The 72,089-nt window shown below is 36.8% G+C and overlaps 1 long non-coding RNA gene across 1 annotated transcript; it reads right to left on the minus strand.

Annotated features, from left to right (window-relative positions):
- Positions 1 to 14,077: 14,077 nt before the first annotated feature.
- On the minus strand, positions 14,078 to 51,237 carry LOC121674493. Its single transcript, XR_006019641.1, has 5 exons — positions 51,036 to 51,237; positions 23,449 to 23,672; positions 22,591 to 23,040; positions 16,118 to 16,296; positions 14,078 to 15,964 (listed from the first exon to the last, which is right to left on the minus strand). It is a non-coding gene; the product is annotated as an uncharacterized LOC121674493 (long non-coding RNA).
- Positions 51,238 to 72,089: the final 20,852 nt, after the last annotated feature.

Raw genomic sequence — 72,089 nt, forward strand, 5'->3', positions numbered from 1 at the left:
CATCTAGTACCTGCCTGTGCAACCTGTTCCAGTATTTTACCACCATCATCATAAAAGCTTCTTCCTTATGTGACAACTTCTTCCTTATATCTAATCTAAATCAGCCCTTCTTCAGTTTAAAACCTTAACCCCTTGTCCTAACGCAACAGTCCCTGCTAAAATGTTTGCCCCCATCTTTCATGTAAGCCTCCTTTAAATATTGAAAAACCTTCAAGAAGGTCTCCCTAGAGCCCTCTCTTGTCAAGGCTGAACAACCTCAAGTCTCTCAACCTTTTCTAATTAGAGTGGTGCTCCATCCCATCTAATCATCTTCCCTCCTCTGGATTTGCTCCAACGGGTCCATGTCCTTCCTGTGCTGAGGACCCCAGTGCTGGATGAAGCATTCCAGATAGGATCACAGCAGGGTAGAGGGGCAGAACCCCCTCCCTCACCCTGCTGGCAACACTGCTTTTGGTGCAGCCAAGGGTACAATTGGCTTTCTGGGCTACAAGTGCACATTTTTGGCTCAAGTCCAACCCCCTATCTACCAGCATTCTGAAGTCTTTCTTTGAAGGGCTGTTCATTTCCACTTACAAAAGAAGTGCTAGGTGCTAGTATTTTCTCTGTTCCTTATTTGAGTGATGTCACCATGAGACTGCTATCAGCTTTTAAAGGCCATGGTGACTGGGAAAGGTTTCTGGTGACTAGAAAAGTCACATCCATCTTGAAGAAGCAGAGGAGAAGAACCAAGGAAATGTAGTCTGGTTGGCCTCACATCAGTCCCTGTGAAGTCTGTCCATCAAAATCCTCTTTGAATTTATTTCTAATACGAAGAGCAAAATGTGCCTGAGAACCAGATAGAATGGATTTAACAAGGGATGTCTCACATGGTCAGCCTAATTGTTTTCTATTATAAAATGACAGGATCTGTAGTCAATGGGATGTCAGTGGATTTTATTTACTTTGACTTCAGCAAGTCTTTTGGTATGGTTTTCTGTAAAATGAGATGAGATATAGACATGATAAGGCACTGAAAATTTGACTACATTTTCAGGCTCCAAGGCTTATGTTCAGCAATACAATGTCCAAGTTTCAGCCATTTACTGGTATCTGTCCTAAAGAATCAGTAATAGGTCAATATAGAGGTACTTCAGTATCTTTATATTACATAGACCTATCGATTTATGAAGACATCTGCAAATACAGTTATTGATATCATCCGTCTCTCTCACTTTCTCTTGCTATATGTAGTTCCTCCATGAAATTGCTGAAAGCACACTCTGGCCCATTATCCATGTATCAGACATAAATATATGTCCATAGATACAGATACATCTTTAAAAATATCTGTAGACACAGATACAGAGTCAGCAAAGTGCCCTTGCTGCAGAGGAGGCTGTCTGTGTACTGTGATGGATCTGCATTTATCTGGTCTCACCTCTATCTGACACTTGGGAAACCACGTTTAGAGTTTCATGCCCAGGTCTGGACTTCCCAGTACCAAAAACACGTTGACATACTGGAGTGAGCCCAACAAAGGTCCAATAAGATTGTTTGGTTCTGGAGTACTTGACATATGAGCAAAGCCTGAGAAAGCTGGTTCATTCATCCTGGAGATGAGACAAGACTAGAGGGACTCTAACGAGGGATACCTATTGGAACAGAGTAGAAAACTTGAAACAGAGTCTTCCTGAAGATGTATAGCAATATGACGAGCAAAAGAAAACTTGTTTCAGGAAAACCTCTGTCTGTATGTAAGAGTAAAAAGATCTTAACTCTGAGGACAATTGAACAGTGGGATAGGCTGCCCAGAGAAGTGATGGAACTTTTCTTGTTGAAAGTATTCATGACTCAGCCAGACAAGGCTAAGATCTAATCAATGACCCCCCTCTCAACAGAGAGGTGAAGTAGCTGTTATCCAGAGGCTCCCTTCCAAAGTAGACTCATATGAATCTAGGATTCTAAGATGTAATATAAGAAATTCCTCTTAAACATAAAAAAGAAAATTTTTCTCTATGAGTCTGATTAAACACTGGCAAAGATGTCCGTAGAGTCTGTGAGATGTGTACAAAACTCAGTTGGATAACAACCTGAGAAAGACCTCTAACAGGACCTAGTTCAAGTGGGAGGTTGGACTAAATGACTTCCAGAGGCCCTCCTAACTTAAATGGTCTTGTGATTCCAATATTCCTCACATGATGATTACTTATTGTGATATTTCCTCTCTGACTTTCCATAAATATTCGGGTTGAAGTCAGATGTATTGAATTTTCTGGACCTTTACAGTGTAGCTATAGCTGTTCAGTTCAAGGATATGTGAATAGAAAGGTGATGTACTTCAGGGGCAAACACAAATTAATTTGGTATTTCCTCTATGTTCTCCATACAAGCCTTAAAGTGAAATGATACAATAATTTGTAATTATAGAGATTATTAAATTAAGAAGTTGAAGACATTTGCTTTCAATCCTTATCAGTAGAATGTGCCATTAAATTTGACATGTCTTGCATTTCAAACATAAATTGCCAAACAAAACAGAATTAATTGCTCAATTCCTTAATAAAGTATATAAGTCCAAGGTCAATATGCTGCTATGTTTATTCATATTTTTAAGAATTACATATTCATTATTGCCTAATATAAGAGATTAATCATCTTACAATGAAATAGAGAAGGGGAAAAGTCAGGTTAAAGTTGAAGCATTAATTTAGAAATTTCTAATAAAACTTTATATTGTCATCACTTTCAGTTGCTTACTTTGTAGTCACAGCAAATTTTTCAGGAACTACCTCTTTGTGCTTATGCAACACACAGAGTCAAATGAAAGGCAGCAGGATTTTTACACATCTTGTTTACAAAGTAGCCCCAAACATAATGATGTTGATACAAAGTTGCACTTATAATGAATAATTTGAGTGTTATATTACTGCAAAAATAAACTGTTTAACTAGCTTAATAGGAGCCTGTCCAAATGCAGAGAGGCAAACTCAGAATTGTTTCTTTGGGCTTTTTTTTCATTTTTTTTCCCATCCACAATGCGATATTACAACACCCTGCAGACAGTAAACTCTCTCTTGCTGTGACAAGTTATTGATCTTGTTTTCCTCTGAGAACCCTAACAAGTCAAACTGCAGCTTCCTGAAAGCTATAGCTGGAGCTGTACTTTGCAAGGATTTTGAGAAGAAATCTTCTCTCTAGTGTTTAGCAGAAAAACGAAATTACCTTAGTATAAAACTGTGCAGTTCTCTCTGGGAAGAGTAAGGATTGTCTGAAGCTTAGCAAGCCTATTCAGTCCATCAGTGATGATAGGACCTACTCTTCTCCCAAGGGTTATCCTGACCAAAATCCTAAATTCTGAGAGTGAAGGGGATGGTAAGGGAACACTGGGATATTACTCGATTGTCTCAAGATGAGGACAGGAGAAGGTCTCTCCTGGTCTAATAGAGAGTTAAAATTACTCTGAATGCTGTTGTAGCCCATGTTTATCCCCTCAGATCACAATCAGCTGTAATCAACACAGAAAATGTGACAGTATCATGTAAATGTGATATTAAAGGTGAAAGAAAAATTTTCTTTGAGTTCAAGTTGCCTTTTTGGCTGTTAAAAACCTCATAAACCTTGCAGGTAAATTATCTTAAGCAACAGTCAAGATAGATTGGCTTTTAAAACGGCTAGTAGATTATAATTTTCAGTCTACATATAAAGTCTTAAAACTTAGCATAATTGACATTTCTATTTAGTCCTTACGGTAGCAAATAAACTGTATTGTCTTTGCAAATACAGCGCTGTATTATATGTATGCTCAGCTAAGCATATGTACACTTTGCACAGCTTTTATCAGATTTTAGTTTGTGAGACTAAAGTTCTAATGTTCTCTTATTATTAGTATCAGTACACAGCTGCATATTGTCTTGTCTTTATAATGTAGTAAAAACATTTTTGTAGATCTGGGAACCTCATCATGTGAGAAAAGGTGCAAGCAAAAAGGACCCCAACTATCACAAATATCTCACAGTTCCCTTTAGTGACACGATGCCACAGATTGATGATACAAGCACTTAGAAAGCTTGATATATAAAGATCACAGAAAAGACTGTGAAACAAATATTCTTCACACAATCAGCTAAACCATATCCTCAACTTGCCTCTGTCTGACTGTACTAAATTATTTTGAAGGCATTGCCACAGTGTAGAATCTGAAGTAAAGATATGAGGCAGAATAACACTTATGTTTTGCATCTGTAAGAAGCTTTGGAAGCGAAAGTGTTTAGGGTTCTCTGACAGAGACACTTTCTGATGTATTTTAAGGCTGGAGAGGTTCTTTTTACAGGGATATGAAGTGATAGGACAAGGGGAAATGTCTGTAAGTGAAAGTGGGTAGGTTCAGATTAAATATTAGGTAAATATTTTTTACTGTAAGGGTGTTGAAGCACTGGAGCAGGATGCCCAGAGTGTGGTGATGCGATGTTTTTATTGTGGTTTTATATGTTCTTTGTATATTCTTTGTACCCCAATGGTCCATCCCTACCTTCCGCACTTCCATTCCCAGTTGGTTTGTCCCAGACCCAAGCCGCTCCCCCGGTGTTCCCTATATGGTTGTTCTCCTCCCCTTGTTCTAGTTGGTTCCCCATCAATCACCCAACCCCCTCCCGTTATTCCCGAAGGTTCAGTGTCTATCACCTAAGCCCTCCCTAATTACCCTTATATGGTCCTTGTCAATCCCCTGAGATCCTGCCCCTTCTGATACCGCCCCTCTGGAAATCCCCTAAACCTCGACGCCCCACTGGAGCATGTGACCCCTCTCCCTCCACCCACCAAGACCATTGGACCAGATGTGAGTCCATCCCTCCAGCGTCCCTCCCTCCTAATCCGCTTGTTGGTCCCTGGTTGGTGTACTCCCCTTGTTCAACCCCCCTTTGTAAGGCATGGGCGCGCGGCAGGCGGGGCTTGTCCTCTGTGGATACCCTTCAATAAAGTTGGATTATGTCCCAGGGCAAGCATCCTTGCTACTTTTTATCTCTCCCTTCCTCCAGGGCTGCTGACTGCTACAGTGCCTGGAGCCGGTGCTCCCCTGGGTAGAACAGAGGCTTCAGAAGAGCAGCTTTAAAGCTCCGTGCCTCCGGCTGCTCCCCACTCCTGCCCCACACGGCTGGAGCCAGCCTGGGCAGTGGACAGTAGCGGTCACTAGTGGTCACTGCGACACCAGAGAAGTTGTGGATGCCCCAACCTTGGAAGTGTTCCAGGACAGGTTGAACAGGACTTTGAGCAACCTGGTCTAGTGGAAGGTGTCCCTGCCCATGGAGGGGGTTGGAACTAGATGATCTTTAAAGTCCCTTCCAACCCAAACCGTTCTATGATTCTGTGATCTATAGGCATGGTAATTTTGAGTTTTGGACAGCATTTAACTCTGTTAATCTGCAGTATGATTCATATTTTCCTGCTAGGAACAGATTCTTTCACTTTCTTTGGTAATTAGGATTCAGGTTAGCTTCTCTTATTTTTTCCCTGTATACTTGTCATAATCTCCCCAAAATACATTACAACATAACACTGTATTCTAAAAGACTAATTATGTAGCAGAATAGTGATTATCTGTGCTATAGATACAAAAAATCTAAATGATGACTTTGTTCACTCAAGTTTTTGTGGTTTTTATTCTTATAATCAAGTGAATATTTCCAGAATTATTCTTCTCCTAAAAATATCATAAGCCTAAGGAAAAGAAATAGAAGAATAAAAATATTTTTAGAGAGAAGGGAAATTTCCTATTCCTATCTAAATTGGTGGGAAAAGTACTCAAGAAATTGTATTTTTGAATATCTTTTAAATGTTTCGTTGTTTTCTAGGAGGCTGAGGCATAAATCTGAGTGAGATTAGAGGAGGCTAAAACAATTACTCCCCACCCCTACGTAAATCAGAGCTGTAGCCAGGTAATGTGTTCACGTCAGTGAAATAGAGAAGCTTTGGGACATGTGGAGGAACAAAACTTCTGGTACTAAATAGTGTATTCACCTTGAATTTCACTTGAAATTATATGGCCATATTTAGTCCTTTCGGTACACTTCAGAATAAGAAGGCATGAGGTTCTAAAATGGCTAAGGCACCCAGATGTTTAAAAGCACAAACTTTTCTGCAGAAACTCATGTCAGGATTGTGAACAAACCAAAGTAGCAGAAATTCTAACCAGTGTGAAAGAGAAGTAAAAAGGGGAAAAGTAGCTAGCAATTAAATAAATATTAGGAAATTACCTTCTAAGATTTGAAATGTGTTTGCATTGATGAAGTACAGATAAAATAGGCAAGGGATAAAATGAAGTAATGCTGCAAACACCTACTTCACAAGCATTCCTGTAATGATAAAGCACCTACTACCAAATCACACAATGTGGAGCTCATTGATGGCAACAGAGCTCTGAATGTTAACAAAGGGAAAAATGTTAACACAAAGAGAAACGTTTGTCATTTTGTGGGAATCAGACATTTTATCAGTGTAATAATTAAAGGTACAAAAAACCCTGAAGCAGATTATAACCAAAGAACGTTTTTTATAAACTTGATAATTTGTGCTACTAAGAATTCAAAACTTGAGTTCAAACTTGACTAGAAAGGATGTAATAGACATTTCTATTTTTTTCATTGAAATGTCCAATGTGGGACAACGGAAAAAGACTCTGAACAACAGGTGCACATAATAATATGCTTGTCAGCATACACAACAAACAAATGGAAAAATGAGAAAAAAAGGAGAATGATGATGCAAGGGCTCTTATGAATCAGTCAATCAAATAAAGTCATCCTGCAGAGAAATGACACGTTCTTTACATTTTTAATTCCTAATATCTCAGAGGACAAACAAAAGCAATTGAAACCAAGGAAGATATTAATTTGAAAAGAAGAAACATTTTTTCATGGATGCAGGGAGTCTAAAAAATATATGGAAAGATTTAAAGGTATGGCAGAACAATAAAGCAAGATTAGGGATTAATTTTGTTGGTTAAACATGAACAGGCAACCTGAAAAATAATTAAAGAAAAAGATCAAAGATTATTGTATTTGAATGAAGCACCTGATACAGAGCTGTGAAAAAGAGATGATAATTCATGATGCATTTAGTCATTCCAGACAGCAGTTTGAAACTAATTTATTCACACAGATGTGTCCAGTAGTCACCAGTAGCTGATAATTATAGTTAAGTGTTTTGTTTTGTTTTCCAATAACTTTACTAAGCAACATATTAACTGTCAATCTATCACATTACTCTCATACAATTTTTACTTACACAGGTTTTGCAGTGAGATTTTTGTGAGTAACAGAAGACATGTCTGAAAAACTGTGAAAGTTTGAAAAGGATTGATTTCTGGCTATAACGAGCAGTCTGTGCTATCAGCAATCCAACAATCAGAGGAGCTGAAAAAAACATGCACAACTAACCAGATAACAACCAAGTCAAAAAAAGAGTCACAGCACTTCTTTTTATTTATTTTGCTGTTGGATCACACTATTCAAGACTTCATTTGTGTAATTAATGAATGGATAGTATAATTCAAAAATCAAAACCACCTGCAAAAATGGGGGTTTGTTTGTTTGTTTGTTTTTTATATCCACACTTATATATCCAGTAGACTGGACAACAGAAAGCAGAAAGAGAAGGAATAAAAGCATAAAACAGTGTTGAAATAGCTGATGATACCGTGGCACAGTAACTGAAGAAGAAAGGACACAGGCGTTACAGTATGGAATGCTCTTGGTCACTGTTTTTATTTTCTCCTTTTTGTGTTCAGCTGCTGAAACAGAATATGTGTGTTCTAGTGCTCTGAGCAGCTTAACCCTGCTCCTCTTCCCCTCTGCCAACACAGGCTGGGACAAAGAGAGAAAGAGAGAGAGAGAGATTGATCCTCTCAGATCACATAAAGAATTGAAAGGGCATCTGAGCACAACTAAAACATTTACATGGCAGATTCTAATTTGGTGGAAATCAACTGAAAGCTGAAATGGCAATTTCCAGTAGCTAAGCACCCAAGCCTTAATACATTCATCACAGTTTAGAGTAAAAAAGTGTCTTAACTGTAGGGAAAAAAACTTTTTCAACTTAAATAAACCCGTTCTGCAGAAATATTTTTAATAGATAGATTCCATACTAGAAATTAGATACAAGCAGAAATAACTCTCATTTGGGAAACAGGAAAAACCTTATTTCCCAATATTTTACAGTTAATGGTCAACTAGTTAGGCTGGTCATTTGGTAGAGTTGCTAAACCTGAATGTGCTGCAAAAATATTAGAATGTTTCCTTTAGATATTTCTTCCTTAAATAATGAAACAGGCCCTCTGACTAAGAAATATTGTCATGTCAGTTATACATGTTATGTTTTCTGCTTAAAGCACTTTAACACTAAATGTAAAAGAAATATTTTGTAGACTATAAATGTGTTCATGTGTATGAATGTTTATATATATTGAGGATTTTAGTCACAGAGCTACTTGCTTAGATAAACCAGTTAATAGTAATAAATCAATATATTGGTCTAATGAACTTAGAGCATCTACATTATTTTAATAACTGAACTTGTGACCCTTCACATGTAAAAGGCTTGCAGCCTTCTGGCAGCAGAGTTAGACATAGGACATCTCAGCTGCTGCCCTCCTGAGCGTGAGGAGCCTGTCTGGAGGTTGTGTCTGCACTGCCAGTGCACCTCTGGGCCGCTGCTGTTGCTGGAGCAAGAAGGCCATTAATGAGGTGAGTAGGTGTGTAACAAACAGTCCTTATGAAGCAAAGAACAGTATCAACAGGACAGATCCAGACAATAATAAACACGATACCATGTGCTATCCACACTATTTCTCAACTGTCATATTATGTAAATCAATACAGTAGTTCTGTGCATAAATGAACTACCAGATGTCAGGACATAGAGGATTTGTTCCTGCTCCCTTTCAAAATTGTGGATCTGTGATCTCTCCTCCAGGCTGAACAAGCCCAGGTCCCTCAGCCCCTCCTCACAGAGAGGCTCACATATCCCATCCACCTCAGAAGCTTTCTGCTGGACATGTTCCAGCATTTGTTCACTATTTTGCCTGTACTGAGGGAGCTTAAAATTTGGGCAAAGAATCCAGATGGGATGTCATGAATGTTGCGCACAGGGGTATAATCCTTCCTCTCCATGTCCTGACTGTGTCCCTGTGAATACTGCCCAGGGTGCTTTCAGCCATTCCTGTAACTGGGACATGCTGCTGTCTCACACTCAGCTTCCATCTGCCAAGATCCTCAGGCAGGAGGATCTCTTATCTCTTCCCAGAGAGCTGCTCCCCATCAGGCAAAAGCCAGTGCTTTCTTCCCCAGAGTAATCCTTGGTGTTTTTCCTTGCTGAATTGAATATCCTGTTGGCCTGTTCCTCCAAACTGTGTAGGTCTCTTTGCATGATAGCCCTGCCCTCAGGTTTGCAGCTCTCCTTCCAAATGGATGTCATCTGCAACTGTGACAACAGTGCACTTTCATTGCCTCCTCCAGGTTACTGACATAGGTGTCAAACAGATATGGTGTGTTGATCCTGACTGGATGCCAAATGCCCACCAAAGCTGGTCTATCACTCCCCTTCTCAGATGGACAACGGAGAGAAAATATGTAATGAAATGTTCGTGAGTGGAGATAAGGAGAGATTGTCACAGGCAAAGCAGAGTAGATTTTATTACCAAACAAATCAGAGCAGGTAATGAGGAGTAAGCCCAAATCTTAAAAGAAGTACTTCCCCCACCCCTCCCACTTTATGGGCTTAACTTTATCCTTCATTCTCTACCTCCTTCCCTCCCATGGTGCAGGGGAAAAGGAATGGTGTTTGTGGTCAGTCATCTCACATTGTCTCTGCCTCTCCTTCCTCAGGGAGAGCAGTCCTTTCCCTCCTCTAATGTAGGGTCCCTCCCACCAGAGACAGTCCTCCATGAACTTCTCCAAAGTGAATACTTCCCACAGGCTGCAGTTGTTCATGAACTGCTCCAGTGTGTGTCTCCCATGGGATGACAAGTCCTGCCAGAAAACCTACTCTGGTGTGAGCTCCTCTCTCCATGGGTCCACAGGTCCTGCCAGGAGCCTGCTCCAACATGAGTTTCTACCGGGTTCACAGTCTCCTTTAGGCATCCACTTGCTCAAGTGCGGGGTTCTCCATAGGCTGCAGGGGGATCTCTGCTCCTCTGTGGACCTTCATGGGCTGCAGGGAGACAGCCTGTCTCACTATGGTCTTCACTCAAGCTGGAGAGGAACCTCTGCTCCAGAACCTGGAGCACCTCTTCCACCTCCTTCTACAGTGACCTTGGTGTCTGCAGAGTTGTTTCAAGTTTTCTCACTCTCTTCAATGGCTACCATTTGCTTCTGCACAATAACCCTGTTTTCCTTCTTAAATATGTTATCACAAAGATGTTACTACCATCACTGATGGGCTTGGCCTTGGCCAGCAGTAGATCTGTCTTGGAGACAGCTGACATTGGTTCTATCAGGTGAAGAGGAAGGTTCTAGCTTCTTCTTCATGATGATCTTTTCAAGTGTAAATAGTAAATTTTCATGTCCTGATACTGTTTCTTTGAAATCTCTTTTGGCTTGTCTAATCCTGTTGTCAAGATCACAGTTATTTATCATCTGCTCTCTCTCTCTCTCATACATATTACTAGAAAATATATGCAACTATGGATAGGTTCTTTATAAAAATGTTTTTAAAACTGAAAAAACATGATTTTCAGTTCAATAATACTCAATATGGCCCTGCATTTGTAATGGTACAATTCAATCCAATTATGATCCACGCTCCACATGAGTGTTTAAAGTTTCTCAAGTACAATTATCTGGTTCCACTACAATTGCTTGTATTTTTCAGGCACCTGAATTACTTCCCATAATGACCCGGCCTATTTGTCTGTAGTATATTACCCAGCAGAGGAAAACATATCTAACTTTGACTAATGTTACCAGAATTTCTAAAAATAATCCTCTGTTTTTTCTAAAAAATGTTCTCTAAAAATACTTTGTCAGAATAATGAGTACAGACATTATTTTTTTTCTGCTGATATTTCTTCAGTGATGTCCCATCATTCCTCACTGCTTCCACATTGCTTTAAATTTATTCTTAGAATAACTTTTCTTCATCTACATTTTCGGTTGCATTTTCAGCAAATGCCTTGTGGATCCCAACACTGCAAGCCTGCAGTGTGACAAAGCTATATGCTTGAGCCCTAGCTGATGAACAGATGGGCAGAGAAGAGACGATTTCTCTGACTTCTCACACGATCTCCAGAGATACTCCCTCTCTGACTTCCTTCTGCTATTTCTCCTTCTCTGAGGATGGAAGTGTCACTCAGAGATACCACATACAATTGCTGTGAAGACACCAAGTTCTAAAAAATCTGCTCTCAGAAGACAAAGACAGAATAGTAAGCAGACTGCTACTTAGAAGTCTGCATATAAGAACAGATTCCAACCCAAAGTGTAGAGGTTAGCTTAATTTTGAAGCACATTATATCCATGATCCAGGAGAAATGTTCTCAACAGAGACAAATTCCCCTGAGCAATCTTTAGTTGAGATAATTTGGTCAACGATACATTACAAATAGGACACTGTTGAGTCACTCTTCCAAAGCTAGGAATGTAGGCAGGTTTCTTCAGCACAAGCTGAAATCTATTATTTGTGATACATGATTAGAGCTAAGGAATTCTTAAACTCAGGGATTTTTGCCTGTTTAAAAGAAACATAGACTACTGACGTGGGAAGTCACTCAGCAGATAGTAAAGATCATTTGAATGGAGTAGCTTTGAAGCAGGTGGCAAAAGCTCAGCAAGTTCCTGTGGGGCACAAATAGTTTCGCCAGAAGGCTGAAGAAAGTTTTTGTTGTTCCACATAAGTCTGCTTCAATGCTCCAAGTTCATGAATAATAATGTAGGCAGTGTCAAACACAACAGCTGTTCTTTGTTCATTGGTTTCACACACACTGAAGAAAAATAACCCCAAACAAACCAGAAACAAAAGAAAAAACTCCACCTCCTCCCCACAACAGAAAAAAAAATTGCAAAACACAGTGGAATCTGGAATGCTTGGAATCAGAAGAAATTTTAATCTCGTTTTGAGAACATATCACTGAATATATGCATGGTAACCATAATGTGAATAATATGTAAGTTTTGAAAACTTTTTCTTTTGTTGCAAATGTAATGGTTCTGTTTTATCTCTTGCACTGTTTGGAATGAAGTATTTAAGACAACACTGTGCATGGAATTTTTTCAGAGAAGAACTTTGAGAGATACATGACCATTTGAAATGAATGCTACCTGTCAGGCTTGAATTAAACCAAAAATTAAGAAATTATCTTGGATTCAGGAGATATTTCATAGCTATATATACATATTTCATCAGGAATAGTCCCAAGATACCTTCTTTTGTGTGTGTGTTTGTGTGTGTTTGTTACCATAGTAACAATATTACTTTTGTTAATAAGAAACAAAGCTGAAAACCTCTGTATTGGCTTGAATGGCCAGACTCCTTAGAGACAATTACTACGTTGAAATCCCCTCTCTAAAAAGTGTTTTGTGGTCCCTCTATGAAATTTTTTCTCTAAATTTATTTTACAGACATTATTTTAATTGAATAGATTTTGTTCAATCATGTTTTAAATACACATTGCTAGAACACAAACTGCATTGCATCAGATTAGACTGCATTGCACTTTGACCACCTAATAGAAAACCTGAAAATAAACAAAAGGAAAAATTAAACCAACTGTTGATATTTGTGTAATAGGTCTCAAGTCAGCCCCAGTTTTGAGGCTTGTGCATCTACGTATTCTGGTCTGATATCTTTCCAAAAAGAAGTATAATAAAATTCAGGACTCTAATTTCTTACATAGAGAAAATGCAAAGTGGCTATGTTGGACAAGTAAAAAAAAATGGACTTATATAGAAGTCTCCCTGGCCTATTGTGTTCTTGCCAGTAAATCCTTGCTACTGCCTTTAGCCTTTTAATTTAGCACAAAACATTAAAAGTTCCCCGTTTCCAAGGAATCTTGTGTTTCAATAAGTGCTGAGACGTGTCACTGATCCTTGCTACTTTCAGTAATCCCTCTCTTCTACCTGACATCCTCCTTCTTTCCATGTTTCTTTCAGTGCTATCTTCTGTCTACTATATCCTGCAAGGTCTAGAAACACTTCTCCTGCATGCTCAATTGTTAGCAAGGAAAGTAAAAATATCTTTCTCTCCAGAGAGTTTCCCCAGAGCCACAATTGTATTGCAAGGAACAGCATGAAGCCAGAAACAAATAGCTCAACCTTACAGAATTTCACACTTCTTTACATCTGACCAGAGGCATATGTTTCCTCCACTTGAATGTCACCATTTACTCAAGTTCATGTTCAAGTACAAATCATGAACATAACTGCTCCAACAAGGACAAGAAAGAATTTTCCAGATGAGCTTGCTAAAACTTCACTCATCCTCTCCCATTGTCTATAAGTCTTTCTTTACACTGTCCCTGCTTGTATGTTATTCATACTGTACCTGATTAATTTCTTCAGTTCCTGAACTGAACATATGGTTTATATGGTTTGCTTGTCAGCAAGCTGGTGGATGACACAAAGCTGGGAGGAGTGGTCAATACCCTGGAGGGCTGTACAGCCTTTCAGAAGGACCTTGACAGGTTGGAGAGAGAGGCAGAGCTCAACTGTCTGAAATTCAACAAAGGCAATTGCAGGGTCCTCAGCCTGGGGTAGAATAAATCTGTACAGCAACACAAGCCAGAGGAAGGTATGTGCTGGAAAGCAGCTCTGCGGAGAAAGACCTGGGGTCCTGGTGGACAACAAGTTGTCCATGAGCCAGCAGTGTGTCCTTGTGACCAAGAAGGTCATGGTTATCCTGGGCTGCATTAGGAAGAGCATTGCCAGCAGGTTGAGGGAGGTGATCCTGCCCTCTACTCAGCCCTGGTGAGGCCACATCTGGAGAGCTGTGTCCAGTTCTGGGCTCTGCAGTACAAGAGAGACATGGAGCTCCTGGAGCTGGTCCAGTGGAGGGCTGTGAAGATGATTAAGGGACTGGAACAATGGTTTTATGAGGAAAGGCTGAGGGAATTGTGCCTGTTCAGCCTTGAGAAGAGATGACTGGGAAGGTACCTCATCAATGTATATAAATATCTGAAGGAAGGGTGTCATGCCAGACTAAGGGAGCTGGGTCTGTTTAGTCTAGAGAAGAGCAGACTGAGAGGGGACCTCATTAATACATATAAATATCTCAAATACATTTGTCAAGAGGAAGGTGCCAGACTCTTTTCAGTGGTGCACAGTGACATGACAAGGAACGACGGCTATAAACTAAAACACAAGAAGTTCCACTCCAACATCAGGAAGTACTTCTTTACCTTGAGGGTGGCAGAACAGTGGAACAGGCTGCCTAGGCAGGTTGTGGAATCTCCCCCTCTGGAGACATTCAAACCTCACTTGGACATGTTCCTATGTAATCTGCTTAAGGTGACCCAGACTTGGCAGAGGGGTTGGACTAGATGATCTCCAGAGGTCCCTTCCAACCCAAACTAATCTGTGATTCTGTCGCTCTCTGAAGAGGATGAAGCCAGGCACTTCTAGGTGGTGCCAATCAGTAGAACAAAAGGTGACAGGCAGGCAGAAACTGATGCACAGGAAGTCCCACCTGAATATGAAGAACTTTCCTGTGTGTGTGACAGAGCACTGAAACAGATTGCCCAGAGAGATTGTGGACTCTCTGTCATGAATGATCAGAATTGTACAGTGTTGTTTTAAGACAGTGAAGAATTACTGAGGCAGGTTGAGAAAAACCTGAAGTGAGCCCCTTGCTGATCTTGTACCTGCTCGAGCAAGGGCTGACAAATGAATGGTGTCTGGGGTGAAGCAGAGGCCCAATGTTATTTCAGTGAGGCACAGAAGAGCACCCACATACCTGTACCAGCCATTAGACTCACTCCCTTCGCTGTGCAAAAAAAGCATTGCTAAAAATCTGGTTCATTAAGGAAACAAGGGAGCACACAAAGACTCTCCAATGAAGGTCAGACAGCCTTTATCGCTGCTTCCGTGCCTGAGGAAAGACCAAAGTGTTTATTGTACCTTTTTTGTCAACTATAAATTCTCACCAAATGTAACCAAGACCCTCATTAAGCCCCATTAACATTATTCACCTTATTCACTCTTCAAGATGTGAATAAAGGAGAATGTGGGACATGTAATACGTGTATGACCAAAATCACCAAACCTCATCTAGAATATTCAGTTGTTGCATCCCACTGGGACAGACCCAAATTAATACATAAAAGTGGAACTTTGGGTCAGAAACGGCTGGAGAGGAAAACCACTTCTGTCTGCTTGGAATTGGTAGATGGACTGTGTCTCCGCTTCTCTCCCAGTGACTTCTCCTGAAGCCTTTAGATGAACTTCACACCTCCAACTGTGTTGGAGAACACCTGGGAATATTTATTTATATACATATATATATGTATAAATATCTCGCTATTAGATATGTGTTACTATACTTTCTGTCACAACACATGTAACACTGTAGTTAGTGCATTTATCATGGGCAATCCTGAACCTGCTTTCCTATTTTTTCAAAAAGCCATATTAATCATGAATCTGGACCATGCTAGTCCTTACTGAATGTAATCAGACCTGATCAATAAATTTCATTATTTGTGCATCTGTCCTCGTGCCAGGTCCTTTGAACATGACCGGACTTATAGTGCTGAATTGGCTATAATCAGAACTTAAACCAGGCCACACTCAGCCCTTCTGATCTCTCAGGACCAGCTGTAATACATGGAGCAGAAGATAATTTCTGCTAAATTCCTGTAAACTTAATGCAACAGTCTCTCTCAGTGGAGATATTCAAAAGCCATCTGGACATACTGAGTAACATGCTCCAAGGAACCCTGCTTAATCAAAGAGGTTGGGCTAGAAGATTTCCAGTGGTCTCTTCCAATATTAACCATCATGGGATTCTGTGAATTATAACAGAAGGTAACAACAAGATTAAAGTGAACAACAAAAAAGCCCTTATCACAACCATTAAAAAAAAAAAAAAATCCTTAGTTACAATTGATAAGTCATTACCATTATTTGTTACAAGGAAAAAAAATAAAAAGCTGACTTACCAAATAGTCACAGTTAAAGAAAGATACTTCTGTGGAAACACAGTGCAAAAGTAAAATCCGTTTATGACAGGATAGGTAGGCATGCTGTGAAGAACCCAGCTACAGATGAATGTGGAGAGGTTTTAGTTCAGGTAGCCCACAGAAAGCAATAATGTTCTTTCTAGTGAAAAGTGGGAGGACTGTGACAGAAAGAGAAACAGAGAAAAAGTGAGCTTTTATTGCTGAGGATATGACTTAAGCATGTTTTGCTCTTAAGGCTACAAGGCAAGGCAAAGATGGTTTTTATATTGTGATACCTTTTCTCTGCTGCCTATTGAAGTCCATACACTAACTCCTGGTATGCATGATGAACTACCACATTTTAGATGGGTAGTATTCATGTATTACAGCTGGTGATGGGGTCAGTGGCTCTGACCCAGGAAGAGGTGACCGGTCTGGGGAGATGGTCCCAAAAGGAATCGCCTTCCCGAGACCCGGTGTCTTCCCTCAGCTGCTGGCAGAGGGACCCTTGCAGAGGCTGTCAGCTCTTTAGTGATTATCAGCTCGTGATTCCAGCTCAGCTCTGCAGGGCAGCCTCCAGGCCAAGCTAGACCAGAGAGAGAGACGAGAGGTTCGTGTGACTGGTTCCGCACGAAGGTAGCTTTATTGTTGGTCCCCTCCAGCGAAGGGGAGAGCCAGGGACGAGAACTCTCCCTGCACAGGGGCAGAGGGCTAGCTTTTATAGGGATACAGGGGATGGGTGAAGGCCAATGGGTTACAAAGGATCTGCATAGGGTCTCCTAAAGGGTTGTGGGTCTGTTTTCTCTCTGTGACCAAAGAAGTGGTTGCCTTTCCAGGGAGTTCTGCTGGGCGATTGCAAAATCTCTTATCTCAGCAGAGATCCCTCCAGGGCAGGGGCTGGGCATACCCCACATTCATGGGCTGTAAATCTGTTCTCTAGCCCATCTAATGATACTTCAGGAGGAATATGGCTGTGGCTAAGCATGTTGTAACAGGAACAATAGAAGCAAACTCAACAAAAAAATAGAGACAAAAACCTTTTATTGTGGTACAAAGGTGCGGACTGATTACATCTCAGTGAATACAAATATTCTCCAGGAATATTTTATTTTTCTAAAAAATAAAAAAGCAGATTAAAGTCAAATGAAAGAAATCACAAAATTATTTTCATAGACTAAAATTTTCTCAGTTAAAACAAAGGGTTATATGGTCATGCTCACAGATCTAAACAGGCTACACAAAGTACATAGGCAAGTCATTTTTTCTGTTAGACATAGGGGAAGGCAATATCAAATGAAAGTGTATCAGTCTGGAAGTGCTGCTATTAACCATTAAGGGCAAACACAAACACATGAAGCATATCACACAGCTACTCTGTGTAAACTCTCTGAATCACTGGTACATCACTGAAATAATGAAAACAATTGCTTGAGATATTACAACAGCATCTCTAGAGTATCTCAATGCCATTTCTACATTACAGTCTAGGCACAAAACCCCATGACATCCTGAAACATGAATAATTCCCATTCTGGGCAGTTGAGCTCAGGTGAGTTACAGCAGTTCAGACAGGCTGAACTAGTGAGAAAAGCAATTACACTGCAAGCCCAAAGTAGTCCGTACATGATACAACGAACATTTTATAGCCCTGTATGTTGGTTTTTTGGTCTTTATAAAGAGTCCTCACTGATTTCAAGTATTAATACTGTACTTATGCCATGATTTGCTATTAATACATTATTTTTAAAACATTTTCTTTACATTCAGTTTCTGTATTACGAATTTAAAGTCCTTTAGAGAGCACTTCTGTGCCACAGTGTTTTGAGGTTTTTTAAACCTGTAAGAGTAAGAAAATCTAGTTGTTCACCTATAATTTTTTGCTTGTGAAACAAGCCAGGTCACTTCCAATCTTTCCTACATTTTCTAAGCCTTTTATAAAATAGCAATGACTAATTTTATCAGTATTTATTCTATTTTCTGTCTAAATTGGAAACTCTTTGTTGGTATTAATGACCACTTATAGGGTGGGAGTTTTTTTCACTACTTTTACAAAGAAATAACTCACACTTTCAGATCAATGGGACTACCCACGCGGGCAATTGCATCCCAGTTGGGAATAAAGCTGCACCATTTATTTCTAACAGTGTAATAGAAGTCATAAACAGTGTTTTTGCTCTCCACAAGATTTGTTTCATTGGAGAAGTTGAAGCCTATAGTGTAAATAGGAATGAGCCATTTCATTGCTCTGAAAACTAAATTATTCTCAGAGCAGAGACAGACCGTATAACGAATTATGAGAACATACTTCCTTTATGCACTGTTTTCTACTGGCAATCTCTAAAACAAAATTTGGGGTACACTTTTTGGTCTTGTACTATTTCATTAAATTTAATGGAATGTTAAAATTTATTCTGTGCATCAGAATCAGTAGAGAGCTTTTTTCCTGTATACCTTGCAAAATTTCACAATGTGAATTTGATGAATTGCAGGCTAATATTAGTAATATGATGAATGGAAAATTTACATGAAAAAATACAGAACTACAGACAGACGGAATTAAAGGAATACTTTTCCTCAATTTTTCTGTAAGAATTACAATGTTACACAAGGCAACTATCATTAAAAATGGAATTTGCTTTCTGACAGTGTAACAAAACCATTTACCACTGCAATAAGGACATATCAATGCTTTCTTGGGCAATTTTATAATTTAATCACAATTATATGATTAAAATGTTATGTGCAGCTGTAGTTATTCAGGTTGATGAGGAATCATTTCCGATGGGAGCCACCTGTATCAAAAGGTGAGTGGATGTTAAGAAGCAAAATGAGCCTAAATGATGGTGAGTGTGTGTGTGATAATTCTTCATTCTTCACATCTATACTCTCACAGACTAGGGGCTGAGAGAGGATAAAGTAATTTTTATAAGTACACAAGGGAATAACAATAAAGAGGTTACAGGAAAAGAAGAATTTGAGTAAATTGGGCTGTGGGTTAAGGAGGAAATTGAATAATTTGCATCTAGGAAAGTGAGTATACACTCTGGGAGAAGAGCAGTGCTTGGTGTCTGCATAGAATTCCAGAATCTGGCAGACAAATGCTGTAATGAGATCAGTACTGTAAGACATACAAGGCTGGAAAGTAGGCTAGAAATCAGAAGAGAAGTTTCAGACCAGCCACTCTAGATGCAATAGGGCAAGGAAATCTAACCAGTTTTAAGATAACACTCTGAAAAAGGGTTATATGAGGGAGCTGTATTGGACTCAAAAATCTCATTATGGTCTAAAGCAGATGCATAAGGTATACAGACCTAAAACTTTGTCCAGGTAAAATCTTTACAGACAAAATACAACGAAAAGGTATTATTAGTCCAGCTACAACACTACTATCACAGTCTAAAATAATGAGGAAATATAGAATTAATAATACCATTTAAACCCTGGTACACAAACCCCATTTCTAGTTCTTTGCCCATTTTCCTTGGAGAGGTGCTCATTCTTTCAGGGATCTGTGTGGGTTGTCCAAGTCCTGAACTCTTCTTGAGCAGCTCCATGGTGGTTCTGGTGCTCCCTTCCTTCTTTGTACGAGGGTCTGCTTCTTCTTTTATTTGCACAATTTTTTAACACTTTCTTCTTCCCTGGTTGCTAGCTTACAGTTTGAAAGTAGAACACTGACTTTCCCAGACTCGACATAAAGGGGTAGTACTTGTTCTACAATAACTACTGAGGTTGGTCAGACCTTTGAGATATGTATAGTGGTCACGGGTTTACATAAAAACAAGTTAAGCGATAACAAGTTGGTCATTAGACAGTTGTTATCACAGCCAAAACAAGGGGAAACCTCTGCAGTCCCAGACAGGACAAGATAAATCCAGAAACTCCATGGTACAGGTTTAGTACAACTACCGTGGTCTAATGGCAAAACCATATTCCTTGCAATAATAAGGGACTGAATTCCCCGCATGAAACAGATGGATGTAGCTTTGTCCTTATGCATGGAGACACATCCAGTTTACTAGCATAAATGAAATAATTTTTAGCTCTTCTTGGTCCATCACCATAATAAAAAAAAAATTAGTTTTCTGGTTATAGCAGGTGGGATTGTCCACTGTCATAAATAATATTAAGACACACACTGAGCAGGCTAATATGCAAGGTTTTTAATCCCTTTGAAGGGACATGCTTCTGTTTGCATCACAAGAATTTCTACACTTCCATCAAAAGTCCATCTAATGACATCCCCTCTTCAACAGTAGACAACACTTTCATGTTTTCAATAAACACTGTACTGTTTCTTTCTCTGTCTGTGTAGATTCAGTCTTTATTTTACAAATACCACAGCCTTTCCCAACACAGGGATGCAGAGGAGAATTCTGCACATTATCTCTAACAAAAGACCTGAAGAATTAGAAAATAAAATGTCTGATAGGCATTGGTTTTGATTCTGCCCCCTAGCAAAGAGTGGTCATATGTGGTGTCTAAAAGCTAAAGAAATACAGAAATCTCATTGTATTCCATTTTCAGATAAAGCCACATCTCAAAATAACGTGTGGCACAGACAGTATCTGAGAAGCGCTTCAAAGCATGCTTCTAAACCTGATTACTTTAAAATTGGATGGCCAGTTTTAGTTGATTCTGCAGAGTTTGTTGCAATTTGGGTAGGAAAATTTTCTCCTTCACATTTTGGAAAGGATTAAAATAAATAGTACGAATTAAAAATAAAAATATTGAATGAACAAAAGGTCATTTACAAATTGGGGATTTTTGTCATTCTCTTATCCATTTCTGAGGCATTCTGTGCCAACATAGAATAAAAAGGAAACAGCATAGGATAAAAACAGGTTTTTTTAGATTCAGATAGTTCAAAATAATTACAGTAAGAAATAGTTAATAGTGCAAATATTTCTGCTAATATGTGTAGGAGTTTTATTATTAGTTTTGAATTCAAAAAGGTTATAATCAACAAATGTAAAATTTTTAATCTAAGGAATCATCCCCAGAATGAATAGTTCCATGTGAGTCAGTCCCCGGAAACATGTCGTACTGTAGTGTTAGGTACATTGTGACCAGCAAATACCAGAGATTGAATCAAAGTGGCAAATATTTTAACTTTTTCAAATGCTGAAAACTGCATTGATGAAGGGTAATAAAAGCATTCTTATTTACTGAGGAGAAAATAATATAAACCTTAGAAAGTTTTGTTCATCCTCAACAAAATATCAAAATATGATGAAGAATAAATGTGGTCTGTTGAAAGATTTAAACAAGAGAAACTGCCTGTCAATATCGTTTGAGAAAAATGTGCTGGGAAAGGGGAGGGTTTGAGGAATTTTTATAATACAGGCTTTTCTAAAGTCACTGTTTAAGAACCTAGTAATGACTAAGAGTAAATGAAAAGAAATATCTAAAGATTTTGAGAATCTTCTGAAAATATGCATGAAAAATGTCAGACCTGAGGAAAAGAGAGGGAAAGAGAAAAAGAGGGAAAAGAAGAATTTACTGGACATTAATTAGGGTTGTAATTTGAACTAATATTCAAAAATTTTGAGATTATCTAATAGTTTTGGAAACTAGTCATTTATTAAACATTTCTTCTTTCTGTGATTCTGTTTTTTCTCACTTTTTTTCTGCTCTGCAGAATTCCTTGAATATGATGAGAAGTCTAGTAACACCAAAGCTTTTATTCTGTTGTAAAGTAACATGGGCAGCACAGAGACCATAAACCAGAATTAAGGATTGATTACAAAATGCTTCTGTAAGCATTACTCAAAGCAAAACATTTTGGTGCTTCTCCAGCTCTGGTAAATGGCTGTGAGAGGGAAAAAAGCAGAATGGATGGCAACACTATGGGAGCACAGTGGACCATCCAGGTCAGCATGAATACAAGCACAGGAATGCCATGGAGATATCAGTTTCCATTGTTTGGCATGATTTACATCCCCACACTGCCATGGTATCTCTGTGACACCCATCAGTAATGCTGGAACACTGAAAAGATCTCCCAAACTGCAGTGAGGAATTTGTTTCTTTTCTTGGAATACATTCTCTGTGGGCAACCTTATTGTTATGATTTCATTTAGTTTCCAGAGATTTATGCTGACTATAAAATGAACCAAATGCCTTTGTGTGTCAGTGTCTGTTACATACTTTATGAGTCTTTATAGAGTGATAGGTATTGCATATTTCAACCAGAGGAAACAAATTAAAATAATCATTAGAATTTGAGACACAAAGATGTAACGTGAACAACTAATTAGCAATTAATTTTTTAATGGATTTTTTCCTAAGTTCTTTTTTTGTACAAAAGAAGTTGCTTTCAGACATTAAAAGTTAAGGACGAAATTTTAATTTAAAAGGAAACTTATTTAGCTAAGGTTTCTGGTTTATTATCTGTTTAAATAAAATGGTACGTTATTTGTTAGAGCCAATCTTTGTGGCTAGGTGAGTCAACAGCCAGAAATTTGCTTACTTACTATGGATAACTGCGAAGAAAACCCTTTTATTTTCTTGCAAGATAGGATTGACCTAAGACAAGGAATGATAAAAATGAGTTAATATAATTGGAAAGAGAAAATGCATTCATTTTGATAACTGAAAATCATTTTGAAAGTGAGAAAAATTATTTAAAAACACTCTGTGAAATTCCAGTGAGGAAAACGGTTCAGATTTCACTTTTTCCCCCATTGTAGACACTTAGTTCGTAGCTCAAAATTCAGCTGTGGTCAGTGATAGACATAATACTATCTCTGAGAGTTGGATAGGTCTCTGTACATTTGCAGCATTCTTTATGTACTTTTAATAGTATCTGCTACTTTAAAATGTAGCCAGTGAAATATATATGTTTTTTATAGAAGAAATGTGAGGATAGGGTTGGTAAAAGAGGCAAAGAAGGCAGCTTGCTGAGTCTCTGGGATGCTAAAGCCCTGAAAGGTAGATTGAAGTACAACAATCTGATGGTGAGATTTATATGTAACAAAGAGATGCAAACTAGAAGGAGCAAAGGAATCACAGAGAGTTCCTTACATCCCATAGGGACATAGCCCATATTTAATTTGCAGACAGGCCAGAGAATGGGAAACTGAGGGAACTTTGAAGTTTCACACTTGCTGGATGCTTTAAAAAGCATAAAACTTAGTAGAGAGCAGATTATGCAGATACTAAGGGTATTAATATGCATATATATACACATATGTTTTCTTTGGTTCTAGTTTGCATGTCTATTTCCACATTATATACATAAATATATATTTATAATGTAATTTGTTTAAGAAAGCTCCATGTGTATAAAAATATATAAATTGATAAATAAATTAAAGGTTTCTGTACTTTACATCAATAACTTCTTCTTTTGTTGTATCTGTGTTAGCTTGAAAAACACCACATATTTGGCTCATCTGATTGCTCATCCTGAATATAGATAATGTTGCAGAGGATCTTCTGTTCTAATGTACTACGTAAATAAGAACTTTTTCTATGCTGGGATGGCAGCAGGAGTGCAACCTCTCTGCAGAAAAACTCCCAATATTTTTTCTGCTGGTGTCAGCTCCTTTAAAACCTATAGGAAACAAAAAGTAACCATTTTCTCAGAGTATCAGGCCAATCTCAAACTACTATTTTCTAAAGTAATGTGCTTCTTATTTTCCAAAATAAAAGTGACATAGTTGTTACTGAGAAAAAAAAAAAAAAAGATCAATAGAGGCAGATATGAAACAGCTATTGTTGAATCAAAAGATTATAATATCTTTCACTGTTCAATAACGGAAGGATATTAAAAAAGGAAATTTCAGGAAGGATGGGCCTTTAGGTGGAGCAGTGCTTCAAACATTCAGATGAAAACACATTTTGAGTTGGCTAAACTCTGCTCATTTAAGTATTGGTTTGTGAATGCAAACTCAGTAGTGTTTGCAATTGTTGCCAAATTAGTTGTGTGCTTAAAACACAAGAAAATTCTGTCTTTGCAGGAGTCAGTATGCAATTGCTGTAAAGAGCAGTAAATAATAAGAGTTAAATTTCATTCCCAGAGAAGTAAATACATGTTTAATAAATTGCTATTAGCAGCAAACAGCCACCCCAGTAGAAATCCTTCTGCTGATATCCCTGAGAGTTCAAGTAGAACTCTCTCAATTAGAGTTGTCACGTTACCACATAATTTTTCTAGTCATACATAAGAGATTTCTAGGAAGACTATCTAGTCTTCTGAGGTTTGCTTTTAATTTTTAAGGGGAAAAAGTCAGGATTAATTCCACAGATTTGCACATGTGCAGCAATTAAAGGTTAAGATCATTACTGTCATTGACACTGTGGAAGCTGGAGTTAAGGATATTAACACTGAGGAAGAAGATTAACATCTTGCTGCTAAATGCTATTTACTTCTGATTTCTTGTTCTTGCTTTACACACTTTGCTTTTTGTTTGAGATGGTGAACTTTACAATCATGATGCATTTAGTCATTGTCAGGACACATTAAGAACTGGCTGCTCCTAGAAGAGAGGGAGCCGAGAATCCAGAGTGATCCCAGGGAATCCAGTGCCCTCACTGGCGGACTGACTGTCCCTCAGGTCTGACCAGAGCGGATAGAGCTGTGGCTATGATGGGGTCTTATCAACAGCTCCAGGCATGGCAAGTGACATACCAGGTCCCATCAATGAGCAGGACACCAGGATAGGGCTGGAGGCTTGGCTGCAGCCAGGGTCTGAGTCCTATGCAGGGGAAAGGGACATAGATGGCACTTAGCCCAGGCACTCCTACTGCATCACTGGGGCAGGGGACCAGCTTGAGCTGAAATGGGGCTCCTAGTGGAGGGGTAGAGGAGGTCTCAGAGGTTTCTGGGCAGGGACAGTAAGGGCTGGTATCTCTCCCAGGGCCCTGACAATACTCCTCAAAGTGATGGGCTCACCTCTTCTTCTATTTAAAATACGAGTTTCCTTCTAACCGCTCCAGGGTGGAGGAAATTTGCCATTCTTATTCCAAAACTAGACAGCATTTGCTATGAGCAGGTCATACAGATAGATAAACTACTGACAGGAGTGGTACAGAGCAGTTGCAGTTACACCCAGGTTCTTCTGTCCTTCCTTTCTTTATTTTTACCTGGACACTTACTCTGAGTGTGAGAAGACCAGACAGTTATGAATAGAAGTTTATGATTTCCAGTTCTTCACCATCACTGAAAATCAGAGCCTGTATTTTGTGACAGAAGTGTCTGTGAATATGTAACATAAATGGGAGTTGAACTGAGCATGAAGAACAAAGGCATCACTGCAGAACCAGGAAGAACCTTGCATTTTGCTTTATGAATTTAAACCTTTTTGCCTACAGAGGTTTAGGTACACAAGAAAATGTTGACATAGGAGTATAATTTGAACTGCACGTAATCCACTGTAGAAGCAGATTACGCCAAATTGTAAATAAAGATACTTGTCCTTGAGAAAGCGTGTTCACATTGGGAATTGTATTGCAAAGCTAATAGTACTGATTTGATACAGTTGAAGTCATTGTTTAGACTACAGCTCAAGCAACTACTTTAGTGAATATCCTGATGTAGAAAAGCCCTTCATGAAGCACAGTTTAGGAATGAAAATAAACAGGACAAAACCAAAATTAAAATAAAGTATATCAGAAATAAACTTGCAGTGATACAGCATAATGGTTGCATAGAGATTTTCTATGTTCTGAGCTGCATTTTCTTTGCCAAGCAGACCAGACAGCACAGCACAGCAGCTGGCAAAGCACTGAGAAACTGGTATGTTAGCTCAGAGCAATATTGTTGTAAGACTTGGTCAGCTTGGACAATGGGTACAATGAAATATAAATTCATAAATATAAGCCCATGTGGACATTTACACTCAGTTGCACCAGGACTATTGCTAGTAGCAGTGAACTCAAGAACACAAGAAGGGGCAGAAAGCCCTATAAATATTTAGAGACACTTGCATGGAAATATCTCCTGCTCTCCTATTCTAAAAGCACAATTTTCTCCCTCACTCATAACCATTCCAGTATATGAAAGACAATGCAAAGGTGACATATCTGTAGTATACTTGCTAGAATATTACCTCTTTTTAGACATGTTTAACATCTATGTGGGGATTATGTAATATTCAGCATTTACACTAAAGAAGCCAGGACTGTAGTATGAAAGTTGAGGGTAGGAAGAAGGTTTCTCTGTTTTCTCCCCTACTTCTCCATGTAGATTTTGAATCCCACTGGATTATATTTGTGGGATTCTCCCCTGATACTGTATACATGACTTGAAAATTAATATACTCTCACACCTTCAAAATGTCATCTAGGTTGCAGAAAGATGACTAAAACAGTTGTAATAATTGTTAGTGTTTTTAAAGATAAAATTGTGAGATAGTAAAACATCAGTGGATGTCTATAAAACACCAGGAAAACATGGGGGAGCAGAAAAGGAGAGGAAGCTTTCTGCTTCTCCACAGTATATTGTGTCACAGAAGACAAAGCTCTCAGATGAACTTTCAAAGGCTGTACCATTACATAAAATTGCAGGGTCTCTGCTAGAAGCTAATTTTGACACCTGCAAATGTTGGTGAGAGGAGACAGACACAAACTAACAAGCACATACATAACTAAGCAAAGTTTTTGTTTGTTTTTATTTTTTTTTTTGGGCTAAACTTTAGAGGACTTTGTACGGTAATATCACTGTAAATCACCAGTAATCAATGGAGTTACTTCAGCATAAAATTGCTGCAAAATCAGAATTGAGAACAAGGTGTTTATAGACCATTAATTTATAAAAAACCAACCATCTCCTCTTTTAGGTGTGAAATGTTTACCTGAAAGCTGTCTGAAATTTTGCCAACTATTTGAGTCATTTAACATACATTTTTTAAAAATACACACCTACAGGATTCAAGTAGTTCTGAGATCTGCACAAGAGAGCTGCACTACTTATGTGAGGGTGGCAGGCTGACATTGATATGGCTCAGGAAGGACTGATCCTTTCAGAAACATCAGTATTTCAAAGTCCCCACCTTAATCACCACACACACATACACCAAAAACCACATTTTCTCCTCTCTGTGCTATTTCCAGACTAAAAAAAATATATGAATTTACCAAAGTGACCCAGAGTAACACCCCAGATGGTTGGGGTCAATACATAGAGAAAAACTGAGTGGGCTTTCTATGTGCACGAACTTAATGAAACTTCATTCTGCATTCACTTCAATTATTTTCACAACAGAAATAAATCAGGCTAAGTTTTGCAGAAAAAAAATTGAGGCCTGCCAACATTCTACTGAAAATTACTTCTTTATGTCTCTAAGGAATCAACTTATATTTTTTGTTCTTAAAGCAACAAATGGAATTGTGTCAAATTGGCAGCTTTCCTAGGTTCATTCTTAATTTTTACTTTGAGATTCTTTCATGTCACAAAAATTTTGGCCTCCCTTCTTAGGGCCTTACATTTACCTGTAAGAACGTATTTTACAAGCATTCTGCAGCGTGGCTTGAGGAACCCTTTTCCCCTTCACGGCCATTGCAAGTGGCAGAGTAAAGAGACTAGTATTGAACCTGTGACCTGAATGATAAAGTCTTATTTTCATAGTAAGTAAAAAAGTTTTAGAGAGACATAGAACAAGGCTTTAAATATTTAGTATTCTTAGGGATCATTCTGAGTGTAATTTTTTATTACAAAGGCTCTTACATATGATTATTCTACACTGATCATAAGTACGAAAAAAGTAATTCATGTCAGACAGAATTATAGAATTCAATGCTTTGTTTAATGTCTAAATAGACACAGTAGGGGAGATGAAAAAAAAATACAGAGAGAGGCAAAATGACTGAATAAAGCAATATGTAAAAAATATATGGAATAGTAAGTCTTAGAATTGCTGAGGTCTTACTGTAATATCCTGCCAAATATTCTTTCAATACAGCTTTAATAATGTGTGCATTTATAGCTCTCTACAGTGGCTCATACTTACTTTCCTATTTACCTCAAGATTCTCTGTAGTTTTCTTACTCAAAGAGCAATGACAACCTTCTACATTGACACAAATTTAAATTTGACCATTTAAAAGTTGACAAAACACCTGCATTTTGTAAAATGAAACATATCCTTTTTATCTATCAAGATTTCTTTTTTCTAAATTTTCAGTAGTAATCCAGATGAGGTAAACAAAGGAAAACCAGAAAATATTTCTTAGTTATATTTTCTACTTAAATGCATGTGTTAATAGCAACAGTATAGTCAAAGGTGATTGAAAAGGTGTGATGGTAAGGGACATGGTTTAATGGCGGACTTAGTAGCGTTAGGTTTATAATTGGACTTAAAGATCTTTTCCAGCTGGAATGACTTTATGAAAATGTCCTAATGTCTTTGAAAAGCTTACTGTTACAAAACAGGTCAATCTAGCTTTCTTTTAATATTTCAGAATTTAATTGTCGAGGGAAATAACATTTTTCAGAACAACTTCTAGAAGAGTAGGTTGTGCCTAGCTTATTGAGAGGATGTGTTTTATATAGCTGGTGAATGACTATAAATTAGGACAAAAGAAAATCTGGACCAGTATTAAAGCTGTGGCAGACAACATGCTGTTGTTACTGTTCCACAGGCTTTTGAAGAAAACTGTACAAATAGTCCTGTGCTTCTAATAAAGTACCAAGTATCAGTTGTTGCATCCATATTCCTGAAGACTAATTGATTTGTGTTTCCTCTTTGTGTTCCTTCATGCCCTGCTCTCACACAATATTGGCCAATAGCAATAGCTCCTTTTGCTGTATTTTTTGAGCAATAGATGTCATAGCTAAAATTTTAAAATTCCTTTAAAGTATAAACAATGCCTGGCCATGACAAGCTAAGATGATTTTGAAGATGACTCCATTTAGTCAGCAACTTGTTGCATCTGGTTTGATTTGTTTAATACCAGCCTCATACAGTCTAGGCTAAGAATGTTTTTTTTCTGGAAGACATCTCAGTGCATACTGCAATACATCAAACAGTTGAATACAGATTTTTATATCTACTGTTAATTCAGATGAGAATTAACAAATTCTTAGATTCCTTATTTCCTTATTGTTTTCTGGGCTACTGAGTTTTTATTTGTTGATAACTGTTGCAGAATTTTACTGTGTATTTCCTCACACTTCTTTTTTTATGTTTTCAGGGTACAAAATTTTCTGTCATCCAAAAGGACTTTTTCTTTTATTACTGCTAAACTAATACTCCTTATAATCTGCTGAAACAAATAAATCAGCTAGGACTATTAATTTTGACAAGTAATTTTTTGCATTATGCTAAATATAATATAAAACTTTTTATGTATGTTTAAGTATTGTGTAAAATTCTTAGATTGCTTTCGTACAAGAGAATGTAGCTTGAGTTGTGAATGAGAACAAGCAGCAGATAATCCTCTGTGTGTGTCTGATGTGGGGAAAGACAGGTGTCTGAACCCAAGCATTTGAGCTCTCAAGAAGGCTGTTGTTTGCTAGCTGAAACCAGAAAGGGTTTGCTGTAAATTGTGACAGTGACTCGTTTAAACCAAAATGGTACCTACTTAAGCAGACATGAGATGGAAGCATTGAATAGGAGATGGAGCAGGATTGTTCTTCTTCACTCAGACTTTTGGCTAGAAGACTGAGGGACTGAAAAAAATGGAGTCCTACAGGTACAACTGATCCTAAGAAGATGCAGAAGATTTGCCTTTGGTGAAGGCACCTTGACTGTCTTTAATCACTTCCCTTCCTTCCATAAGATTTGATATGTCTTTCAGGAAGATTGGTCCATGATCTTACTTGGAATGGATTTGAGGCTGATTGGTCAGCAGTTCCCAGAGTCCATTCTGGCTTTTTAAAAACAGGTGTGATATTTCCTTTTCTTTCCAGTCTCTGGGGACACCACCCAATTGCCACAACTTTTCAAATAAAATAGAGATTGGATGGACAGCAACACTGGCCAGTTCCTTCCGGACCATCTCCTTGGGTCCCATGGGACCACTGGGAATTTTTGAAAAGGAGAGGTGCTAGCAAAAATAAAAGCCAGTGTCAGTCAGATGGACTTCTGTGTTCTGTGATTGCTGATATCATTTCTCATCTTTTTTTCAGATCAAAACACATGCAAGTGTGATTCATCTAGGAAGGAGAATTACTTAAAAAGAGGAAACAAATTGGATTTGAAATTTTATCATTTCAACATGCCTGTTGGAAATAGCTCTTCAAATAAAGAAATAAAGTAATTTACTTTTAAATAAGAATGAATTTTGGACTGCAATTTTTACATTTTCTGAATTTTTTTACCCATAGTTGTCAAATATTTTATGACAGGAAAAATGTTTGAGTTTTTTAAAGAATTTTTCTGGTTTTTCTCTGCACATTTGAAAGCATTTGGATATAACCCTTTTCATTGCATCACTTCCTAGAGTATGACTTAAACTTTTTTCAGATCTTTCCAAAGACTGCTGTCGAAACCTCTAGTCTATCCATTCTACGGCCAGTGAAAAAGTCCTGTAAATATCAACTGTTAAGTAGGAGACCCTTTATAACATATTTAAGGATTTAAAATATCAGTAGGTCTGACTACTTGGAAGAGGAGACTACTGTCTATCAGAAATGGGATTATAAACAAAATAGTCGATTACAAAATTCAAGTTGATTAGGTTGCTTTAATCTTATAACTTTAGCCTAGACATGATCCATTCAATTGAGTCTTTTAGATGCTGTGTATAAATACTTTCTTTTGATATCCAAAAGGATTTTTTTTTGTTCCCTGAGGTTTTATAAAAATACATGGATGAATCACATTTAAATAAAATAATCCTGGGTTTTTTCCAGACTTCATTCACTATTTCTAAAATGATTTTTCTGGCTTTACAGCTTTCTAGTTAATAATAAAATTTATAAAATATGATTAGTAACTCTGGCCCAAAGAAGTAACTATATTAAATACATTGAGCAATATCGTGTGTCCACTGTATCTTTATGAGCTATATCTTTCCACAAGCTTGGCTTTTGAGTTTGAGCCTGATCCTAAAAATCTTTCAGTGGTTTGTGGTATGTCATGCTTCAAGGCTGAATTCTTATTGTTCACACATAAGTGTATTAAGAAGAGGTATAAATTCCTTAGTGACTTTCTGGCTTGCTGATGTTTCTCAGGCTGCAATCTTGTTGCAATTACCCAGGAGAGAATTTCTTGCATAGGAAAACTCTGAAAAATGTAGGTTTTTGTCAGACACTTCTTCACAAGTCAGGGATCTGTGCCTGGATGAGTGTTTGCCACTTCTTAATACTAGGATACACCATTTTTTTTCAGTCACAGAGTTTGGTCAAGTTCCTTTGAAAACAAGAACACTCTACTAATATTAATGGAAACAGCATATAAGGCCCTAGACCGTTTTATCTTGGGACACATCCAAGCTCACCAGCCCCTGTGCTTGGAAGTTATTAATAATGACAGCACAGTAATAACATATCTTAGGAAATGTTACAACTAAAGGAAAAAAATACTATCTGTGTATGATATTTTCTATTATGAAAACTCACACTGTTTTCTTTAGTTGTGGATGTCATGTTAAAAATACCACTTCATTACTGTTCTTCTCAGTGCATCTGAGGCCATAGTTTTCAAATGTAAATATTATACTCATTGAATATAAAATAAGTATCAAAACTAGATTTTTAAAAGACAAACTGTACTTGCATCTGTGCTTGAATTCCCTTTTTCATGCAAAGAAAGTGCAATTAAGTATGTGCCATTGTGAAAAGTATGTGGCAATGTGATTGCAATCATCACAAAGGATGTCTTTTCTGCTTTTTTTTCCCCTCTCTTTTGGGCAGGTACATTTTTTTCAGGATTTTTAGTTGGTTGATTCTTTCTTTTGTTTCTTGAAAAAGAGCAGAATTTCCTTGGTCATAAAATATATTTAGAAAACCTTGTGATCACACTAAAAAGGCAAACATCTATCAATGGAATTATTTCTGATAATGTATAACAATTTGAAATATTTTTTCCCCCTAGAACAGGTTCTGCCTTGACCTTTTTACTTGATCCTTAGAAAAAGGGGGTTTTAAATGAGAAACTACTAAGGAATAAGTACTATAATTCAAATTTCAGCCTTGATTTTTTTTTTTTTTTAATGTTTATACATCTCTCTTTGTTTAGAACAAGACAAGGAATATTTTTTTAAATATTTTATGTTTTGTCTCCATTGAGTGCTCTGTGATGGCTAAAAAATCTACATACCATATAACTTTTTTGTACCATTTGCTTTCCAAATATTAAACTAGTTTTGCAAGGGCTTGTAGATAAAATTCAATGTCACTCTCCACCTTGCAGGAAGTAGTTGCTACAGTCATTCAAGGATATACTATCTGACTACCAGGTCTGATGAAATTTCTTTAAATGTCACATATACTAGATGTCAGCTGTCTCTGGTTCATGTCAGGTAGAACAGAAGTATGAGCTGAAAACTGGCTTTTCTCATTCTAACACAAAATCTTAATGTCTTAGAGTGCTCTTTCAACAGAAGAAACATAAGAAGCCTTTGAAATGCTTGTGTAAGGCTTTGTAACTTGTTTGCTTTCTCTTAGCCTGCTTGTGATCTAAAACTTAGGAGGCCAATATAAAAGTCCTGATCAAAGTTCCTTGTTTTCCCTTGAGGAGAAGTGACAATTCACATAACCGCACCCTACAGCTTTGATGGAGGGAGGATCTTATTTAGGCTATTAACACACAGGTTAATCTTACACCCACTGAGCAACAGGGTGGATAAAATATCTTAGAAGTTATTTTTTTCCTCTTAAGCTGGTGACAAGACAATCATGCTGGCATGAAAAAGGAAACAGGAAGGGAACAGAAACAACCTGGTGTGATGAGAGTAATTGCATGAAGGGAATTAGCAGTGAGAAATAACACCATTTGATTTGATGCTTCAGAAAAAACCTCAGAGAAAAATGAAATTAAGCATGAACATGTAATGCACAAAACAAGAATAAAAAAAGTATAGTCTGGTGTCAGTTTGGCTCACTGAAAGAATGCAGTATTTTTAAGAATCCGTGTTGTTTGTGAATCAGATTGCCAACTCCACAGCTAGCACAGGATACTGAAGTGGATACAGTCCTGTTCTATGTCCTACTCTAAAAAACAAACTACTTTGGCATGGCTACTATGGTATGTACACACATAATAGTTCTATAATACAGACACTTGCTAATGATCTCCTAGTGAGACATAGAGTCCTGAAGCAGATTCTTTCATTGAACAACCATTCTAGTATCTGTCTCCAGTTATCAATCTAGGCTGAAGAATAATTTGTGAAAGCTTTTCTCCTTGATTCCCTATTCACAAGGATTTTTTTTAATCTTTATGAAAGTTCCTGCCTGTTACTTGCCAAAGTAAACATATTTGGAACTGAATTGCAAAGCGTTGCTATTTTTTTCTCTTATCAATTGAGCACTTCTTTATTAATACGAGAGCAACAATTTGTGGTAATTTAAAATCTGCAAATCTCTGTTTACATGCTACATGCATCTCCAGGAGAACAACAAAATTGTTTATTGATGCTATTTAAGCTGGAAATATGTAATGACAAGTGCTATAAATACAAGAAATAATATGTTAATAAAATTATTCAGCATGTGGGTATATAATGATTATACAGTGAAAAATTTTCTTTGCTCTTTTAGAATAAAGGAACTAGAAAAAATGCAATAAAAAAGTAATATTAGAAAGCCTAAAATTGTTTGATAATTATATTATTAAGCAAGTTATCTAAGGTTTCATAGATTTTTTCGTGAGATTAAGGGTCTTAAACTGTGCTGAGAAAACCCCCCAGAAAAAAGTTTTCAAGAAATCGTGTCAAAAAGTATATTCCTTACTCAATCTCTTGCCCTCCTTATGCAAATGTGTTTACACTTGTCCACTGTTAAGCTTAAAACACAGGAAACAAAGCTTAACAATGTAAAAGAATTGATAAATACAATGGATGCGCTCAGAAAAGAGTTCCGTTCTCAATGTTAAAAAGAATACAGTTTGTACACGTAAGAACTTTACAAAACTGGAATTGGTCCCTACTGATACAAATCACTGTTCAACATCTCTTATTGAGCCAACTCCCTAGACTAAGAGTTGTGAAGATATTTCAGCTACTTCAGTAGTTCAGAAAGTTCATTCAATAATAGATCCCTGCTAAGTTTGGGGACATTCCTTTAAATGTACACTCTCAAAACTGAGCCAAGGTGTACAACTGGCTTTTTTTTTTTCTAGGAATAAAAACTCCTGAAAATCTCCTCAGTCAAGTTTTGGTGTTTTCCCCAAAACTTCTTGACTTAATTGAAACTCCTTGGTGTAAAGAATTGGCTGCTACAGTGAAGAAATCCCCTGTAGCCTGGCCCAGTTTTACTGATATTTAATGAACAACATTTAAATGTAATGTAAATGTGTGTATTTTCAATCATTTCAGTAATGCATACGCATACTTCCTCTTGAAGGCTGTGCAAAGTGCTCTGCTTAATGGGGATTTATAATTACCCTTTTGGAGTATTGGTCCATGTCTTATTTTTCAACAGAACATTCCTTAACACCAAAGTTGTTTCATTATAGAATTGGTGTTGTAAATCCATGTAAGGGATGAACAGTCAATGAAAAATAGCTGCTGTGCATTTGCAGCTATTGTTTCAAACAAAATTATAGGGGAATCTGAAGCCAATGGATATCTTTGTATAGCGTCTGCACATTTTTGTTTGAGATCTGACAACTAACTAGCTACCTAAGAGAACCCAATACTATTCTGTAGTCAGCAGCTGTTGAAAAATAGCCATTATGTTCTATCATGTGGGAAATTTGTGTACTTAAGGACAGTTTCCAAGGTAGCTTTCACACAAAAGTCGTTAGCCAGCAAGTCCCCAACCATGGATTTCTGTGATAGAATGCAGCTTTTCTGAAGAAGCCGTTATGCCCTATTGGGCCAATAATTTGCATTTTTACCAGGGTCTAAATAGGTATTTCTCTGACAGACTGGAGCTGTTATGGCTTACTAGGTCAATAACGTATTTTGTAAATACTCCCTAAATAGTAATTTACATAATTTGTATATTTAAAACTCTGTAATTGAGTATCTACACGACAGACCATAATGTCTCCATTAGAACTACTATGATCTATTTTCATGTTGCTTGGGGAAAAAAAAGAGATGAAAAAGAGTAAATTATAATATTAATGAATCCATATACAGATATAAAAAATATTGGAAAATTGAATTCACTAGAGACTTGTATTTTTCAAGATCTTTTCAAGATCTGTTCTCTTTTTCTGTACTGTAATAGCACTGTATATTAATTAACTCTCATTGTCTGTTTTTTGTTGGATGAAAAACACATTCTTTGGTAGGTCAAGGGTCAAGGAACACATGAAAAAGATACTTTTGTCCAATAGACCCATTTTACTTGTTGCTTTGGCTACCATTATGAAATATTTTTTTAAAAAGTTCTCTAAAATAGATGTAGAATTAACCAGCAGACTGTTATGCCTGAGTAGATCTCATCTTTTGCTTTCTTGACAATTTGGCTTCTAATCCATGTTATTATCTAAAATACCTCTACAGTCAGAGAAATGAATGCAGGCATCCTTGAAGGTAGTTCACACTATCTCTTTTGGGCTGTCCCAATAAAGATGATGACTTATTCTCAAGACATATACATAGTTTGTTCTCTCTTTGATTGTAGAATGACCCCAACTGCTACTTTAGAGACGAGACCTACTCTTTAGCCGGCTACCACTAAGTGATATTAAGCCTGTCCTTACAGAAACCCATTAGGTGAACATATGTCCTAATCTTGTATGATTTAGGTCAAGAAGAAAACAATTGGGTAATTTTCACAGGAAATTTCAATACTTTTTCCTCTACTATTACTTGAAAAGTCCTTAGGGCCATATTGCAGTTACCATGAAAACTCTGACATAATATTTTTTTCTATAAATAAATCAAAAACCTTATACAAAACCTTGTTAGCCACTTTTTTCTGCAAAATATTTAAATTTTTATTACTCATTTTAGTTGCATAGAGGAAGAAATTATATATTTAACATTAAATTCCTTTCAAAGATTGAAACAATCTCAAAAGTACATGCTATTTCAAACTGTCACTTTCTCTCTTCAAGCATTTACAAACAGTTCAGTAAAAACTTTGAAGATGTAGGCTGATGTAGATTGGTGACAAGTGTCACGTGGGCTTTTTGGATTTAATAGCTTCTGCCACAAAAAGGAGTTTCAATTCAAATTCAATGGAAGTATAAAATTCAAATTGAACAGTCATTGTAAGTCAGCTAAGCAGTTCAGCATCTGTTTTTTAGCTGATGTATGAGTAATTCAGATTCAAACTAAGGATTCATGGTGTTAATAGTGCTCATGAAAGATAAATCCATTCTCCATGAAGAAGGTCAGCACAAACTCTAATTATCCTTCAATATGAGATTAAGCAAATCTTAAATAAAATATAAATCTTCTTTGGGTTTCCGTATAGACGATAGTTTCACCTTCAAAACTGGGTGGAAAATAAATCCGGAAAGGAATCACAGAATCACAGAATCTATGTTTGTTTGTAGTCACTTTCTCCATATCACTGAAACACATTGGGGCAAATTCTTTCCATCTCTGATTCCTATGTTTCAATGAATAAAAAGATTGAATGCATTTCAGCCATTTCTTCTTTGAGAATGGAAAAGTAATTACAGGTTCATATTGCTCAGGTTCATATTGTATTTTTTGTCCTTTTTATGCATCAAAATAATTACAAAATTAAACTACTGAAAATTAACAATCACAATTATGCAGTGAAAAATTGTATTAGGACATGGCTGTGTCATTGGAGAAACATGCCCAGAGCAGTATTTTCTAGATTTTAGCTACTTTTTGTTTCTATTTTGGCAGAAAAAACCCAGACAATGTCTCATAAAACTGTCCAATTAGAACTTCCCTGGAGTGATAATCCAAAATGAAATATAAAGGTTGGTTAATGCTGAGCTTGCCGGAACTGTCATTGATGATAATAGATATGGGCAGCTCTGTCACATTTGAGGAAATAAGTGATTTTTGGTTCCTTCAGATTTTCTGTGGGAATATGCACTGGTGTGTTATGTGCTAGAATTTCCATTGACTATCTTAAATAGCTTACTTATAAGCTTGAAATCTTGGGAGATAAAGTTTGAACTCAGATTAACAAATAGTGATGTTGGAGGTATGCCAAACAAGAGACAGCTGATTGTGGATCGATCCAGTTAAAGAAGGTGCATTTGCAGATAATGCAAAAATGTTTGATTCCACACTGCTGATAGAGTTTTGTACTATACCAGCTGGCCTGTGATGAGACTCTACTTCTCTTCAACCTGGCCAATGGGTAGGACTGTGTAGAATTTTTTACATGATAAATGAAAATGTTGGGTATCAAATAAAATTAAATAAAAGAAAGCCTATAATTCTGTCCCTTTGATTAAATTATAATATAAAAACTTATATGGATAAGTTTTAGTTTCTTTTTCAGAAACGTGAAGGAACTCTTAGCAATCTGTCTTTTATGAGGTAGATTTATTCACTTGTGCAAATGGAAGTTTTAAGCAGTGTATATATTTCTATATTCCAGTCATCAATTTATTTTCTCTCTTGTGCTTACTTTTACTGAAGCAATCTTCTCTAGATGTCTCAAGAATCTGAAGTATTATCCTATCTTTTGTTTTTCTTCTACCTTCTGCTAACTACCACTTTTGCTGATCACAGTTTTCACCATTAAAGTATCTGGATCTTCTGTTATAGAAATAAATTTCATTATAATGATTAAAATATCTTACACCTTCCATCAAGAAATCTCCTTTTCTCCACTGAACTGGATTTGTTTAAAATACACAGATCAAAGAGATACATCTGATTTTAAAAACATGTGGAAACTTTTGAAAGTCTGTAATATGGAAGGTCTAATACATTCTTTTTAGAGAAAAGTTACAAAAAGTTAATCTCATGTCACCTGGATGCCAGAAAGAGATGCAGCCCAACTATGGGGCAAATTTAATCTTGATGGTTAAAGAATTTATGTATAAATGCACTCCTTCTTAAAATGCTCCACAGAACATTCCTCTGCAGCTGTCATGAGTAGTATTCCTGATCCTAGCAAAGGCAATGAGTAAAACTTATTCTGGCAGCAAAGAGGTCTGCCTGGAAGTTTGCTTGCTTTATTTTGCAGTACTGCCATTTATCTTACAGCAAAGTTCCAGGCTATTTTAAAAGAGTAAGAAAAGAAAAGAAATAAGCCAGTCTTACTTTTCTTAGAATAATTGCATAGTAAGGCCAAAAAATACTTGCAGTTTTGTTACTTTTTATGTACAATCTGTATTTTCATGAGCGAGATTCTTTAGAGAATGGAACATGAAAAGACAAGTGGTGTTACTAAATATACATATATTCATGCTAGCAAAGCAAAGCAAAGTAATCAAAACTCCAGAATTAGTATGCTGCCTAAAATATCTAAAGAAAGGCAATAACTCAGTTAACTCTTCCCTTTAGCAAAAGATCTCCTTTGGCACCTCTCATATGTGAGTATAACTTCTCTCAGCTCTGTATTCTACATCGTCCCAAACAACTTTCCTGAACATTCTTATGTTTTTGTTTGGCACCTGGTGCTGTAAAATAATTTATATTAAATGAAAAAAATACATAATAAAAGTCATTCAAACACCTCAAACCTTTGGGCTTTTTTTGAGTTGTGCTTAAGGAAGCAAAACATCTACTTGTAAATAATTGTACCAAACACAATATTCTTATACTCACCAAGAATTAATACTGCTTCTGAAGACTTAACATCTATCTAGCAGTCACACCATTGTTTTATGTTGGTCTTCAAAGGCTTAGAATTTGCCATAAGCAGCAATTTTGGTGTCTTACAATATGTGACATCAATTTGGGCAATTCATACGCAGCTAGCAAAAAAACCAGATGAGCAACTTATTGTCTTCCAGGGAAAGCGTGGATGGGGATAGTGGGTTGTGGAAGAAGAGAATTGTGAATGAAAGTAAATCAAGTCGGTAATTATGTAGGCTCCTGTATATCATATTTAAACTTCTAACTTAAGCGTGAAGTTCTCATGGCTTGAGTCCAGTAGTATTACACAGATACGATTTTTAACTCCTTATCAGTGTGTAATCATAACTAAGAAATGTTCTTCTACAGCCTTCACTTCAATGCCTCTGGGACGCAGAAATTTGAACAATCACAGTGACACCATATTTAATAGCTATTTTAAATGAGTTTTAAAATTTTCAGTCAAATGAATGCTTCAGCAGTGAATTATTTTTCCAGAACTTATTTTCTTAAGATAACATAATTTATGATAACTCTCTATGAAGAAATAACGTGAGCTTCTAACTTTCCAATGTTGTGCTCAGAATGTCTGAGTCCTTGCTCAGATGCAGTTGCAGAGGAAAGAAATTTCAAACTTAGAAACATCAAATACAAACCTTTATTTGGAACAATACTTCAATTTCTTATTCTTTGGCAGTAGCTTCTTATTGTTATTAAGATAGCCTTTTCCAAAGAGTAACTAAATGGTGGCAGAAAGAAATTCCATATTTATTGCTCCTTACTGTTTTCCTTGTAACTACAGTCTATGAGTTACACAAAAGCTATTCAATTTCCAGGTCTGGAAATTCATTTAAATGCAGTCAGGAATGGAAAAAACATGTCATATCTTTTATTCATGCTGTCTCCTTGTATGACTAGTCCTTGGAAAAAAAGTCACGATGCAAAAAAAAAAATTTAAAAAAATTAATCGGAAAAAGAACATCCAGGACACTTTTGCTTTTAAAAAGTAGAAGTGTGATTCAAAGAGTTCAGTATCGATGCATACTTTACTCTCAAGCATTTGTGATTGTTCATTTCACCCTGAAAGTAGGGACTTTAATAGTGCTCTTTCAAATGACTACAACAGAATTCCTATTTCCTCACAAATTTAGCTTACCAGCATGACTTTTATTTCTTTCCCCTCAGTAATATTGGAGTCCTTTTTTAATTTACATCAATGCCTTTAAATTATCATTCAATAAAGTAACTAATTATTTTATAATGCTCTAGTTTTTCTCATGTTCAAATAGGTGGAGAACAATCCTGCCAAATGGAAAGTGATCACAGTGGTAATGGGTAAAAAGAAATGCATTTTCAAGGTTACCCTATAAATCCTTAGACAAATTTAGGGTGAGGGTTTTTTCAAATATTTTAAGTACGTAGGAATACAAATAAATGCTTTATAAAACACTGAGTAGCTCCTAGCATCTTTTCAATTTAATATCAATTGCTCGTTTTTGCTTTGAACAACTAACAGTTTTCTATATGCCTCTTTAGAGACCTAAAAATTTGGGACACTCATGAAATTTTGGAAATAACAGTCATTACTTAGTAGTCATGGACTCCCAACAAGTCAAAGCTACAACTGCATCTCAGGATGACACAAATGGGCTGGTTGTATAAGTAGGTTTTCGGTATGGTTTAGGGTTTGGACTGTTGTGCATAACTACATTTGGAGTACTTTAAACGCGACACATTTGTATTGCCCAAAATCTTAATTGCACATCTTAGTTGCTATATAAACATGATTTGTAAAAACTTTTTTGGTGTACTTACAGAATTTCCCTCATAAAAGGTGTTTTCCAGAACACGGACTAGTTGTTTTTGGTTCATGTTAACAATTCATGACAAATATGATCCAAAATATCTTATTATACCTATATTCTTGTAATGTTTCTAATTCATTTCAGTGAGCAGAGGCTCTTGGCTATTTATACTGGGGTCAGCTGTCAAGAAATGAAGAAAAATGCAGTCTCTTTGAAGACAGAAATTATTTTTATTGCATTTATGCATACAATTTTTTTCCTAAAAGAGCTGATAGAGAATGCTATTAAGTAAGAATGAATCTTCTGATATACCCAGTTTATTATGAAACTATTTCAGGTTTTTTTCCAACATATGACTGACAGGGGTATTAGCCAACCAATGAGAAATTAAGACAGGTATTGAGATACCAGACTTTGCTTCATTTTCTCAATAATATTTAGGTTAATTTTAATACTATTGCACTTAGTTTATCAAGTTCTTATGGAACCTCTCATCCCCTAAGAGTGGAATATAAGACAGTCTTTTTACTGCTCAGTTTTCACTGAAGTGCCATCAATCAGAAGGTAAGTTTTGAAAGAGAGGAACAGTTTATCTTGACCTCTAAGTGACTAAAGAAATCCCTATGCACTATCAAAGGTTGTCACAAAACTGACATTGACAAAGAGTGCAGTGCCAGCCTCAAAATGTGCTCCCTCTTCAACTGCATATATTTGCATTGATTTTACTGTTTTGCCTACATTGCAATATGCATGTATAGTGAAGTGTGTGCTGAAAAATATGCTTTTCTCTATAGAGTACAAACTCCCAGCAAAGAGCCACATTCTGTACATCTGTATTCTTTGCACTTTAGCCTTTTTTTTTTATCTTGGCCCTCAAGATAATAATAAAATGGTAATTTCATGCCATGTATTTTTCAGTTTACCCAAGCCAGCACTTCATGCTTGCTGCTGCAAGAGTTCCTTCAAGCAGCAGTGAAAGATCATGCTGCACTGCTGTAAGCATAGCATAGATAAACATCCCATGCTGATAGAATATACCACCTAAGGGACAGCAGAAAGACAAACAAAACCAAATTAACTGAAATCAAGGACTAGATCAGAGAATCTTTTGGTGAAATTATATGGTTTATATTATACATGGGTCCTAACAGACCCTCTGGGCATGAACTCTAAATTTATGAGAAGGATACAAAATGTCAGCAGAGAACAAGGTAATAGATTTATGACATTAGGAACATAAACTGAGTTTTTTTGAAGGAAATAATCACTGATGTTTTACAGTTCTGCTCTCCACAGTGGCTTTTGATAGGCAGTTTTTTATTAAAAAAAGGGTGGGAAAAAAATTCTTTATTTCAAGTTTATTTTGTCCTTTTTTACTCTTCCAACCTCTTTTCCATATCTCTTTCCATCAACTTAAATAAATCAGATATTCTAATTTACCCTCCCCTTCTGTTAACCATTTATATACAGACAGAGCACTATTCAAAAGGATGCTTTAATATGGGAATGCTCAGACACTTTCCAGTTCTTCTGACACCTTCTTTATTCCTCTTCTTTTCTTTCTCTCTCTCTACTTCGGCAGGAAAGCTTTCATATGAGTCTACAGTAAAATATAGATTAGAAACTTTGCTGGGAAGGATGTTATTGTCCTTATTTAATTTATTTTCTTGGTATTTATTAATAAAATTCTTCAAATAAATGGGAAGGAAAAAGCTCTCAAAACTTTCACTGATAAGTAGGCAAAGAATAGCCTTAAGAACAGCCTTATCAGCTTTGGTGTGTATATTGGTCACAGCAATGCAGTTTATGCCCAAATATAAATTTTTCAGGTTAAATTCTACATTTTTCCTTAGCTCGATTTGGTGTTTTGTTTTTTTCCTCTATTTATCAATTCACTCATCTTTTTTCTCCCTTATTCTTACTTTAGAAGGAATAACAGCAATAATACCAAAAGGAACATCTTACAATTTTTGTGGCAGAGATATGTAGTGATTGCTAGACATGGGTTTCCATGAAGGCTGTGCTCCTAGAGGAATGAAATTTCTCCTGATTTTGAAAGATCTGACCAATAGCTTGTGAAAGGACTAAACTTTATTTACATCTAGATTGTGAAAAATCACATCTGCTAAAAAAATTACCACAACTTTGTTCTTGGTTTTTGTATGCCACAGTAAGCTTTCATGTTGTTGCCATACTAGAAGATGACTCTATAACACATGGCAAATAGCTACCTCTATGTTATATTCTGCAGGTTTATAAAGTTTTAATGATACAATTTATGAGCACTACCACTGACAACCCACAAAGCAATATCTTCAGGAAAGTCACTCTTCTGCCTGACCACAAACACTTGCTTGATTTTAGTTCTAGAATTCATACCCCTAAAATTCAGGGTATGCATTACCATAAATCAAGTTTTAAAATAACCATCACCTTTTCACAGATTCCCTTTAGTGTGCAAGTCTTAAAATAAAATGTTTCATTTTCTTTTTAATACTATAAATGGTACTAAGTCTTTATAACATACTCTCACCATCTAGTTGTGTGCTAGGTAGCAATACATCACAGGAATGATGATGTTCTGATAATATATTACACTAATATATCATTGGTGTGACAATACTCTATGATGGATGAGTAATACATCTTCCAGACAAAGACGTCAAATACAGATCTGCTTGGAAAAGGAACAACTCCCTTCCCTGTGTGTTATTCTAACTTTATTATCTCAAAACTTTATAAAATGCTCTTAAAATTCTACTCAAATTATTCATTTGGGCAGCCAACACATTCCCACATAGACAGGGAGGTTTGTCACAGATCTGAGATCTGTTGATTCGACAGAACTTTTCTTCACTTTCAGTGTGAGAGATGATAGAAAGTAGCTTCCTTTACATGCAACATATGGTGTTGCATAAGGTAATGAATGTCACCATATAGAAGCTCATTACTAGATTAGAAAAAGAACTCACTCTTTAGACAGTCTGTAATTGCTATTGCTCTTATTCATCCTCCTCAACTCAATTTTTCTCTTCTTTATGATAAATAGAATTGAAACAGTGTTTTCCTATAAGAAAACAGACATGGAAGTAATTTTACCTTTGGTTTGTCTCTTCTGTTTAATTTCATTGCAAGAGATATGATTTAACTGAGACAATCTACATCTTTTTAATGTAATTCCTGTACATTTAATTTCTAGACTACCATAACTACATGTCTGTTGAAAGATACACCTTTGCTCTTTTTTAACTTTGGTACGGAATTAGGAGTTTGTACAAAATGAGGTTATACAGTTACACCAGAAAACGTTCTGTCATTAGATTTTAAGCCAGCAACATGACTAATAGTAAACCTTACTTCTGCTAAAAAAAATGGTGACATATAAACTTTGGAAACCTTGGGTTTACTGTAGGCTGTAGTATTAATAAAGAAAACACTTATGAAAGGCCCAAACTTTCTCCTCTTGTTAGTCCAGCAACATCAGTGAGAAAAACAGCGTAAATTAGTTGTATCAGACATTAAATAATATTATATGAACAAATATTTTGAAGGAAAGATTAATTTGTGCCTAGTTATAGTCCTCAGTGAGTCTTTAGTCCATTTGGTTCCAATTCCTAATTCTGCTATGTATTGCTTCCTTTGTAGTCTTACTCAAACACGATTTTAATAAGGGACTCAGATAGAGTAATGATGGCCATGATAAAATAAAAAAAAAAAAATTATATTAAATAAGACAACCAGGATATCTAAGTAACTTCTTTGTGAATCTAGCTAATATGGGACCAAGAGCCATAGGAGACTCTGTAGAGTCAAGTAGGAGGCAGCAGCAAGGAGAGAACATAGAGGAATACCTAGATTACTTGCATTCCCTATCTTAACAACACAATTTTCTCCTCATTATGATAATCTCCTCTTAATTTCTCAGAAGTACGGTTGTTGTGGTTGTTATCAGTGTGAAGTAGACATATAAGATTCAATATATAAGAATAAAATGTGATTATGGTATATCTGAGAAAGAAAATAGTAGTGGCTGTAGAAAATAGGAATTGTTTATTATGTTCTTTGTGTCCATTAATGGACACAAATAATGCCCATTATGTGATTGTCAGGATACTCGCTCTTTATATTCTTATGTACAGGAATGAATCCTAATTTTTTGGTCTGCTTTGTCTTTCCACATTGAAAATCAAGGAGAATTGTGTTATATAAAATATTTTGTTCATTAAATCATACTGAGAATAAAGGAATAATTAAAATGGAACTGAGAAAATTATATATTTCAAAGTTCAGTAGGCCCCTAAAGTAAAAATATATTTAAAAAATAAGTCCATGTTTCAGATTATAAATATAGAAAAAAAAATATTAATTAACTTTAGAGATCAAATATATCTTTATTAAGGCATAGTCTCTTAGAAAAATAGAATTTTAGTAGAGCCTAAATGAAAAGTTACACCATATGAGTAGAAAACAGTCCTTGCCAATTTTCTTAACTAAAAAGACATTTAATCTATAATTATATTCTCTTATGTTATCCGGTGGTATTATATACTAAACTTATTAAATTTGTATAATTGCAGCAAGTTTAAATTATTTAAGAGAATCCGTATTTCATTCAGTTTAACATTATTATTAAATTTAGAATCTCTTTAGCAGAACTGAGATCAGATGTAAAAATTCTCCCAGGAAAGTGACACCTCCTTTGAGAAATGGTTCTTAGAGCTTGTCATGAATAAGGACAATTAATCTGCTCTTTTAAAATGAACTCAGATCTTAAATCTTAACTTTTACTTTGTATCAAAACACCAAAAGTTTTCATCACATTTCAAATTTTATGAGATTTGGATTTAGATATCTAGTGTCAATATAAGGGTTTAATTATGTTATATTTATATATTGTTGATCTTGCAAGATAATGAGTGTCTACAAGAAATATTGAACAAATTTTAGTCTCATAAGAAGTTAATGAAATTTGTGCTCTTTTCTCAGCAATTTCAGGGCCAGACCCATAATGTTAGAAGTTTATTTCTCACATTAGTCTATCAAAGATTTTGTATTAAAATTTAGTTGAAATATACATTTAAAGAAATAGGTTTTCATTTGAGTTAGGATTGCCTAAGCAGTCAATTTTGATTTGCAAAATTGTAAAATTAAAGGTGATTATTTGTATTATTATTTATATGATTTGTATATCCCTATATTTACCAGTGACTTCTCGCATAAACCTCAATTCATCTGGAGTTCAGGCCCAAGGGAAAAAACAAAACAACAAACCAAACCAAACCAACCAAACAAAAAAAAACCCACACCAAAGAAACCCCAATATATGTATTTTTTCATGATCTAAGTTTTGAAAAATTTACTGCTCTATTTTAGATTATAATAATTTTAAAATATATGAAGACTGGATAGAGGTGAAGGGAATTCTTCCAAATCCTTTTCAGAATTCCTGCCATACCTTTCTCAATCAGTTTCAAAGAAGTTTTTTACCATACATTAAGAACTCTTTTAAAATTATTACACCTTGGGATGTACTCATTCATCACTCTATATGTGCAATCTGTAAACATAAATCGATGTTGCTGTAGAAAAAAAAGTATAATCATTATCAAGCCATATTTTAGAACTATAATACAGAAAAGCCCATTTATTCTATATCTAAAAAAAGTTCTCAATGTCAAGATCTTTTCTGCCTAATGTAATTTTAAAGAAGCTTGATTAACTAAATTTAGAAAAATGTGGACACATTTTCATAAATAATCTTAAAATAGAGAGACTATCCTGTCCTTAAAATCTAGAATTATTTATCTTTAACCCTACATCTTCCGCAAATAGATAACAGTAAAACAGCCAGAGAGAAATTGAAGCACTGTTTACTTGAGAAGGCAGTAGGTGGTTTTTATTTAAGTTTTAATGACTGGCAATTGTCTTATTCTTTTAAATCTCTCTTCTACCTATGAGAACTCTCCTTTTATTTTAATGGGTGTACATCCACATCATTTACCTTCTGAGTGTTTATATGTGCTTTTTTGAGAAACTGTATGAGTAGAAGTTCCTAATTCCAAATGACTTAATTCACATACAGTATAAATAAAACATTGTTATATCCTAATTTGAAGCAGGTGACTTATAAAAATATTCACTATGGGAAATAACATTAACTAGAATAATTATATATAATGTATAAATAAATAAACATTTGTGTTGAATATTACACAGTAATATAGATCTCATTTAGAAAACCAGCAAAAAAAGTGCTATGACTGTGGAAGATTAAAATACAGATCAAAATTACATAAAACATCTGAAAAAAAATAGATTCATAGTTCCCAAAGAATAGAGAATTAGAATTAATATTTAGAGTCAGTTTAAGGGCCATAGATTGGAATATACACAGGAGGTTCAACTATTAACTCAGAGTACGAGGCAGTTTCATCTTTGCCCTGTCACCTGAACAAAAGTTTAGGTGCCTATACTTTATCATGTAGATAACTGCAAGGATTTCAATGTATGATTAAAGGGTAGCAATTGGGTACTGGTAAGATGTGGGTGAAATTGTCATTGATCTGGAAATTTCCCTTCTGGACAACAAAGCCACTCGAACTACTTTCCCAGGCTGATGATTATTATAAATATAGACAATGCATTAGGAACTTATAGTGGAAAGTAGATCACAAAGTTGTTTGCAGAGCATAAATTAGGACAAAAATCTTTAGGTCTAGAGAACAGTGAATTTTTTATAATAGAAAGCATTCCATATACAGTTTTGGAAATTGCATACAAAATGCAAAAAATGCATAGAAGTCTGCATGTGTGTATCAACACTGTTTTCTATGTATAAAAACTTGAAATTTAGTGGCACAATCCAAATAGTTCAGTGAAAGAGAAATGAGAATCTTACTACGTCTGAAAATATGGAAAACTATTCATCTTATTAGTATTGATATTTTTAAAAATAAGAATCTGAAAATGGGATTACTGATAAATAAACTGATTATTCAATCACAACCTTTTTGGAATGTTATTTACTTTGAATACACTTTCAAAGTTATGCAAGGCAGAAATACCGTATAATTCCCAAGGTATTTAAGGCTACTTTTTTTTGCCTACATGCTCGCTTGGTGTTTCTTTTCAGCACAGCTAAATGACAAAGACCTCCCCATTGTAGGATGCACTTAGCAAAGTCGGGGTTATTTACAGGGAAAAAAGTCAAGGGAAATGTCCCAAAAGACAAAGCCAATGTCCTTTGAAGTATATGAGGTGTGAATGGTTGAAGAGCTCTACATAAGGCCTCAGAAACAGAAAATGCAAAAAATATATGTTTATATAGATAAAAAATATCAAGGAGTAGTAGAAGAGTGCAAAGAGGTTGGCTTTTATTTTTTCTAATCTCACTGGTGAAATAACATTTAGACAGTCTGAAGAGTTTAATAATTTTTAGTTTTTGAAAATATAATTGGGCAAAAAAAGAAATAAAGAGAGATTGCAGAAAAAAAAAGAAAAGAAGAGCCATGTATTGTAACTAATCAATGGAGGATAAGATTCCTGGTAAGCAGTACTCTGAGGTCTTGATGTGTTTATTTTATCAAAGAAACGATTCAGTTTGATGTCTGTGCATAAGTATTTTTTTACAAGAACAAAAGTACAGAGTGCTATGTAGTTCTACTACTACCAGAGAAAGTAGCCAAAATAATTAATTTCTGCAAGTTGAAATCAAGTGATCTCAAATGCAAAGAACATCTTTCTTTTCCTTTTGAATGGGCAACCTTTTAAAAAAGTCGTCATTTCCTGACCTGCAAAGGTTAGGCATACAGGTTTAAGCTTGTAACTTTGTAACCTTGCTGAGATGTGAACATGAGGAGAATTTGTGTTCAAACTCCTAGCCTTTCAATTTGTATATACTCACTTTTTTGTTTCTGTTGTTGTTGTTTTTTGGATTTTGGGGTTTTTTTGTTCAGCTTGTCCAGCCTACCTGTACTGTTTCAACTTTGCTCCACAACATCTCCTCTTTCTCCTGGGGACAGTCGGCAAATGAGTTTCGCTTCGTTCCTGAGTTAGGACCCTGAATTCCTCCATTCCCTACCTTGTGCCCTGTTCTTTAAAGACCTGTTTCTTTAAGAGACAAATGATCATGGGAATGAGGTATACCTTCCCCACAGGGAACAGTGTTACACTGTTAAACCTAAAACAAGCTTTGGCCCTGTAAACATTTCCATTCATGCGTTTATGCAATTATTTTCAAAGAAACAATATTACTGAAGTACCAAAAAGCTCCAAGTGCAACACCATAAAAATACATACATTGATGTGACAATTTCTCGTCACACAAGCAAAAACAACTAGATACTTATTATGGGTTTTTAAAAAAAAAAAATATAAAATGAGCTGTCACCATGAACTGTGAATTTGTCTTTTTTGTGTTTCTGTGAAGGTTTTTTTTTGGTATGCACAGCTATCCTCAGTTTTTCTGCTTTGCATTACGGTTATGACATCCTCTACTGCATTGCTTTTTGATAGAAATTCGCAATAATAGTCCTGAGGCCCAATAGCATACTTTGTACTTAAAAAATACGCACTAGATTTCAGGATGGGTCTCGTATTACAAGTCTAGACAAAGTAACAGTTAACCAAATAGCCCTCTCATTTCCTTAAGAACGTGTTTACCTGAGCAGGTGGAGATTGATTTAAACTCTTCTGTGCAGATTCCAAACAGGTCAGAAAAAAAAGATCACCTAAAGTCTGGGGTCTGTATAACTTGATTATTGAGACATTTTGCTATGAAAATTTTCAGGAAGTCAGACACAGCACTAACACAACCATCGGGCTTCCAGGCTTACAACTTGGAGTATGGGCCCACCTTTTTGGGAGGAGAAAGAGACGAACAATCAACACTGTCCGTGAACACTATCGTGAGGAAAAAATCCCAAACAAAAAAAAATAAACAAGCAAAACCCCCTAAAACAACAACACCTAAAAACCTCAGCAAAACAGAAAAGAAGCTAAAGAACTCCCTAAAAACTTTAGTGTTACAACTGATGTCCCTTAATGTTTTGATACAGGCAGCCATCATTAGGAAGATAGGGAATGAGTAATAGGGCAATGATAATGAAACAGTCTTTTTCTCATTCTTTCTACAGCTTTTCTACATATGCCTTAAGGAAGATAAAATGTAATGCAGTTAAGACATTATAAAATAAAAATGAAAAGTCAGTGTAAGCAGTCTGTTATGGAAATTGCCAGACTACCTAAAAATCACCACAACAAGGCGGGAAAATGTATTGAAAAGAATTTTTCTGTGAAAGCAAAGAGGCAAATTTCTACAGATCTTCATTCTACAAGTTATCACTGTAAATGATCATGGATTTACCAATTTACCCAGCATCTCTTACACTTTATCACCAAAAATTTAATTCCTCTCAAATTAAAGAAATGAGAAATATCGTAGTATGCTATTGATGGGTCCTATAGTACCTATTGTGTTATAGTTACTATCATCACCATATATCTCTCTTTTTAGTTTGCATTGCAATAAATTACTTGATTTTTATCTTTTCAAAATAATTCTGGGAAAAAATTTCACACTTGAACAATTTTCAATGATTTCTATAATTCTACATGGCTTTCTTGGGGTCATTCTGGCTCAGTTTTCCATTACCTTTTTTCCATAATATCACATTTTATCACACGTATAAGTCCAATGAGAACTCTTGTTGGTATTATCGTATGAAGTAAGTGATAGACACCTTTGATGTCATCTCTGATAAAAGTAGTTTAATAATGTGCTATTAAAAGGTACACAGAAAAAATTGTGATATAATTTAATGTTCTCCCATCACAGCTTGTAAATGCCTTAATCTTCAAAATTACCACCAGTTTAAACAGTTTGATTCATTTTACAGTTTAGCAGCATTTATGGCTGTAATTTACATGTAGGAACATTTAACATATTTAACAGATTCTTGTTTCCCCCCTCCCGCATATCTCTTATTTTTCTTTGAAAAACCTGTATCTTATGAAAAACACATATCAGCGCTTTCACTTATCTTTACTTGCCTTTCAGGTTGTACAATAAAGCTGTGCAGGTTTTCTGCTACATACAGTAATTCCCTATGTTAGAAACTGAATGTTCCTCCCACACCAAATCCTGAACAAATGCAGTAGTAAAATTTCTTCCCATAATGCTGCAATATGTCAGCTGTCATGCAAAACGTACTTGGAATTTTTTACAGGACAAAAGGTCACAACTCAAACATACTTTATACAGCAGATCTGTTAAGTCTGACACAACCAAACAGGAAAAACTGAACTTACCTTTATCTTACACCTCTTTCCCCTCATGATTCATCCCTTGACAACTCTGTTTATGCAGTCCCTGGTGTAGGCTCACCATGTGTGTAGCCCTAAGCACAGCTCAGAACTAAATGTGTACCACAGGACATCCAGGTAAAAGTAATAGGGGTTTAAGAAAACTTGTGTCTCCCCTTCATCTCTTCAAATGTTAGTTGTCATCCCATTCCTTTAACATGTGATCCATCCCACACACTAGCACTCTATTTCAGTCTAGCTACCAAGAAAAAACAAGGAGACATGCAAACAAACTGTCCCCTCCAGCCCCAACAGACAATCAAATGATTAAAAATAGTGCTAGAAGTACTGAATGGTAGAAAATTACCCTCAATATCAAACATTTCCAAGATAATACCATACCACCATAAAAATATTTACCAGCTCTACCATATTTCCAGTATTTTAGACTCATGAATTCATTGGGATTTTGATGATTATTGCAGAGAAGGAAAATTATCGCAAAATTCAATGTACAAGAGAATACTGCATTAGACTGCATTATTGTAGTTTCCTGTTTGGGCTCACAGAATTTCTCAGCTGCCCTAGTATGCTGTCATGACCCTTCTTCAGGTAAACAGGATAGAGTGCCAGCACAAGCAGATATAAAAGGCTTGAATTCTTGCACCAGTGTGCTAACCAATACAGCTAATCTGAAAATAGTGCAAAAGGTAAGAAACCAGTTTCTCCTTAAGCTCAAAAGGTTTGGAAGTCTATATAAGGATACCTGTATTGGAGCATACATAACAAAAAAATATCAGTGTAAATCACTGTGAAGATCTTGTCTTTTGCTTTCTCTCACTGTAGAGTTTAAACAAAAGTAGCCAGAAAAAGACTGTGGATATTGTCCAAGAGGACAAGAGGAAATGACCTCAAGAAGCAGCAGGGGAGGTTAAGATTGGGTATTGGGAAGAATTTCTTCACTGAAATGTTGGTTAAGCATTGGAACGGATTGCCCAGGGAAGTGGTAGAGTCACCAGACCTGGAGGTGCTCAAGAAGTGACTGGGCGTAGCACTTGGTGCTGGGGTTTAGCTGACAAGGTGGTGTTCAGTCAAAGGTTGGACTCAAAGATCTTTGAGGTCTTTTCCAACTTTGAAGATTTTATGACTCTATGAAGGGAGGAGGGCAGGGAGGGAAATGTCATCATTTATTCATGACTTTGCAAAATAACTCAAAGCTGATATTCTGACTTAAATATAAGAATCTCAAGTTCAAAGTTTTTACTCTTTGTGCTTACAACATCATGCTCATAGTGTGAAGGACGGAAGTTGACATTATTCATTCAGTAGGTAAAAACTAGAAAAATTTACTGGAGAAAGCTTTTCCTTGTTTTTCCATCAGATAAAGCAGAGGACATGATGCATTTTATAAGATTTGTCTTTTCTGTACCACAGTAGAGCCAGAGTAATTTCGCTCTCTCTAAACAAAAGTGACTCTATATTTAATAGATTTCTGGTTGATCTGATTTGGGGCAAAAGGTTACCATGTGCTTCTGGCTGGCAAGATGAACTCTTGTTTTCACTTCACTAGAATCTTGTTCAGAGGACATGCCTCAATTGAACTGAACTAAAGGGTTATGATCATGCATACTACAGGCACTCTCTGATAGTAACAGAGAGGTGATCTGAAACTGTTTCTTCTGCAGCTTCGACCTTAATATTGTGCAATAACATTCTGAATTTCTATAAATCTCAAAAATTCATTATTATTCATACAAGACCTTCACACGGACTTTGAATCATACAGTGTGTTTTAATACTAGCTCGTGGTTTTAATTAAGATATGCATGATATACGAAATTTCACTAAGTGTCTTTCAAGGAGCTTTGATGATAATACAAAATTCATAATGAAAAGGCTTTGCTTTTAATAACTCCAAAATGGTATTATTCTGGGATATATTTCTAAGGCCTTTTTTGTTTTGTGGGGGTTCTTAGAAATGCCTCTGCCCAAATTAAGGTGCGAACGAGACCATATGCCAGTGACAATAGTAAGAGTTTTATTTGATGGTAAATATGAGAGAGAGAGAAAGAAAGAAAGAAAAAAGAAAGAAAGCGAGCAGTAGAAGATAGGTGGGGGGGACAGAAAGAGTGACAGGGACAGAATAAGGAAAATATCACCACTCTGTGGATCCCAGCGATGTTCACTGATCCTCTCCAGCTGGTCTTCTTGGTGGTGAAGGTCCCCTGGAAGGCACAGAGTCCCATGCTCAGGCTAGGTAGGAATGTGCAGGTATGTTCCCCTGGGGTGGGGGGTCAGTCTCTCACAGCAGACTCTGGGTCTGTTGCACCACGTGCAGCCCTGTGGGGCCAAGCCTCTCACGTGAAAGTCCCGTGGATGTGGCCTGTGGGGTTGGGGGTTCCACAGCTGGGTCAGTTTGTGTAATCAGAGGATGGGTGTTTATTGCCTCTCACCAGAGGTTGCACCATGCACCCAAATCCTCCTCCTTCCCGCTCGGCTGGGGGGAGTCTCTGTAAACCTGGCTTGTGTGAGCTGTGCTCTCCCCCCACCCCAAACTCAGCCGGGGATAGTTGCAGCTGGTGGCTTTGGCCTTTTGTGGATGCCTACCTTTCCTTCAGCCTGAGATGATTGAACCCTTTATCTAATCAACAGTTTGGCTTTCAGTTCAAAGTCCCACTCTTCAGGGAGGCTTCTTTGGTTGTAGCTTCTTTATAATGAGCAAAACTTTATATCAATGTTTGAGGCATGAACTATTTTCAGTCTCTGACAGGGAGGGAAGGAAAAAGGTCTTTCAGTATTGTTAATTAAGATGAAGATTCTCATTAACCAGAGCAAATGTTAAATGGCCCACGGGAGTGCGTAAATAATAGGCTTACTAATAAACTGTAGTATATTGAAGCTGAGGAAAATAACTTTAACAATGCTTTTGCAAATTTACTAATTACAATAGCTTCCAGCAGTGCCAGTTCAACCTGCAAAGAACTTAAACTGCACTTGTTCTGTTTTCAGAAGTGCTTCAGAATAATTAAACTATTTTGAATCAAAGTTAAAATAAAAATAGGCAAAATAGTTGTTAAAATATTGTGGACTCCTGGTGGCTATATATCCCATAATTGAAATAGCTCTTTCCTAAAAGGACAGTACTTCTGGAATTGAAATACATTAATACACTTACATTTTATTCTAATTAACTGTAGTGGTTAGTAAGTGCTTTACTCTTGCAGGAAGATGATGTTGCTGTTATGAAAGCTATCATGTGGGAAACAGTGACACTTATGAGTAGTTCTAGTTCAGAACGACAGCTCTATAAAAAGTCAGTGTTAGGCATGGATCTCCTTTACACAAGAAACTAAAGGATGGTACGTGTTTCATAGGGGTTTTTTTCTGGAATGTAAAAATATATCGTTATTGTGGGCTAACCCGGTAGGCAGCTGAGCCCCACACAGCTACTTGCTCACCCCCCACCCGCAATAGGAAGGGGGAGAGAATCAGAAGGGTAAAAGTGAGAAAACTTGTGGGTTGAGATAAAGACAGTTTCATGGGGAAAGCAAATGTTGTGCTTGCAAGCAAAGCAAAATGAGGAAGTCATTCACCACTTCCCATCATCAGGCAGGTCTTCAGCCACCTCAGGGAAAAAGGGCTTCAGCATGGGCAATGGTGGCTTAGGAAGACAGATGTCCTAACTCCAAATGTCCCCCCTTCCTACTTCTTGTCCCCAGGTTTTATTGCTGTGCATGATGCCATATGGTCTGGAATGTCCCTTGGGGCAGTTAGGGTCAGCTGTCTCAGATGTGCCTCCTTCCAAATTCTTGTGTACTCTTCAGCCTAATCACTGCCAGAAAAGTTCTTGATGCTGTGCAAACACTGTTCAGCAATAACGAAAACATTCATATCTTATCATCAGGTCACAAATGCCAAACAGCACCCTATGAGCTTCTGTCAAGAAAATTAACCCCATGCCAGCAAAAACCAGTGAAACTATAAAAAATAATTTAGCATTGAAAATTCAACCAAGTTCCAACAGGCTTAAGAACACCAAAAATGGTAGAATCCAGTATAATTTTGTTTGAAAATATCTCTGTGAAGATTGTCTGTTTTAACCGCTTCCTCAAAGCAGGGTCAGCTCAAAGTTAGATCAGGTTCCTTTAGGCTTTATCCAGGAGAGTTTTGAAAACCTCCACAGACAGGAGTTTTCAGAGTCTCTTTTACAAACTTGATGCAGTGTTTACCACTCTCATCATGAACACTATTTCAGCATATGGATAAATTGATGGATTTCCTAGATGGAATTTCCTTTTTCACAATTTATGACTATAACCTCTTGGCTATGGCTTTTTACTCTGGGAAGAGCCTTTTCTATCACTCACCATTACAAAGTTTAAACCAGCAGTTAGATCTCCCACATCCATCTCATCTCCAGGCTTAAAAAAAGTCACATCTCTCACTCTTTCCTCATGTATCATGTTTTCCATGCCCTTAACCACTTTAGTGCTACTCTATGACTCTTTCCGTGTTTGTCAAAATCCCTCCAGTTCTGGCAGAGTACCAGAGGTCCACTTGCATTTCTTTCTTTCCTTCTGCCTTCCTGTCTTCCTTCCTACCTTGTAACTATGAATTAATTGTTTGTTTATGTCTGGTTGAGAGTACAGGAACAAGCTTCTCTACATATGAGCTTACTGTCAGGGCAATGGAAAAACAAAGGGAAAGAAATTCCTTTTTTACTTATTTTCCTTATGTTGTTTTGAAACACAATCATCCATAATCATCAGCTAGCTAACCTGGTTTTTTTAGCTTCCTATTACCAAATTAGTAATACAGTTGTGTTTCCTCATCTCTCTTCCCAAAAACTTTAAAATAACATCTGCTGCTGCAAATTTTTGGACATCTACCTACAAGATGAATAAGAAAGAACAAAAAGAGTAGAGACATTTTTATTCTTTCTCTCTCCATATGATTGAAGCCATCTTGAACACTGTCTTCTGCAAACATGAAGTGATTTTCAGTATTTTGTGTCTTTGATTCTCCTCACACTTTCCCTACATTGAGTAAGAAATATATGTCATTAATCTACTGCTCCTTTGGTAGTTCATTTTGTCTTACGATTTCAGCATCAACAGGGCATAAAAAATCATGAACAGACACTCTCTGGAAATAAATACCCTCTCAGAACGTCCTGTGGTTCTCAACCATACAAAGGTTCCCTTAATTTGCTATGACACCATCCTGAAGGATCACTCCATTCTCTTGTAGCTGATACATCTGTAAGGCTCAAATACAAACTGTTGTACAAAGAAAGGCCCAGTATTACATAATGTAATTAATATATAAAATTTAACAAAAACTTTTCATTTAGTTGTATATTTGAGAATAATCTCCAACAGCTGAGGAATTAAGAAAAACTTAAGAATGCTGATGAAACTTAAGACAAAATTTTGATGAAACATCTGAAATAACATTTCCAAGAGCACATGAAAGGTCTACTATCACTTCCAATACATGGGCAAATTATTTGGCACAAAATTAGTAGGGAAAAGAGCTAGGTACATAGTTTTTAAGTAAGATCACTTTTCATTTCATGTTTAACACTGTGCAAGTAGTCTGACTGTTTATCCACAGCTTTGTTTTGTTAAAACAAAACTACTTTAAAGATACTTTAAAAAGAGTTTAAAAACTGTGGAAGAGGAGATCAGAACTGGGTTATAAACTTCATGTTAAAATAAATTCACTTCAATACTGGGATATGTCTTTAACTTATATTCCTTGAGGAATTCTGTGTGCATTAGAAAATTGAAAACACCAACAATCACAAAGAATGTAGAGTGCCTAGTTTGGGACTTTTCCTAGGGAAAAAAAGGCCACCAATTCTTAGGCCACCAGCTGACTCTCTACTGTTCTCTATACCTCCTACAACCCCAGTAAAAACCTTCACGTTAACAGGGAAGACTTGGTAGAGAAAGTGTTTTTCCTTATGAGCTTATAGATGGTTACTTTCCCACTAGAAGAAATAATAGTCATAATTGAAGTGCTCAATTAAAAACAGTCATAAACTTCACTACACATGCCTTTGGATACCCTGAAGCAGGAACTTTATCAGTCACTATATTGAGAAATGAAAAAATAATAAACATTAATTTAAGACCAAGTCATCCATTAAAGAGCAGATCTGTTTCCGATAAACCAATCAGACCAAGCTGCATTTCAAATACATGGCTGTATCTCAGTGAGGCAGTAAGAGAAACACATATATAAAGAGAGCACACGGCTAAATACATTCTTGAAGTGGATTGATTGTACTGGATGATCTCTCAAGGACCTATAATAACAAATGCCTTATTTCATGTTCTTTTTTTTAGAAATAAAACATCACTTCATGTAATTAGTTTGCCTTTGCTGCTTTAGTTGTCACTTGTCCTTGTTGATTGCTTTTTATTTTTGGTAAAGGAGGATGTAGAAACAGGATAAACATGCAAAGCCCAGTCATAGGTGTGGATACCCTCATAGTGAGTCATGCTGCATCATAATGTTTAGCCAGTGAGTATAGCAGGATTCAAATTTGCAGCACCTCATCTCCATCAGAGAAAAACAGAAACAAGCCAGAAAGTCAATGACAAAGCAGCTAGACACATTTCTTGGCATTATGCAAATTACAAATTAGCAATCGATTTGCAACTATAATCTCAAACAGGTATCTATAAGCCCCATTCTGTTGGCAAACTCCATTACAGCTAGTTTAATTGCATCTGTGTGCTAACTTCATATCTATATCTAAATGGACTGACTGCAGCTGAATCAACAGCTGTCTCATCTTTTCCACTGAACCTGGTCTTTTTCATTTTCTTAATTGGGCGGAAACTCTGATCCACAAACCTCTACCTTTGTCTGCCCAGTCAATATTTTTTTAGCATGGGATCAAAATTAGACACTCAGGTCTGTCCTAGCCCTGTTTCTTAGCTCGAAACCCTCATATATCAGCAGTCACTGGCATCCTGCATAAATCAGATTCACTTAGTACCCATTGTGACAAGACAAGTTAATTGTAAAATATTGTGTGTTGCTGACTCTTGAAGCAGCAAAGAAAATAATTAATGTAAACTAAGTTGAAGAAGCACCTGCTGTGTGTGTTTAGAGAATGGTCTTTTCCAGGCAATTAATTTACTTGCCCAAAATGTAAATATCTGAGAGGGTAAGCATATCAGCATGTAAAAACACTTGCAGTTCTAACAGCTACTTTTTCTGTCAAATGTTGAAACATGCTGAGGCACATTCCAAGCTGCTGTAAACTCTATCTACTTCACTGACTTCAACTGATAGTTTCCCCATTCAATATGTAGCTGATTTGATTTTCCTTACATGGGTTCTAAGTCAGAATAAAGAAACACAAATAAATGTATATTCCTGTATATAGGAATAGGAGCTGAAGAATTTACCAAACCTATATCTTGTTACCTTTCTCTATCCCTGTATGGACATGAAGCGTCAGGGAGCATGGACAACTCTGTGTATCCCCTTTCTTCGCCTTCAGAACCCAGAGCATTCTGTGAAAGTGGAACACCAGGAGACATGGTAGGTCACTTACTCCACCCTCCTGTCAAGACAAGAGCTGTGATAACTACAAATTTCCGAGCAGTTTTTTATCTAACAGGATAAAAACTGTCAGTGATGGAAGCTCCACTGTGCCAAAGAAAATCTAGGGAAGTGACTAACGTGTAAGTAAAACAACAAAAGCACTGTAAATTGAGGTTTTACTGTGAAATTAATGTAAGAAGAATACGCTGACCAGAGGACTATCAATCAGGGTGCAAATCAATCCATAATTTAATGACACTGTACACAGTGGAAAACAGCAGGGGATTGCATCTGTATCTCACAGGTATCAATTTCATTTAAACACAACAAAACAAACCAACCAACCAAAAACCAAGGTAAGATGATGATTTCATATTTAACATTTCATTTTCAGAATATCAGTTTGTTCTCTTTCTCCAATAATTGAGTCTTCATAGGCAATTTAAAGCATCCTGTCTTGTCAGTCCACAAGGACACCTGCATGTCTTGCAAAGGGTGCTCCCCTCCAGGGCTTTAGCTGCCAGGGCTCAAAGACAGGGCACCCCTGGCCCACAGCTCCAGCAGCTACTCCTGGACAAGGCTCTGCCACAGAGACTTTTCCACTGCCTGAGTTGGGCTTGGGCTGCCCTGGGATCCTGGGGGTGACCTGCCCCTGTCTGGGGCAGAGAGATGGGCCCAGTCTGCCAGGATCTGCCATCACCCACCCAGAGGAGGCCCCAGAACTGCTGGTGCCCAGCACCAGGGAGCTGCCAATCCCCTCAGTGCCCGGAGACACCACTGTCAATAAACCACAGGGTTGTGTTTTCAGATTGCAGAGCTCCCCATTGAGTTACACGTACTACAACAGCAGTGTTTGCCTTGCAATTAAAATGACAAAAATACCAACTAAGGAAACCAAAAGCAGAGTCCCAGGGGAGCAAATGAAAGCATGCTAAATAACCTTTAATACTAGCTCTTGGGCAAAAAGCATTTCAATTTGTTTTACATCTCAGCTCTCCAAACTGCCATGAGAACTTATCCTATACCAAACATACAAGAGGGAGTCACAGAGTTAGCTTGACATTCAAGTGGAAAAACCTCTCTTTGAAAGAGCTTTTTGATATTTGACAATTTATTTCTCAGCTACCATCTTTAGTCTCCTTCCTTCCCTGATACTGTCTTGCTGCAAATATTGTACTTACACAAAGTAGTCTGTAAAAGGAACTTTAAAAATTATGTTTTCTGTTGGAGTGAAAGCTTCTCTGGCCCAGAGGAAAGCCAAAGCACAGGGGTTGAATTAAAACTTTTGATAAGCTGAGATACATGAAGTCACACCAAAGTGAAATAGACATATAGATTTTTTAAACTTTTAGTAGAAATATATGCTAAGTGCCTTAAAAAGTGCCTTAAACATTGAAAAGCTGAAGCAGAGACTTTAAACACAGTTCTTACTGCAGCAGTGTTACCTTTTCACAGAATTCTTTACTTTAGACAAAATATAGATAGATCTATACTGTCCACATTTTTTAGATAGAGTGTTCACATAAACAATAAGAACTGATAGAAACTGTACATGCAAATCTGTGTAATACCTATGTAACACTTGTGTAAGGCTTACGACTGTCAGAATTAGACCAGGATAGTTTAAGAAGAGGAAAACTAGAATCATGTGTTAATCATATTGGTCAATTAACAAATGTAATCCACACTTCTGTAAGAAAAAATATAGACCATAGAGAAGAAACTAGAATTAGAAGAAGAAGCTGTTTTCTGCCTGCTGTTTGGCTTTATCATGAACCCCCTTTGAACTTTGCCTTCAAGAAAGCTACGAGACTATGAAATAAAGAACTTAGCAGAACAGCAGTCTCCTCTGCTCTCTTACCCTGGTCCAAGAAGGAAGGGTATCCCATCCAAGTGTTGTAAAGTATTTGAACCTTGATAGTGTGCCCCAGCCAAATCATTTTTAGTTATTTTCACCAGAGCCCTCAGAGTGGGACCAGGCTGGAATTACCCTCACTGGCTTCACGTGGCCTTTCCACCTTCAGCTGCAGCCCCAAGCGGGTTTTCAAGCTCTAGTCTGAAGGTTTGAGGAGAGAGGTGGGACAGGCTTATATCTGCTCCCTGTCCTTTGCTGTCTTGTTGTTTGGATTTCCTGGACTAACTTGGCTGCGGATTACTGGATGGGTTTTGTTGCTGTTGTTTTGATGCTGCTTGCCTGGATCAGGAGCCCCACCTGTTAGAGCCCTCAGGAATTCATCAAGGACTGAAAGGTAAACTGTGCTAGAGTGGAAAAGAATTGGGAAAGAAGAAGCTGAAAAACTAAACATCAAGACAGAAAGGAAGAGATGAAAAGGACTGTGCTGCACTAAGTTAAAACCAATCATATTGTCAGAAAAGTGCGTGCGGAGCTCATGGACAGAACAGAGAAACCAATCAAGCAATGTGAGATCTCATGCGCAGCAGTTGCAAAATGTATACGTACTGTATTATGGATAAGTTGTAAAATGTATAAGTAGAGTATCATGTAAAGGTTGTAAGATGTACAAGTAAGTAAAATGTATAAGTAGTGTATTAGGTAAAAGTTGTAAAAAGTATAAGTAAGAAAATGTATAAGTAGAGTGATATGTATAAGTAGTATAAGATAAGTAGGTAGAATGTATAAGTAAGCAAAGCGTATAAGTAGGGTATGATGTCAAAGTTGTGAGATGTGTGGAGTGTATTTTAAAGAATAAGAAGCTTCTGCGAAATCATATTGATTCATTGATCAGAAGGCATGAGTTCCCGCATACAAGCTCAACAGTTTTCATTAAATAGATTTGTATGGAACAATCAAATTCTTAGCTTTGGTAAGATTCAGGAAGAAGCAATGGTATAGATTTAGATAAGATTATCTCAGCCCATTCAGAACACAGCTAACAGTTTGTAGCATAACAGAATAACAGTTTGCAGGAGCATGCCATCAAGATGCTCCAGGTTAGAACAAGTTAGACTCAGAAATTCCCATAAACAGTTGAAAGGCTTTTGTCAGAAATGCTGACTTGAAGGAAGGTGTTGAAGAGGGGTTATATGAGATTTCCTTATGACCTGATTATTTCTTCCTCTTCTTCCTTACATGATTTACATCATTAAAACCATTAATAGGGTCTTTTCAGTATCTTTAATCCATCTAAAGCCCTTCCTTGGTCTCTCCTGCTGACTAGATAATTCAGACTTTCTGTGTTCTTCATAAACAATTTTCTAAAAGTTACCCCCATGGGGAATCATCTGATCACTAATTGGTCCACTGCCTTTGAAGCTACCAGTAAGGCTCTAAACAAGATGAAACATACACAGTGGTGCTGTGGCCTTGCTCTTCTTTTATCCTATACCTTGCTGGTAAGAACAAACCTTTTTGTGTTCAAAGGAGCTGAAATCTGGATTTACTGTCTTTCAAGAGACTGCCTTACCTACCAGACTCCAGGTTCTTTCAAATATTGTTGTCCCACTTGTTTTATCCACTTACTCTGTCACAGTAGAATTAAATACTCTTTAGACAGAGAATGGATGTTTATATATCAGGAATGCCTTTGCAGATGAATGAACGGACAATCGCACATCTTTGGATGGTTTTGAAGTTTCATGTAACTGTAATAAGTGAAGTTTTCTGTGTAGTTTAACTGTATGTCAGCTTTAGCCTTCTCCTGAATTCACCATGTTGAAGCAAACATCTGCTGTACATAAAACACATCAGGAGAACTCTGTTTTTAAACTGATGTCTCAAAGTTCATAATGGGCTGAATTACCAATTTTTTTCACAGCATATGATAAATGAAGTGAACTACATGCAACACCAGTATAAAACAACCTTAAATCACATGTAATAATAATAACAATTATACTAATAATAACTATTATTATTAATAACTATTATCAGTAGTAGTATACTTCATCCTTGCTTCTAAACCTGAGGGACCTGTATTAAAGTGCATTACCAGAAAACAGAAGGCCAATATAGTGCTTTGTTAGTGATGTGATTCATTTACTCTCTACCTTTACTGCCTATTCCCAATATACCTTACGGAAAGGAAAATTTGCAAACATAGCAAATTAGGAAAAGTATAGAATTCCGCTGTAGAGAATATTCCAGAAAGTACTCTACTGATTTGCTGCCTACCAATCATCGTGTGCAAAATCACAGATGATGAAAGCATTGAAATAGACAGCAATTTATTATTACCTTGGTTTTGAAAACAAAACCATTATCTTGAAAGCTTGTGCAAATATGCAAACCAGCCTGCCGGCTTGACTGTGATCCTTCAGTTCCCTGTGAGTGCACAGTCATGCGCAATGAGAATCAGATTATCATGGATCCCAACTATGCTCAAAGGAGTGTTCAATGCTGGGAGCAATTAAATAGAACTTTTCTGTTCCTTGGTACTGTCATCCCACACGTTAACAAGTCTTTGAAAGCAAAAGCTAAAACTCCTCACACATAATTAGCTAGAACAAACTGATGAAAGAATTAAATATAAAGTGTTCTGCTCAAAGACATGATCATCAATCTACAGTTCATTCCATCCCCACTGATTTGAAAATGGAAAAAGATAGGCAAATTATCCCATTCTCTCAGAAAGCCCTTAAGGAGAAGAGAAAATGGTCTCAGACCCTTCTTAATCCTTTTTTATTTTTTTATAATTTCTATTTTATTTTTGATCTGGTTATCTTAGCTTGATTAGTACAGTCCCAATTACACTATACAGAAATAAAAGGTCTTCTAAGGCTTAATGATATTGTTCTGAGAAATACAATAAAGCATTTAACCAATCATTTGAGATGTGCTGACCTTTCCTATGGTAAACAATTTTAAGTATCTAAACATCCCAATTTGTGCTCTGATTTATGACAGCTAATACTGGAAACTTTTTAATTGGATCCCTGGCTTACAAAACTTGTTTCTGGTTTCTCATAATAAAGTAAAACTGTTCAGCAGCACAGTTGAATGTTGAGATGTAACTGCCCAGTTTTATTCACTGCACTGTTAGCCATTTTCTTCAATGAGGTGAGAATTTTGCCTCTCTGCTTTAACTTCTCACCCAAAAATTTAGACACAAACTGAAATAGAAGGTGAATTTGAATAAAACTTTAAAATTTAAGTGTAATTTTTTTCATAATTTTGCCTCATTTATGCCAAATATAATGAGACTGGACCAGATTCTGTTCACTGTTTCATCAATAAAGCTAAACCAGCAAATTCCAAAGACTGAAGAAGGGTAATTGGAGGTACATTTTGCTGCTAAATGCTTCTATAGCTAATTTGTCAGTTGAAACCTGCATAATTTTCCAATAAATATGCAAGATGAGCGGCACTGGCTGGGTGAATTAGAAAAACAGAAGTGGCACACTCTACAATCAGCTTGTTTTCATCTATTGCACACCTGTAGCAAGAACATTTATAATGTAGATGGTGTATTTTGGTGAAGTGAAAAAAAAATCAGTAGTTAATTTCTGATCCTGAAAGCATGTTTTCTCTTTTCAGGATATATATTCAGTTTCTAGACATTTGTAATTATTTTAGCATGAGATATTTCTCTTTCATTTAAAATAAAAAGTCTTAGCTAAAAAAAAATAAGATGAAGCCCCACAAGATGAGGCTCATAACTCATGCTTTTGGGGAAGGTACCTGAGATCACACCAAGCACAATTAATGTAAACATACATTAATTGTCTCCATAGACTGTGCAGGGACACAGGGTTCATAATTCTTGATAGTGAATTTTAGACTGGAATCTGAAGGATGGATACTACCATGCATTTCTACTTCTGTATTACTGTCTGGTGTCCATAGAAATATGAGAATATTTGTTTTTTTAGACCATAAAGACCCATAAAGATTTGTTTGTCTCCTTATTTCTCTCTCTCTTTATACGAATAAATGAAAATCTTAAGTTAGGATATACCAGAATGTTCCACAGAAGCAGCTGACAACCTTGGTTGCCCCTCAGGTGTGTCACTTATTTCCACCATTGCAACACTATTTCTACTTTCAGGGAGAAAAGAACACCACAAACAGGTTTCTGAACTTAGGAAGGCACACCAGTTGCAGGCCAGAAACACACTTAGAGAGGATGACCATTCATACATTTCCTTAGCTCACTGAATGAATTTCTCAGAGGAGGTTTGTGTCCTTATCAGGACACAGCTCAGAACTAAGCAGAGCAGAGACTGACTGGGCTGCAGCAAGAAATCAGCTTGATTTTCCATTGTTAAGATATTGTGGTCTGCAAAAATCCATTTAAAGAAATTGAGGGAAAATAGAATAGATGATCACTCTCTTTTCTGAGTAGGAATATACTGTACCTCATCCTGTCACTTCCATTTGGCAGGTACTCTCACCAGACCAATCCACAGATTACTTTCTTTAGCAATCTAGCAGAGTTCAATAGGTTATTTAGCATGAATTTTTCTCATTTATTTTGCTTAGGGAAAGATCCTAGCCATCCAATTTTGACAAACAAAGGATTCCTTTTCCCTTTTTTAAAAAAAATTAAAAATCTATCAGCCCAAGTAGGAACACAATTCCTTTGATATAAGTTCCAAAACCACAATGCTGAAAATATATCAAAAACTTTTGACTGCTCAGCTCTATCAAACTCTGTCCCAGAAGAGAGATATTTGGTAAAGAGTCTCCTTGAGGTTACATCAGCGCACTTTAATTAAAAATCTAATGAAATAATGTTCTATCAAATTATGTTGGACCAAAACTTACAGTATGTGCCAATTATAAAAAGTTAATTGCAATTTCAAAATTAAATCAAAGTATATTGAATTTTATTGACAAAATAACAAATATAGCTGCTTGTTTGTGACTTTTTATAATTACAATTATAATTAATTTTTATAGAGGAATCAATAGCCGGTTGAAAAATTCTGAAATATTAAAGCTATCAGAGATATTTTGAAATCATGTAAATAAAATTTTGATGACATCAGGTCATGCAAGGAATTTATTAGCACACAGGATAGAAGGTCAATTGTAGATATACTAAGAGTTTGCTTTGGAGACTAATTATATAATGGTTTGGTTTGGAAGAGACTTTTGACTATTATCTACTTCCAACCCCCCTGCCAAGGGCAGGGACATCTTCCACAAGACCGGGCTGCTCATAGCCCCATCCAACCTGGCCTTGAACGCTTTCAAGGGTTGGGTACCCACACCTTCTCCGGGCAACCTGTGCCACTGTCTGACCACCCTCAGAGTGGAGAATTTCTTTCTAATATCTAATCTAAACCAACCTTCTTTCAATGTAAAGCTATTCTCCCTTGTCTGCTACAGGCCCTCGTAAAAAGTCCCTCTCCAGCTTTCTTGTAGGCTCCCTTCAGGTACTAGAAGGTGCTATAAGGTGACCCCAGGGTCTTCTCTTCTCCAGGCTGATCAACCGCATCTCTCTCAGCCTTTCCTCATAGGAGAGGGACTATATCCCTCTAATCATCTTCACAGCCCTTGTCTGGACTCACTCCAACAGGTCCATTTCTTTCCTGTGCTGGGGACCCCAGAGCTGGCAGCAGTACTCCAGGTGGGATCTCACAAGAGCAGTTTAAAAGGACAGAATCACCTCCCTTGACCTGCTGGCTGTGCTCCTTTTGATGTAGCCCAGAATACAATTTGCTTTCTGGGTTTTCTGCAAGTTCACACTGCTGGCTCACATCCAGCTTCTTGCCCACCAACACGCCAAGGCCTTCCCTTCAAGGCTGTTCTCAATTCATTCTCCATCCAGCCTGATTTGTGATTGGGATTGCCATGACCCATGTGAAGGACCTTGCACTTGGCCTTCTTGAACTTCATGAGGCTCACACAGCCCCCCCCCACCTACAGCCTATCAAGGTCCCTCTGATACCACCTCTTCCCTCCAGCTGTTGACATCACCACACATCTTGGTGTCATCAGTGAACTTGCTGAGCATGCTTTTAGTCCCACTATTCATGTCACTGATGAAGTTGTTGAACAGAACTAGTCTGGTTATGTTTCCTCTTTTTCAGTAAATGGGAGCTTCACTGGACTGTCACAGCTTCTCGAATATGATAGTGACCTAACAGCTTCTTCTGACAGCTCCCTCAGGACCCATGAATATATCTCATCATGTCCCATGGAAATGTACACCTTCGGGTTTCTTAGAGGGATCTTCTCCTACAGCAGGCAGTTTTTCATTCTCCCAGTTCCTGCCTTTGCTTTTTGCAGCTCACATGGTGTGTCTGAAGCACTTGAAGAGTTTAGCAAAAAAATCACTGAGTACCTCAGCTTTCTTTATATCCTGGGTAACCATGTATCTTCTTTCCTTCCTTCCAGAAAAGACCCACTTCTTCTCTAGGCTTCCTTTTATCAGCAATGCACCTAAAGAAGGTCTTCTTCTTGCTCTTAACATCACTGTCCAGGTTTAATTCTATCAGGACTTTAGCTTTCCTAACCTTATTCCTGGCTGCTCAGACAATTTCTCTGTAATCCTCAGGCTATCTGTCCTCACTTCCACCCTCTACAGGTTTCCTTGTAATGTTAGAGTTTGGCCAGGAATTCCTTGGTCATCCCCACAGGCCTTCTGTCATTTTTGTCTGACCTCCTCTTTGTTGGGATGCATCATTCCTGATGATCCTTGAATGTGACCCAGATTACTTGAGCCCCTCTTCCCCTACAGGGCTTTATCCCTTCAACTACCAAGCACATCCTTGAGGAGGCCAAATTCTGCTCTTCTGAAGTCCAGGTTAGCAAGCTTTCTGTACACCCTTCTCAAAACCTTAAGAATCTTGAACTCCACGATTCCATTGTCACTGTAGTCAAGGTTGCTTTTGAGCCTCACACTCCCCATCAGTCCCTCCTTGTTGGCAAGAGCAGGATCTATCATAGCATCTCTCCTAATTTGTTCTTCTATCACTTGGAGAAAGAAGTTATCATCAAGCATTCCAACAACCACATGAATTGTTTATGCCCTGCTCTGTTGTCCCTCCAACAAATAATTGGAGTAGTTGAAATCACACATGAGGACTAGGCTTGTAAATGTGAGGCTGCTTCTATCTGTCTGTAGAGGGTCTCATCAGCTCAGCTTTCTGGTCAGGCAGCAAGTAGCAGACTCCTGCTATAATATCAGCTGTTCCTTCCCTCTCTTTAATCCTGACCCATAAACTCTCATTCAGCTCCTCATCAATCCTCAGGGGGATCTCCATGGACTCCAGCTGCTCATTGACAAAGTTGGTAACCCCTGACCATATTCCAGGCCTGTCCTTCCTAAAGAGCCTGTATCCTTCCATTCCAACACTGTAGTCACAGGAGCCATCCCTCCACATCTTCACAATGCCAATAAGATCATAGCCCTGCAGGTGTGTGCACATAAACTCTCCTTGTTTATTCCCCATGCTACATATGTTTGCTTAGAGACATTTCAGTTGGGTCCCTGATTTACTGGTTCAAGGAGCTGGAATTCCTTTTTGTTTCTCCCCAGGTGCTCTCCTGTTGACCTGTAAACCACCTCCAGGCTCTTGGAATCTCTTCCTGGCCCTGGCATCAAATTGGTGGGAGTGGGATGGATTGAGGTTCCAATCCCCCAATAACTTTAGTTTAAAGTCCTCTTCATCAGCTTGGCAGGCCTAAGACTAAAGATGCTCTTCCCCTCCTCTTACAGATGGACCCCATCAGCTCCTAGTAGATCAAGTTTCCCAAAGTGAGTTCCATGGTCTAAGTAGCAAATCTCTGGCTTGTAGCACCAGTCCTGTAACCATCTGTTCATTTGCCAGATTCTGCTGCTCATTTTAAGCCTTTTTCTTTTGACCAGGAGGATTGATGAAACTCTACCAGCACTCCAGAGACCATCAACACCATTCCCAGGGTTCTGCAATCCTTCTTGATACTCCTGCAATATACCTACTATGCAAGGTACTATAAAGAGAATTAACACTAGCTCAGTTGAAGCCAGTAAATTACTGTAGTGCAAAAAAAATTACTTAGACATTGTAATTCTATTGCTGAGTACATTTTTTCTGCTTTATAGGGAAGATAAAATTCTTCTCCAGAAAATTCTTTTGTAATTATACTGTGTAAATTTAACTTACAGTCTTTCTTCCTCTTCTTTTATCCGTTACCCCAAATGTACCTCTTCAGTTAGGATACATAAAAATTGTGAAATATGGCTGTAAATTTCAGATACTTTAACATTAAAGACACCTTTGTGCTTATCAGTCAGCACCTTTGCTTTAACCCTGTGACACTGGCAGATAGATGCATGGTAGGACATCTGTGCTGCTGTGGTGTTAATCTGATGAGAAGGATCCTGCTGGGAGTTGTGGTAATTACAGTGGGATAGCTCATCTGTTCCTGAACTCTCTCCATGCCTTAACTTTTCTTAATAGCAACAGAGATACTAATAAAAAACAAGTGTTGATTATGTCAGTTTATCATGTCCTTCTTTCTTGACAAGTTAGTTTAATGGCAACAATCAATGTGCAAGAATTCCACTGGCAACATTTCCAGTTCAGCCGTTCCCTCCTTTCCTTGATGTAATACCTTGAATAATTTTTTATGATAACTCAAAGGTGAAAACAAGCACAAGATTTTCACGTGTCTTTTTTGCTGAAATTCAGAGAGCTGTCTACTGAACTTACTGTGTCTTTTACAAACTTGCACATGGTACTTATAATTTCTTAATATTTTTAGAGACCAGTTTAGCAGTGCAGTTTTAGGAAGTACAAGTCAGAAACTCAGATGCTTATATGTCTTAGATCTCTACCTAGGTGAAGAGGTTGATGCAATTTGCACATCAGGGTGGAAGAGAAATTTTAATCTAGGGTAGGACCATGCTAATGTAAACTATTCATTCAAGTCTTTTGTAACAGCTTACAATTTAATTTTTACTCAGATTCCCTAACAAGAATGTTGCATAAATGCAAGATAGCATAAATAATTCTCACTTATATCTTATTAATCATCACTTGTGATACAGCTCTACATTATTAATAATAATGAATATTTAGTTATGTCTTTCTCTTATTTAATTTAGATTTCCAGGCTTTTGCTTCTTACACAATTAGAAATTTGATAATCAAAATTATTCAGTTATGTTAATTCTTCTAAATAAAATTAATGACAACAGTCCACTCACTTGTTTCAGACTGTTTGTTTAGCAGTACTGAAGTAACCAAGCTTATGAGGAACATTTAGAGAATTCAGTTCAAATATCTGAAGTAATAGCACTCAAATAATAAGCACAAGATCATAAACTTTGACTTTATCACTCTGCAAGTTAATTCTTATGGTGGTGAAAGTGAAGATACCTATGAGCAAAGAGGTATAACAATGGATTGTGACCTTTGTCTGCACTTGTGAAATATTTGGTAGAAAAGGATGAACTTTTTTAGAAACAAGTGTCCTGGATCATTGTTTCACAGCTGCAGCTAAATAAAAAACAAGGCAAGAAAACCTGAAAGCTTGTAAAACATATTTTATATTATCACATCTGGACTTTTCTTAATCACAACAGATTCCAGTGACCCTATCTGATTATTTCATCTATCTTTTCACCTGTGTGTTCAATATACAGATTTTATCAGTATATCTGTCAACTCTGTGTACATATTTTCCAGGGAAAACACATATCATATTGAAATGGAAGTCCATTGTAGGCAGTCTGAGTTCCAAAATTGAAATCCAGCTAAGGAGTGATCATATGCAAAAGTTTCAAAACTATTATACCTTTCTATTAGTGGCACAATATAATCACAGTGTACTCTGGAGTGTTTTCAATTCTGTAATATAAATGTAGAAACATATTTATATTTAATAACAAATGTGAAAACATGACATACAATATAGTTATGTATTACCGCAGGCCTGGTTCCTACGGTATATCACCGTGTCCCACAGCCATAGGGAGGAGGAGGAGAGAAGATCCAGCAGGCAGGAATTGTGCAGCAAGATTGATTTATTTAATTATTTTACAAACTCTTTTATAGACTTTTTTCTTCATAGTCTAATTGGACAAAGGACCAGCCACCCCTTGGGGGCGATTGGCCAAAATCCTAAAACATCCATTATCAAAATATTTTCTACTATACCATAAACAAGACTTTCCAAGGTTGCAGGTGGCTTGGTTGTTTACATTCCCTGCTACCTCTTCTGTGAGAGAGAAAAGTCTCTCACGGACTTAGAAAATAACAAGAAGATCCTCACTAACAGCATTTTTGTACCTACAGTTATGCTATAAAAAATAAGAGATATTTTCTTTCCAGAAATACTAGAATTAAATTATCTTGACTTTGGTGAGTAAAGGTAACATTAAGCTCTAGTCAAACTTTGTGTTTATGAGTCATGATTTTTGAATGATTCTTGAGATCTCAGCTGATTATCCTGTGAACTTTCAGTTCTCAATAACGTTCAGCATTAGCATGGATGCTGAGAACTGTGAGAATGAAGGATACATTCAAGAGAACTGTTGGAAAGACAGAGGAATGGACATTTATATCTTTATGTAAGAAGATAATGTGCTCCCAAACACACAAAAATATGAACAGGTGTGTAGAAGTCAGTGATTATCTACTTTTACATTGTAACTTAACAAGTACATTTTTAAAAATGTAAATATAGAAGATAGACACTAACTCAACTTCAAATCAAATAGATTTATATGACAAGTCAACTTTCAACCATTCTCAGGTTAACTTAAATTTGCTGTCAGGTTGTTCTAAATTTTTCTTCAAATTAAGTAATATTCAACTGCACAGCTGAGCTCAACTCACAGAAAAATGTACTTCTGCCATTGAAGAAAATAATCTGAATACACCAATCATTAATTGCAATGCCTTATAGGTCATACAGGTTTCAGAAAGTCTAAAGAGTTTGAGACTAAGTGTCACTTACCAAATAATCTGAAATTCTTTGAGAGCAAATAGGATTGGGCTACTTAATGACTTGGGCACTTCTGAAAATGGAATTTATTGGAAACATTTTGATAGAATTTCTATGACATTTTTGTCAGGGTCAAATTTCATGCTTGAGGTTTAAACTTCATTATTGCACTTTCATGTCAGCAGGATACTGCTCATATAAAAAACATTATATCAGTCTAAAACTAGTATGTTGAATTACGCATTCAGTCTCCACCTGTGTGCATTTTTTCTTTTTGTTCCTTGCTTTTTAACGTAGACCTTATTTGCATACTAATTGGGATGTTCATGTCTTCAATCTTAGGCTATTTGCTTCATATTTTTTGCTTCATCTTTTTTTCACTTTTGTTCTTTTCTCCAGTGTCTGCCTTTTCCATTGGCTCCAAACCTTCAGCTCTCTAGTGGCAGACTTGACCTCGTGATGGGGATGTTGTGGTGGATTGACCTTGGCTGAAGGCCAGGTACCCAATAAGCTACTCTATCACTCCTCCTCAACAGGAGTGGGGGAGAAAAAAATTGACAAAAAGCTCATGGATTGACACAAGGACAGAGTGATCATTCATCAATTATTATCATGGGAAAACAGGTTTAAATTTGGGAAAATTAGTTTGAGCT

The sequence above is a fragment of the Corvus kubaryi genome, unplaced genomic scaffold, assembly GCF_017639235.1.
Source record: "Corvus kubaryi isolate FWS band 111438036 unplaced genomic scaffold, C.kubaryi_AGA036_p1.0 68, whole genome shotgun sequence".
Lineage (NCBI taxonomy): Eukaryota > Metazoa > Chordata > Aves > Passeriformes > Corvidae > Corvus > Corvus kubaryi.